Source organism: Apostichopus japonicus, chromosome 10 (genome assembly GCF_037975245.1).
Source record: "Apostichopus japonicus isolate 1M-3 chromosome 10, ASM3797524v1, whole genome shotgun sequence".
Taxonomy (NCBI): domain Eukaryota; kingdom Metazoa; phylum Echinodermata; class Holothuroidea; order Aspidochirotida; family Stichopodidae; genus Apostichopus; species Apostichopus japonicus.
In genome coordinates this window covers 1,228,812-1,289,759 of record NC_092570.1, presented here as the reverse complement: position 1 = coordinate 1,289,759, position 60,948 = coordinate 1,228,812, and the positions used below count along the sequence as shown (strand labels likewise).

At 37.0% G+C, this 60,948-nt stretch overlaps 3 protein-coding genes across 10 annotated transcripts in view; 2 read left to right on the top strand and 1 right to left on the bottom strand.

The window, feature by feature from the left end:
• Window positions 1-336: 336 nt before the first annotated feature.
• LOC139974829 (run domain Beclin-1-interacting and cysteine-rich domain-containing protein-like) lies at window positions 337-31,076 on the top strand. 5 transcript variants are annotated; one of them, XM_071982283.1, is made up of 19 exons: window positions 337-955; window positions 1,558-1,714; window positions 4,971-5,175; window positions 8,272-8,378; window positions 9,806-10,838; window positions 11,236-11,345; window positions 11,897-12,095; window positions 14,503-14,574; window positions 17,210-17,323; window positions 18,680-18,876; window positions 21,942-22,022; window positions 24,440-24,513; window positions 25,070-25,134; window positions 25,473-25,711; window positions 25,903-25,964; window positions 26,438-26,594; window positions 26,824-26,917; window positions 27,250-27,325; window positions 27,616-31,076. In XM_071982283.1, the coding sequence occupies exons 1-19, from the start codon at window positions 930-932 to the stop codon at window positions 27,701-27,703; spliced, it is 3,156 nt and encodes a 1,051-aa protein (XP_071838384.1). In that variant the 5' UTR covers window positions 337-929; the 3' UTR covers window positions 27,704-31,076. The 5 variants fall into 5 exon arrangements, with proteins under 5 accessions (XP_071838384.1, XP_071838385.1, XP_071838387.1 ...); XM_071982284.1 differs by lacking the exon at window positions 14,503-14,574; XM_071982286.1 differs by lacking the exon at window positions 17,210-17,323.
• Window positions 31,077-31,992: 916 nt separating this feature from the next.
• LOC139974830 (cyclic AMP receptor-like protein A) lies at window positions 31,993-50,943 on the bottom strand. Of its 2 annotated transcripts, XM_071982290.1 has the most exons (11): window positions 50,350-50,943; window positions 48,783-48,835; window positions 48,393-48,504; window positions 48,076-48,136; window positions 47,318-47,405; window positions 46,398-46,487; window positions 44,842-44,880; window positions 43,828-44,037; window positions 43,173-43,323; window positions 41,392-41,586; window positions 36,231-36,365 (listed from the first exon to the last, which is right to left on the bottom strand). In XM_071982290.1, exons 1-10 carry the CDS (start codon window positions 50,404-50,406, stop codon window positions 41,455-41,457), a joined length of 993 nt encoding a protein of 330 aa, XP_071838391.1. In that variant the 5' UTR covers window positions 50,407-50,943; the 3' UTR covers window positions 36,231-36,365; window positions 41,392-41,454. The 2 variants fall into 2 exon arrangements, with proteins under 2 accessions (XP_071838390.1, XP_071838391.1); XM_071982289.1 differs by lacking the exon at window positions 41,392-41,586 and having other exon boundaries at window positions 31,993-36,365.
• A 2,194-nt stretch (window positions 50,944-53,137) lies between these two features.
• Window positions 53,138-60,948, top strand: part of LOC139974825 (serine/threonine-protein kinase 25-like) — a 37,492-nt gene continuing 29,681 nt past the window's right edge. Inside the window, exons 1-2 of one of the 3 annotated variants that reach the window (XM_071982275.1) lie at window positions 53,138-53,492; window positions 55,553-55,751. In XM_071982275.1, the coding sequence (XP_071838376.1) occupies window positions 55,644-55,751 (108 nt within the window). In that variant the 5' untranslated portion in view covers window positions 53,138-53,492; window positions 55,553-55,643. Of the gene's footprint in view, window positions 53,493-53,593; window positions 53,734-53,791; window positions 53,814-55,552; window positions 55,752-60,948 lie in introns of those variants that run through there. The other 2 variants (XM_071982276.1, XM_071982277.1) reach the window with 2 other exon arrangements.

Sequence of the window (60,948 nt, the reverse complement as noted above, 5' to 3'; positions counted from 1 at the left end):
CTATATCGAAATTCGGACTTCTCCATCACTTCCAAAGCGCCCGAATCGACCGCTCGCCATTTCTCTATTTCTATGCTCCTTCACCTTGACTATACACGCTTGAAGCACTGATCTGTACAGATCAGTGGCTTGAAGTCGGGCTGGAAGTCGCCATTCTTCTCGTATACGTTTTGCACTTTGTTTACATCTATGGGCGCAGACATCTTGATTTGGGGTGCTTGGCAGCGATTGGCTGCAACCCCAAACCTTCTTTAAGATCTATTTTGATTGGTGCTAACATACTGTGACACCGTCACCCTCGTCACGTGAAACTGAAACGTAAACATAGCTGTTAGGTTCAAAGGTTATCCGGCTTCACAGCAAAACAAGTGGGACGACACCTGAATCATCAGAAATATTTCTTCGTTGATTAATCACTTCTACTTTGCAATGATGGTAGTCTGGAGGGTAGGAAAATTGGGTAGAAGTACATAATTACATGAAATGGGGATCAATTGTTTGTCTCAGATTTACATGCAATGTGATTTATAGCAAAACATGATTTGGTGAAACGCTTCGGCATTTATTCAGTCGTTATCCTAACGTGTAAACGCGTAACGTAAACATACAGGACGTGAAGGCCTACGTTGTAATAGTCCAAGTTCCAGCCCAACGCGGCGTATGACACAATTGTTTAGAGTTCTCGATCGAACTATACAACTCAAGCTGAGACCGAAAACGTAATATAAGAAACGAAGGGCTTTTCCAATAGATACTTGGACTTGAAAATCTACTCAATTCCATGATTTAGCTATTTTAGGTTAACAAGTAACAGCATTATTATTTGTGTGAATAAAACTGAATACTATATACCCAGTTGATGCTGCCCATGCAATACTAAGTTGTACTTGTAACTACTGGAAAGAGATGTTATCTGTGACTTTTCAAGTATGATATCAGCAGAAGATAAAAGAAGGCAAGTTAATTAAAGAATACCTACAATGGAGTTGTAAAACCTAATCTTTACATAATATTAAGTAATCAGCAATTTGATTTTAACATTATATTAGCACTTACAAACAGTGACTTTGCAACTGAAGTTGATAACCATCAAAACCATTAATTTGTGTCTACTTGAAGTCCAAATTAAGGTTCACCCAGTGAAAAGGTTAAAGAGGGTGCCATAGTTTGATCAATAGATCTAGGCCTATCTACTTTTAGAAAAACATGGAAGGTTTGGTAAAATTGTCAGAGATTGGTAACCAAAGTCAAAGTACAAATTAAATCCAAATTGGTGAATACTTTCTATCAGTATCACATTTATTTGTATAGATATAACCGCTATCTTTAAAAATGATAGATTTAGTAAATATTGTAGACCAACCATAACTCATTGCTAGTCATTGCTAACAAACTGTTATGTACTTGTGTGTAATTTAGTAAATTTTTAAATGGCTGGTTAACATGCTTAGTAATATTATTTCCCCCAGTTCATTGATAATTAGTGTACACCAATGTAAGAAGGCAATAAATTCACTTACATACTTAATTTAAAGGTTGTTCATTCTTTGTCCACAGCCATAGTGAAGAATGCAAGACACTTCTCGGGGATCTGAAGAGTATTGTAGAAAGCCTATTGGTGGTCAACACAACAAGTGTCTGGTCAACTGTGGGAGGACTTTCAAGATTGGTCAAGCAGCTAGACAAGATCTTATCACATGGTCTTAAGGAAGAGGTAAGTTATTAGTTCGGCAACAACAGTAAATGGCTAGTTCTCATAGGTAGTTCAATAATCACTCCTATGGTAGGGTGCGTTGGTATACATCCATATACCAGGTATAACAGGTATTTCATTCATACACATACCGACGGTATTGAAATCTGTCAACAACAAATATATATAATGAAAATACCAGGTATATCCGAAACAAACCTTGAATACTCAGTAAAAATAATACCTGATAAAATACCTAGATAATACATGTGAACTCGAGAAATATTCACTGCTACTGTTAATCCTGTATAAATTACCACTCCCGTAGTCCCCAACCGTAAACATTCTTGCTGCACGATCATAGCCCTTGAATCTGTTGCTTGTCCTTTACCAGATAAAAGGTCAACGAAAGGACACACTGGTATACATTTTACTTGCATTTTCACCTTAAAAACTGGTTTAAGCCTATTCAGCCAATCACAAGCATGGATGGGTTACATTAACTCGATAATTCGGAACAGTCTACTTACGGATGGGGGGAGGGGGTAGCACAGAATACAGTACAGCACCTGTTGGAGGTTTTGACACACATGCTTTGGTACAGAAGGAAAAGGGATTGGATGGTATGTGTGTGTACATTAATAACAATACATACATGTATGCATTTTTGTCTAGCATGGAATCTGCAGTTTCTGTTAGCAATGCAATCCGGTCTAACTAAGAGAAGCTCGCTCTGGTAAAACGTGCTTGAAGCAGGTCTATAAAGACACATGAGTAAAATACATACATTTTTGCATGCCGACCTTTCTTTACCTACTGTCAGAGAGATTGGCAAAGTTATATCAAAGTTTTAAAACAATCCATATTAAACTATAATTGATGGAATAACCTGGTCTCTTTCTCACTACTTTCACAGAGCTACAGTATTGTGGTTCTGAGATGTTACTCGCTTTACATTTGAGCATACCATTTCAAAGAAAGAAATCCGCCCAAAGTTCTCTTTTACAGACCGCTACTTGCCAAATTATTTAAGTCATTCCCCAGTCACATTGTATAATAATACCTACACTTTGCTACGGCTAATTGCGTTTAAACTTCAGCATAGTTCTGCCATACTCACAAGTACAGTTTCTCGCCCAATGGTTCTCACAAGTTCCTTTTCACGCACGTAGTTTGTCGCATGCTCTAACAAGTTATTTTGGGAAGAAACCGATTCTGCGCAATACGTATATATAATATTCCCATACCGATTATATGCTACTGTACTGTTTGTGGTTGGACTGGGCCTCGTAGTGGAATGTACTGAACTGTACTTTCGCATTTAAATGAATGACATGTAAACAACACTGATTTTTCGTACTTTATTTACTTTTTAACCAAATCTTTTAATAAGTTGCTGCAAAAGAAAAAACAGAGATGAGAAAGTCGTCATAAAACTGCAAATACATTTGTGGGCTAGGCTAGTGTCCATAAGGTTCATGCTAGTGTTTGATAGCTACTTAGTTAGCTATTTAGTGGACCACAATGAGAAGCATACAAGCAGTACAACAAGGTTTCTCCTGGTACCAGTTGGTCTCAACAAAATTTCCTGAGCATAATACTTTATCATGCCCTATCGAATCCTTGCTACCAAGCATTAGAGTAACCTCTTCTGGATTTACAAGTGAAAGTGGGCTGCTTCATCGTATACCTGTACAGAATTTAAAGCAGCATTTTGAGTTGAATTTTCAGTTAAAGGTTTTGACAATGTTTAAACCTAAATCTCATATCAGTACAGGGTGATGACTTTAACTAACCAGCCAAGTGTCATTTAAGAAAGTAATGTCAAAGATTGAAGTTCATTAACTTACTCTATAAACAAGTTTACTAACCTTAATTTGGTTGAAAAATCTAAGCCATTACCTTGTCCTTAGTGTGATCAATTGTAAACTTATTTTGAGTAATACTTGTCCGGTTTAGCTAAAAGTGCGACCAAACTCAGAGATCTGCCTTCAATAACTCATTTCACCATCTTTAATTACTGTAGGCACCACATTTGTTGACACTATCTTTTGAATAAGGGAATTTCATAGATAATCATCATTATACTTGCAACATACTGCATATGACATAAGTGAAACTAGTAACTTTAATGTGATTTCCTGTTCTAACTCAGTGTGTATCTTTCCTTTTTGCTTGTTTACATACTGCTGGTGTAATGGGTAGCATATACTGTATTTAACTATTAGACATTTTGGTTTCTCATTGTAAGGAAGTCTCTTTTTATCATTTTAACACATGTTCAAACACATGTTCAAACACATGTTCAGCTACTGTACTCACTACATCCTACTGGGAAATGAGTGAATTTAAAAAAAACCATCAATCTGATCTAGATTTATAACAAAATTAAAAACTAAAGGGAAAGATACTTGATATCACTGTGAATATCGAAAAAAGTAAGATTGCAATATATTGAATACCAATCAAGAACAAAAACAAAAGGAATTATTTTATTATACTGAGTAGGCCTACATGAGACATCAGTTTTATTGCTAAACATGACACAAGTTAGCAGATGTATGTAGTGAAGACTTTTTTTGGGGGGGGGGAGATAAAGCACACACCTCACTGAAACCCTTCCACCTATCCTACTTTACTATCTGGTAACATTTTAGTACTGTGCCCCAATATCGCACCTGAGACTCTGCCTACTGAATCCTCCTCCCTCATTTAACATTCAAGGAGTGACGGTCCACACCGTTTGATTCGCTTCAGATGCAGTGTACGAATTCCAAATTGTAATCCATGTGTTCATGCAGTTGTGTGTCACTGCCCTCTCTAAGACTGTCTCCACATGTGGTTACCATTCTTACACTACCCCCTCACTTTCAATTTTTTCTTTCTTCTGAATCTAACATTCAGTAAGTGTCATGGTTTCGTAGTAATAAATATTAGTAATATATAAACTGCCTTATCCTGTGGTTTATGACTAAGGACCAAACTTACAGGACTCATCAATCGTGACAAATGTCGAAGATTAAAAGAACGGAAATTATGAACTTTCAAGCTGCTTTCATTTTATGGTTAAAAATGTTCACACATGACAGTGAAATTATTTTCACTTTAAAAGCTTTCACATCAGTCATACAGTGATACAGTTGCCATGTTTAAAGCCATAGCAAAACAGTTCTACATCTTTACAAGCTGTGCAAGCTTTTAATATGCTGTACATTTTTGTGTCACAATGCTGTTGTTATTTACCAACCTTGTTTCTGTTTTAATTATTCGCCTGTAGGGAGGTGACTATTGGCCCTTTATTCTGAATTTGAGACAGCTCCAACCAACACTCGCACCAGCGGTGGAGAAAGTCAACAGGCAGTCCGAAAGTCAAGGGACTAGACAGGGTCACTTTTGGCTCCAGTCTAGCTTGGAACAACTGACCGTGTCAGGCCAGTTACAGATTCTTTTAGCCAGTGGACGTATGCAACAGTACTATCTCGGTAAGCTACTAATAAGCAAAACAACAAAATGAAACAAGACAAAACATCAACAAAGAATAACATGAAGTAATGTAGAGAAAGCTAAGCTAAAAGATACACATAAGCTAGTCTATACACGCAATTGAAACTTGAGTTTATTTTATGTATTTTTGATATGTTATATTTTATGTTATAGAGTCACATGTAAATAACATATATCAGTGTATCTCCAGGGTCCCCATAGTATGGAAGCTAAGTATAAGCATTTGGGTGCCCTTGGAATTTTAAATATCTCTTAATTTACAGAGGAACATAATATTTATGGTTACTTTGAAGAATACTAACGACATGAAAATTAATGATGCATTGAGACAACTGTATATTGGCAGTGACCCCTTGCAGTCCAGTACCTATCAACGGAGTTGGCATGTACTGTATTCATATACAGTACCTGTTTGGACGCTGCCTCCACAGGTGCCGATGTATGGCCGTTTGTGGTGTGCACACCCCCCCCCCCCTCACCTTTTTCAACCTCACTCACAAATTCAAAAGCAGATATTATCATGATAAGCTTGCATATTGTCTACATATGGCTCAGACTCAGGGGGGGGGGGGCAGAGGAGAGACATTAATGTTGTTGAATGTTGATCAAGGAACCTGAAAAAGCCATAAAATTGTTCTACTGTAGGCTATTCAGAGTCGTATTAGTAAAATACATTTTCAGGCTCTGTAGTATAGGCTGGTATGTACAGTATACTGTACAGAATCTATGTCCATGAGTGCATGGTGCTGATCTATACCTAATAATCTGGCTCAGCAGATTACAGTACTTATTCTCTATGTCAAATTCATCTGTACACTTTGTGCTAACTACATCCAGATTTGTGTCTAGATATATAACAAAGGGCAGAATTTTTTATTTGAGATGAGGTAGAGAATGTTGACTTTGTTACTGCAAAAGACTTTTATGACCTTTTTCCAATAACTGTTCTAGTTTTTAACTATTTTGATCTTCTCTTGGTGTAATAAATGTCAACAGTCTAGTATATATAACTCCAAAGGTTAGTATGCATATAAACAGTGAACGGGCTATATTACAGTAAGTGTCTTTTTGTAGTGAGGAGAGCAAGTACTATATTAGCTCAGAGAGTGCACAAGAAAATAAATAAGACATCACTTACACGATATATTTATATTAGGTGTAAGCTCTCTACAAACTATAAACAAATAAATTCTATGATACCGGCACTGTGGCCGATTAAATAAAGGTGGGGGCATTTGAAGCAATGAGGCTTAGCGTGTTTGATACCGGGCCGGGTCATAGTCATAGTCATCCAAGAGCAATCTACAGCTTTCCCATCAGAAATGACCTTCTAAATTGAAAGATTCCAAATCTCAGTTAAATTGTTGAAATGGAAGCCACCCGATGTGTAAGTTGTAGTATATCCCTGTTTATCTCTTGAGGAAATTCCATACCTTAAAGGAGCTTTTTGAGCCACTATTTTTAAATTGATTGTAAGATCCTTTGTTATGTTTGCTAATTAACTATTAAAGGTGTTTTAGCTATGTACTGTACAGAGTGTTTTACACAGAGAACATTTTTTGACAATTCTACAAGATAAAAAGTCCACATATTTGGTGGGTAGCATTGGCATAGGAGGCCGGGGCACGGGGAGGGCTGCAGCCCCTCCAAGAAGATATTCTGTGAAAATTCGGGCAATATGCTTGCTATCGTTTTGGGCACTGCAATCAAAAACATAACCTGCGATTATCTTGTTTGATGAGGGTCAGTAGTTGCGTAAAAAAATCAGCCTCAGGTAATAAACGTTCTAAGCTTGCTCAACTAATCTGACATCGATGTTGTGTAGTAAATTGACACAGTTCGCAGTACATGCTTTCCTTCTCTGTCCAAGACGATGTTATGATATGTATGACTGTTGACGAATTCGAATTTCAAAGGTGAGGGGGGGTCTCACCAGTATGCCCTTACATATTGGTTTTCAGCCAAATCGTTACAACCCCCTCCCCCCCCTCTCCAAATCAAATTGGGCTCCTAGGCCAATGGTGGGTGGCAAACTAACTCAGCAGAATGCAGTAAAAGTCAAATAGTAATCAGTAGCTTGTAAACATGTTTCCTTCAAAAAGAGACTGTTTCAGTGCAAAACAATGTGTTAATGTTTGTTGTGAATTGTAACATACATTGTGGTCCATGTATACTTCCCTGTGACATTAATTTATGAAAGTAACAATACTTGAATGTATTCATTATATGCCTGAAGCACAAATAGTAACTCTATCTTAGTTTCTAGAGTGTGTGACAATGCAAATAAAATTGCATTATCACCAACAACATGAAAGGCATTGCAATAAATAAGGCAAGAGACACTTACTGTATTGGTATACTTTCATGTGTTGTTGTATTTTGTATGTTTGTTCTTTTTGTTGTTTATTCTGTAGAGTGCATGACAACCATAATTATGTATTGTCAGTGCATGGAAGAGATTCCAGACACTATTGCTATAATAAGGCAAGGAGCAGTCATGTATTGATATGCTTTACTTTAATACAGGTGTTGTTGTATCGTGTATGTTTGTTCTTTTTTGTTGTTTTTTGTTCTGTAGAGTGCATGACAACCATAATTATGTATTGTCAGTGCATGGAAGAGATTCCAGACACTATTGCTATAATAAGGCAAGGAGCAGTCATGTATTGATATGCTTTACTTTAATACAGGTGTTGTTGTATCGTGTATGTTTGTTCTTTTTTGTTGTTTTTTGTTCTGTAGAGTGCATGACAACCATAATTATGTATTGTCAGTGCATGGAAGAGATTCCAGACACTACTGCTATAATAAGGCAAGGAGCAGCCATGTATTGATATGCTTTACTTTAATACAGGTGTTGTTGTATTTTGTACTTTGTATGCTTGTTCTCATTGTTGTTGTTTGTTCTGTAGTGTGCGAGACAAACCATAATTATGTGTTATCATTGCATGGAAGAGATGCCATGAACTACTGCCATACTAAGGCAATGAGTAGTTATATATTAATATGTTGTCATTCCATTTCCCTTTATGTAGACTGTATTAATTAATGTCTTGTTATTTCATTTGTTACAGATTATGCCCTTGTCTGCCAGCCAGCCTTTACCCAAGCCCTCTTGACCTGTTTGAGAGCCATTGAACATAATGACTCTTGCCTCTTAGCCGAGTTGGACTACAGCTTGGTGAGTTTAAAGTTTATGAAGTTAATTAAAATCCATTGTACATAAAAAAAAAACATATTCATAAGTAGGATTGTAAAGCGCTATCAATTATCAGTTAAGTCGTTAGGAAGTGAAACAAATCTTTTGTTGATAAATCACTCTCTATTATAGCAGTCTAGAGTACCTGCCTAATGCATGACAAACAGGAAACTGAACACAAAGTATTGAATGACAGACATGCTTGTATCATCGTTATGCCTGCATGCAAAACCACCAGCCAGTGTTGGCAAAGTTACTTACATCTGCAACCATCAATGGATAACAGTCAGTAAACTGTCATTGCACAGTTAAACTAAACGTTCTGTTTTACAAGTGATGTAAACAGATGTTTTCTAGAATCTGTTCAAAATCGTCTGACTTTGGTGATTTATTTGAAATATCGGAAAATGGCATCAAATTATCGTGGAACGTGGCTGATTGTTTATGTGGATTTGAATTTTATTCTGAGGAAATAAAGTGCTGGAATTTCTGAGCTTCTTTTTTCTTGTTTTTGTGACTGAAATATCTCAACGATGGACCATAAATCAATAGTCATGTATCTTTCGTGGTATTTCCAGTCAAATTGGTAAGCATTTTTGTAGATTAATTTCCAGGTTCGGCTCTAACGATTACCCTGCTAAGATGGGAATGTCAGGCCGACTAACTATTACATTTTGCCAACACAAGCCTTTTGCAGTAGATAAGCATTTACAGTTTTTTGGTCTCTCATCGGTAATGTTGGGGTTGGTTTATGGCAATCGTTTCTCAAGGAAAGGTTTAAAGGACTTCGTTGGTTTCAGTTGTTGAGGTCTTTTTTCTATGTAATTGTGTTGAAAAACTGAATGCATTGTACACTTACAATACTGTCTCGATGAGGAAATGGTTGCTATTGGTCAACGTGAGGAAATTCATTGGTTCAAAGGTTTGAGAACCATGAAATGTCCATGCATGTAATTGAGATGTCCACATTATTTTGACCTCACAAGCTATTCCTGTTGTTAGATTAAAGGGGAAAACAAGTTATACTAAATCGCCCTGGAACGAGGCTATAAGCAACCACATATGCATTAGGGAGAAGCAGGATGGCTTGTAACTTATACTTAACATTGGATGGCTTATAAATTACACTTAACATGGAATGGCTTATAAATTACACTTAACATGGGATGGCTTGTAAATTACACTTTACATGGGATGGCTCGTAACTTACACTAAACATGGGATGGCCCGTAACTTACACTTTACATGGGTTGGCTTATAAATTACCCTTTACATGGGATGGCTTGTAACTTACACTTAACATTGAATGGCTTGTAACTTACACTTAACATTGAATGGCTATAGAATTTGCAGGTGAGTTAATATCAAAATGACGGAATGTATTCAAGTGAATACATTTTTCAATCTAGTTTCAGATGCAAAGGTCAATCACCCGTCAAGAGCCGTCTTTTCCACCGAGATCAGCCTTCAATCCTTTCAGCTACCAAGGCTCCAATGAGTTAGGATCTCGGTTGTACCCACCAATCTTTATTGAGCCTTGTAAGCAGGATGTAACTGTGTCATTAAGCCCAGAGCATGCCCTAGGAAGTATACCACCTAACCACAGGAGGAGCGCTAAAGATAACTTGGAATCTGTTCTGGACGTGAAAGAGAGAAGAGGAAGTATAGATAAAATCGCTCAGACTGAAGATAAGGACCCTCTCATGAATATTCATTGTACAGATTTGACAAGAGAGTCCAATCCTTCCTCAGGTGACGTCAACGGGAACGAGCCATCCGAAAATGGCGTGATTAAGAGGAAGAATAACAAGATGCAAGTCCCTCTGAGCCGGTTAAGCTCTGAGGAGGAGTTTGTGCCCTCTAAAAGAGTACGAGAGAGTCACCAGGGTCGGAGTGCCCGTAGTCACCGAAATCTGCGGGTAGAAGAAGACGCCATCATGGAAGACAATAGCAATGTTCGGGTCACAGAGAATGAGATGCCATGGGAGGCAACGAGGGGTGCAGAGGTAGTGCGAGAAGATCCGACCAAAAACGAAAACTCATATGAAGTCAGGCGCAAGGGGCCGGTCCGCAGGTATCATTCACATGCCGGCAGAGCTTCGAAGGGCGCGGAAGCCTCTGTGCGCCCCGACACGGATTACCACGTCAGTTTATTTTCACCGGAGGGGAAAGACAATTGGGAGAGATCTATAAAGAAGCACGACCAGTTTGGATCGGTGAAATCGAGGAGCCGTCTGAGAAAACTGAGTACCGACGCCAGCATGTCTCAACATGAGAAACTATTGAGGAGGAGAAACGCCCATAAACGGTGGCACTCGGAGCATCTAACCCAAAAAGAGGCGAGAAGGATAATGGAGGAGGAGGCTAAAGCGAGTAATGATGATAGTGATGGAGGTGAATACTCTTCTTCTCTCCCGGACCATGAGAGGCAGTGGTATCACGGTAAGAGACATATAAAAAAGTTAATTTTCTTTTGTTGCAACATCCTTGTTTTTGTATGATCTCAAAATGTTCATGATCTATGCGTGCATGTGCAAAGTTATATATAACAGGCATTTGTGAGAATTATCAGTAGTCTTATCCATTCTCTGAGTCAGAGACCACTAGCTTAGATGGGAGTGATAAGTTAAATGAGGAATGAAATGCTTTGAGGAAAGCGCTTGAGGAAATGAGGAATGAGGGTAAGGGCTTTGAAACGCTCTATTAAGCGCTATATAAATATAATTTATCATTATTATTATTAATGAAATTTTTCTACTCATGAATGATATGCATATTATTTCTTTATGTTTTGAGGCTCTGTTGCTAACTATTCTATGTTTTATGTTTCTTTCATCAGGGATCCAGTCACCAATGGTGGATGGATATTTCCCCCAGCCATCAGAGGGTGAATCGTTAATGAGTTTTCTATCATCACAAGATTTTGCTACCTGCCCAGAACTAGACAGGGTAAAGTCTCCATAAATTTGTTTTATAACTTACAGACATAAAAATATTTCCCTTGTTATATATGGAAACATGGAAGAGTATTTATTAAAATGTGGTTTGTTTTTTTTTCAACTTCAGTTCATTCATGTTCATTGTATCATTATATCATGAGAATCTGTCATAGCTAATAGTGGAATTTGTCCATAAACACAAATTTTTCTCTTGTGTCAGCAGATGAAATAGGGGGGGGGGGAGTCAATCGAATTGCTGGAGTTCTTTCTAGATCTAGTTCTTTTGTAAAGTTTCTAAATTTTGAATATATTATTGAATTTGAAGGTGAGAGGAATTAGCCATGTTTAATACAGCAATTGTGTTTCAGTGCACTTCACAGAAGGTGTTAGTAATATGCAGCACAGATTGCTATGGGATCCTAAAGTACTTTACCTGTAGCTATTTAGTATGTTGAACTCTACAGTTCATTTCCTCCTTGCAGAAGTAACATTTGTGTGAGGGTTGTGTTTGTTTTGTTTTTTACGTACTACCATAATTTTGCTCTTTGGTATTGCTTCTAGGAGAATGCTCATTTCTGTATCTCGGAGGCCATTATATCAGCGGTTGAACAGATTAAATGTAAACAGATGAAGCAGCGTTGTGACAGCGAATCAGATGCATCGGACGAGGAGATACAAGAGCTGAAACAGAGGATCAGAATTAGAAGAAAGGAGAGAAGAAGAGACAGGATGCTGCTGGAAGAAGAGGGACTGCAACAAGGTAAGGAGAGGGGGATGACCTGGGGTGTATGAGGGACTGAAACAAGGTAAGAAGAGGGGATGACCAGGGGTGTATGAGGGACTGCAACAAGGTAAGGAGAGGGGGATGACCAGGGGTGTATGAGGGACTGCAACAAGGTAAGGAGAGGGGGAGGACCAGGGGTGTATGAGGGGTGTATGAGGGACTGCAACAAGGTAAGCAGAGGGGGATAACCTGGGATGAATGAGGGACTGCAACAAGGTAAGGAGAGGGGGTTGACCAGGGGTGTATGAGGGGTGTATGAGGGACTGCAACAAGGTAAGCAGACGGGGATAACCTGGGATGAATGAGGGACTGCAACAAGGTAAGGAGAGGGGGTGACCAGGGGTGTATGAGGGACTGCAACAAGGTAGGAGAGGGGCATGACCAGGGGTGTATGAGGGACTGCAACAAGGTGAGGAGAGGGGGATGACCAGGGGTGTATGAGGAACTGCAACAAGGTAAGCAGAGGGGTTCACTTGGGGTGTATGAGGAACTGCAACAAGGTATTAGGAGATGGGCATGACCTGGGGTGTATGAGGGACTGCAACAAGGTAACGAGAGGGGGATGACCAGGGGTGTATGAGAAACTGCAAAATAAGCTGCAGGATAAGAGGAGGTGAGTTGATATCAGATATAAGGGAACTCACTTAAACTAGTGCTTAGAGTGCTTATCCAATCAGAGCTATAAATATAATAGATTCCATTATTACAAAGAAGAGAGCGTGGCTCATCTGAGTCTAACATGTGCAGATTAAATACAGAGTTAGTTCCTCTTTGTGGTGCTTCTGCTTGCTATGTGTTCCATGCTTGTGTGCTAGAGGTGATGCATTTGTGCAGCTTTGGATTATGATTCTCTTCATCTGTCTAAAAAAGCAGTAGATGTATATATATGTATATATATATATGTATGTATATGTACATATGTATATATATATATATGTATATCTACCTACCACCTCTGACCCTTCAAATGGACTGGTTATATATACATATAAGACATGCAAAAGATAAAAGATTATGGAGATTCAAATTATTATCTCTAATTGTTCTAAAACCTTTGATCTTCAAACTGGTGTAGGACTAACAATAATATAACAAGTTATAGAGATTAAACTTACTATCCTCACACTTTCTTAAAAATTGGTTAAAAACCAAACACATTTATTTGGGTTTTTTTCTGCAACCTGTGCATGAAGACTGTTTTCTTTCTATGACGTTGGCATGTTTGATGTTATTGGTAGAACTGGCATCCATTGTTTCATCTGTCTCAGCTGTTGTGTTCTGTTTTATACCAGTGCTTAAAATATCTTATGGCTAAAAACACTGTACAGAGGTATGGGATCAGCCAATAAATATTTACTGTTAATAAGCAGTAATATGAGCCGCATGTTATGAACCAAAATCATGCCATTCTTTGACTGATGAATGTAGACCGACTTATGATGTGTTTCTTATTTTGTTCAAATGTCCCCGGCCAGAGTCTTTATCTTCTGGCAAATGGCAAAATCCACTGACCAGTATTTAGCTCAATGTTTTAGGCCCTGAAGTTTTATAATGTATCAGGCAATGACAGAGGAGTCCCAAAACTTGGTTTATCTTTCAAATTATAACCCAATCATTCTTTCCATGAGGGTGATAGTATTCTTTAAAACAAATGTACACAAGAGTGCACGAAAACAAAACTGAAATTACCAGTGAGACAAACATGAAACAGGCCATTACCTTCGTTCTCTCGAAAAATGGACTAAGATCCGCCCATACTTTCATGGAATTAGTAAAAATAATATGAGAGTTATTTGTATTCTCAAATATACGAAACCCTGGATATGAAGGTACTCAAATACATCCAGTGAACAATAAGGTACTCATCTGGAAATGTCCTCTTTCTACTATTCCTACCCCCCCCCCCCACACTTACAGAAGTATGTTATTCACTTTGTAATTCATAAAGACAAAAGTCCTTTTCATTGACCTAAACAGGCTATTCGGCTCTTCTTTTGGATTCTGTTTGGATTTATGTTTTTAAAACTAGGTGTGTCAGTCAAAAGTAACAGACCCATGACAGTTGTGAAGGATAATATCATCTTCTTCCACAGTCATTGTAATTGATGACTCGTTTATTTGATGTTCATCTCTCTAGAAATGGTCTCAACATGAAGCCTTCCCCCTCCCCCCACATGAGTGGATCGGTCGATGCAAGCAAGCAATGAGAAATAATTTATATTTTGTGTCAAGCGTAAAGTTTTTTTTTTCTTCCTTGCCTCTCTTAAAGTCCAGCATGATCGACCATTGTTATTGCATCACATTTTATGTTCATTGTTTGCATGTTCAAGTGAATTGTACTTTTTTTTCTTTCTTTTTTTCAATGTTACCCTCGTTCTTTTAGTGTCAAGTCCTGACTCATTGTCTGCCGAATTGATGGACATTTTACAGCTCTCCTCGTCTGAATCAGATTCGGGTAACCCTCACATTATTGTTCGCGTTTATTCTTTCATTATTTAACTCTTTCAATTTTTGTTGTTGTTTGTTTACCAAGTGCATGCTCTTTTGCACAGCTTTCATCCGTTCTTTAGTGTTTATGTAAACCGTTACTACATGTCCTCTCATAATTTGGTATACATAATACATATCAATATTCATTAGTCGCTAACATTTGTAGTTTCACAGAAGTATGGCCGGTAGTGGTTAGTTATGCAAGATGTGGTATTGTATCTTACATGGCATTGTTTTTAAATTAGTTATATAGCCAAGAGAATTGTTTTTATTTTATTTTTTCCATTTCATTTCTTTCACTAATACCATTTTGATCATACATATGAAAAATCTTACCCAATAATAATATTACAAATAATGGTTATTTGTTTTGTTTTAGTTTGGTCATGGGTCCACTCCAAGAATGGCAGTTTGAGAGCTCTTGTAAACCCGCAAAGTCTTAATCTTGAACTTTTCAGGTGGTGGCAAAACATTGAAATAGCTACGAATGTTTCTACATAAGTAGTACCATCCCGGTGCTTCATTATGAAGAAAATAATCATTCATGGTTCGGTCTTAATTTATGATGTTACCTGGCAACCAAAAACACATAAATAAAATCAGCTGCGTCAGCATTTTGTTTCCTCGACTAAATAATGAAGTATGGCTGAGCTGTTGTAAAATCAGTTTTGTTTACATGTCATATCGATAATTAGAAATTGTAACATATACACAGTTAACAGCAATGTAAACATACCCCTCCCCCAAGAAACAAAATAAAACCATACTATTGATAAGGATATAAGCAATCTAAACTAAACATAAGTTTATTCATATTCGGACCTTGTCAGATAAACATATCCTCTAAAGGTTTAGTACCTATAATGAGTACAAATTGAAACATATACGCAGTTAACAGCAACGTAAACATGTCCCCCCCCCCCAAAAAAAATATATATATATATATACTATACTATTGAAAAGGATATAAGCAATCTAAACTAGACATAGGTTTATTCAAATTCTGATCATGTCAGATAAACAAGCCCTCTAAAGGTTTAGTACCTATAATGAGTACAAATTGAAACATATTCACAGTTAACAGCAACGTAAACATAACCCCTCCCTCCCCCAAGAAACAAAATAAAACCATACTATTGATAAGGATATAAGCAATGTAAACTCGACATATGTTTATTTATATTCTGTCCATGTCAGATAATGAGTACAAATGACCGACATGAGTACATGCAGCGAGACAGGAGACAAAAAGAGCGGATATTTCTTAGTTTTATTGCTACGACATAATTCTCTCTAAGTTTGTTTCTTCCAACTATGAAAATATGGGGAAATTTTCCTTCTGTTTTTGATTATGGCATGTAGCTATACATTACAAACTTTAACGAAAAGAAAGTACTTAATATAATTAGAAAAAGAGTTTTTCATGGAAACAGAAACTCCATTATTATGATCAACTGTGTTAGTGATATAATTTAACCATCAAGCTATTAAGTGATTTCAAGTGATTTTTAAGTTACATATATATAAGAAAAGAAAGCGAAATTCATAATATAAATTGTTTGAGTAAGAGGGGAAAACTTGTTGTTTATTAAAATCATGTTTTCATAAAAGTATTAAAGACATTGATTTGCTATTCAACATTTAATTCCCATATTTCAATGAATTTTCATAAAAATGCTTCCATATTTATTTTGCCCTTTTTTTTGTTTTTTCATGGTAAGTATCATAATAAAACATCAATGTCATACTTTCATCTAGATGTCAATTCACAGCTTCAATCTTTAGTTCCATTGTCATCACTCACTGTTCTTGAATTAAAAAAAATTGAATTTGACAGAGAATAATCCTTCACTGTGTGGTATGTCGTCTAAAATGAATAAACACCATGGACAGTCCAATTCATCAGAGTAGTTGCGTCTGCTCTAGCAGGAACCAATCAGATGTGTCGGTACATTGCCATCGTAGGAAGAAATATTTATAAAATTGACATTAGTTTTTGTCTTTCGATCAGATGCGCCGTATGCAAGTAGTTTTAAAACAGGCTTTACAACTCTACAGCAAAGTATACTTAAACCGATTGGCTTATTTACTTTTTAAGGTGGATGCTGTAAAATCGATCTTATTTTTAGCTGCTGAAGGAGGAATATATAAGGGATATACCAATGGCTGCAGTTGACTGTTGCTGCAGTTGACATTAGTTTACAAAGGGATATTGCAGTGGCTGAAAGTTGAATGTACCACTAGTTTACAAAGGGATATTCCAGTGGCTGAAGTTGAATGTACCACTAGTTTACAAAGGGATATTCCAGTGGCTGAAGTTGAATGTACCACTAGTTTACAAAGGGATATTCCAGTGGCTGAAGTTGAATGAAGCACTAGTTTACAAAGGGATATTTCAGTGGCTGAAGTTGAATGTAGCACTAGTTTTCAAAGGGATATTCTAGTGGCTGAATTTGAATGTAGCACTAGTTTACAAAGGGATATTCCAGTAGCTGAAGTTGAATACCTCTATAAAATACCGATAACCAACTTCCATCTCGTCAAACAATCGGCGATTTCTTTTCTTACTTGATGTTTCATTCATCGCTCTTCCTTGACAGATTATTCAGACAACGATGGTCTGGAGGATTTAGAATTAACAGACAGAGTGGGCACAAACTTAACTAGTATGCAAGATGGGGGTCTTTCTGCATCAATGGCTTCACTTTATTCTGGTATAACTTTTGGTATTTATTCCCTCCCTTTACTCCTCCCCACCCCCACCGCCTCCCAACCTGACTTGACCTCTTATATATTTAACTAGCTTGCAAGATGGGGGTATTTTTCTGCCTCAATGGCTTCACTTTATTCTAGAATACCGTTGGTATTTGCAAGAATGATAAATCTTTTGTCCTCATTGCTTCAAGAAGCAGTTTCATGATTATTGAAGGTTAGAATTGTCTACATGATGGATAATTATGATATAACACTTATTATTTTACCTGCACAAGAAACCATGCACTAACACGAACACAATTTAGACATCGGTTTATTTGTTCACCATCCTCTTTTCTTTTCTTTTGTTCATATATTAAACTCTATTTCCTTTAACGACCATCTTTAGTAGTAAACCCCAAAAGTGTTGTCTTTGACATCACTTGACGGCGCATAATTATTCCACCTCTTGATTCATACTAACAAACGATAAATCATTTGATCAGTTATTTTGCTAATAGCTATTAAAAACATGACCACCACTTTATCTTGCACAAGTGAGAAATCCCTTTTTAGTAGTTTACCTCAAGACTTAACACAGCACTGACACCATACTTACATCAAGACTGAATTAAGTTCACTTACACATTTCAATAACATCAATATTTTATGTTTATCACTTTGAAGATTATGTTTATTACTTAACTATCCTATAACTTTTCAATAAGAGAGGAAACAATTGTTTAGTGTGGAAGCAATGATCTTCAGCTTGTCTTGCTTAATTGCTACCAACTTACCAATTACCAGTCAGAGAGATCTTTGTAAGGCAAACTTTTGGGTTAGTTTATCTTAGTTTTAAAAAGGATCAGGAGGGACACTCAAGACCCCATCAAGGACCCTATAGGAGAGAAAAAAAACTGAAGACACAAACACTCAGACCAGATTACAATGCTTAAAGTGCTTGTCCAAAGCACTCTTAAACCCATTCTTAAACCTGTTGCTTTTTTTTATCATTTTTTATTCTGTTCTAAAGTTCCAAAACACTGAAGATTTAGCCAGTTTAGTCAGGTATAATATATTGCAATAAAGTTTCCAATTTGCTTATAAATGTACGTAATACTACTATATGAAAAGTGTCCAGACCACAAAATCTTCGAACAAATTCATTAATTCCCTTGTTACGTTTAATATTTGAGGGAATTCTTGAACATCATCTTCGTGAAATCAAACGCAATATGTGAGAAATACCTGTTTATTTATCATCTATCAGACCAAGCTATAGCTATGAAACAAGATCATTTTATACCAGAGACCAATTATATTAGGGGTTTGATATCTGAACGGTTTCATCATTTTTTCCCTCCTCCATTACCTAGATGCTGATTTACAGCGAGGTTTATCCAGCAAAGGCCTCATTTATAGCGATAACACCAACCAAATTCACTCGGAAACCAACAGTCATCTTTCAGCGGAGTCTATCGCCCTCTCCCTTCTAAAGAAGTTCTCGCTGAAGCACCTCCCGAGGGCCTCTGAGCTGGAATGGATGGTGTCAGAGAAGGATGCTCCCCAAGCTGTAAGTAACGCGGGAAATTTTCGGATGAATCATTGGAATTTGTTTTTATTAGGAGAGTGTTGTAGTATTTGGATTCTTAATAATGTAGTTAAACTTGAAATCAGACTACTTGCTAATCAATCAGATTTAAATTGGAATATAACACTTGCAACACTTATTCATTGATCAAAATACAGAATTTGTAACCCGGAAATATTGAAATGTCCGTAAATGAGGTGTGAAAATGTACTAGACTCAATTGAAGGGATGGCTTGCCCATTTTCAAGTTGATAAGGTAAAAATGAAAATATGAGATGTCACCGTGACAACCTAAGTACTTAGTTCTTCACACATGCTGCACTGTTGAATGGTCACACACCAATTCTTCCAATCTAGAAACAATGTCTAAAGGTAACTTTCATTTTCTGTTCGTTGAATTGTTGACATAATACTCGTTATGACCCAATTTAAATTGATATGTAATGTCACCGATATGCAGCTATTCCCTCATGAACAAACCTACAGTACATATGTGAGAGTCGTACTGTATTTACACATGAATATTATCCCTGTTTGATCCTAATTGCACATATACCTCAGTTTGAAAACTCCAGCCCAATGAGATCTAATCATTACCACTTGTCTTTAGCAGTATTATAATGTTAACAGAGTTATGTAATCACCACAGTGAGTCTTAACAATGTTTACAGAGTTATGTAATCACCACAGCTAGTTTTAACAATGGTTAGAGAGTTATGTAATCACCACAGCTACTCTTAACAATGTTTACAGAGTTGTGTAATTACTATAACTAGTCTTAACAAAGTTTACCCAGTTATGTAATCACTATAGCTAGTTTTTACACTGTTTACAGAGTTATGTAATCACCACATCTACTCTTAACAATGTTTACAGAGTTATGTAATCACTACAGCTAGTCTTAACAATGTTTACCCAGTTATGTAATCACCACAGCTAGTCTTAACAATGTTTACAGAGTTACGTAATCACCACAGCTAGTCTTAACAATGTTTACCCAGTTATGTAATCACCACAGCTAGTCTGAAGTAATATTCAAGTGTTAAAATGAGTTATGATGAATGATGTCATCTGGGCAATTGAGTTGAAAATGTCTTTCTTCTTCTCTTCAATATTTCAATCATTTATTATCCACAGAGCAAAATAATATTTCTAAGAAAGAGGTGCATTTAGATAAAGTTATAAATACATTGAAATTTGATAGCGAAGCAAACACTTCAAATGTATCATGTCCCGAAACTAAAACTAATCAAAAACTAATCAAATTACAAATAGCCTAAATTAAGATGTTGAAGAATATCTACCCAGAATAAACACACAGATGGCCTACCATGGTTCACTTCTTGGATTAAGGGAAGGTTTATACCTGTCAAATTAGGTTCCAGTTGAATCGACCTCGATCAATCAATCTCGAGTTAGGGACAGTATATATATGTTCAGATGGAGTTATTAACTGACAGTGTGGAGTATTCTTTACTTCGATATAAGTGTCTCATTTTCTGTCACTAGACTGTCATTTTAGATCGTACTTGCATGCTGGAATATATATGATAATAATGCTTTTCTTTTTCAGATTTTTTAAAATTTACTTTCCTCTGCTGCTAGTAGAAAGATAGAATCGCACAGCTTAGGAATAAATAACCCATTTGTGTGGAATTGGTGGACAATTCCAAAGAAGCATTGCAAAACGGGCGGGAAGCTAACTCTCTATAGCGTAACTGCTGTGCTCAAGAAATCATAATATTATTTGGCTGGAATTTTAAGATGCAATCTTTCTTGATTTTAAATGCACAGGTAGATGGAATAAGGAGTTTGACTTTACACAAGTACTTGCTTTTTAAAAATCTTGTTCATGGGATAAATGAAACTTTTGGAAATATTTTGATACATGTAAATACATACTGTGTGTGGGCAGTACAGACTAATGTATGGTTTGTGAATACATAATATGTGTGGGCAGTGCATCCTAATGTACAGTATGTAAATGTGTGGGCAGTACAGCCTATACCGTCAACAATTAAGTCTTGAAGTTTGTTTAGAAGTTGTAAAATATTGCAACATTTTGCATCTAATCACCCTCCATTTTACCAAACTTTTCAAAAGGTCACCCTTCTCGTAGACCCCTCCCCGGATGACATAATATCTTGGTACACCCTTTCCTCCCCCCCTCCCTCAGTACAAACATGGTGGTTGCCTACCTGGTAAAACCAAGCACTTTCACTATGATATATTTGGTTTCATTTCTTTGTTTTGAGAAAAAGTTTTTGTTATGTTGGCTGTAGGTTCGGGGCAAGTTCAACATTTAGTCTGCACTTCCTGTGTTGTGTAAACATATCTCTTATAGACAAGGCTACAATTTGTTATCTTAAACTGGTATTAATTAGTCATTTACTGAAGATAATAACATGAAACACAGCTATTCTGATAGTAGCATAAAACAATGCTATTTTTTAGCACAGCTATTTTTCATACTCATTTGTCATATTCTTTGCTGTGCTAACAATATCATGACACTGCACTAGATTTCCCTAGCAGGCAACAAAGTTTAAAGCTCACAACAAAACAAAATGCAAACAGGCCAACAAGAAAACAAAAAAATCCATCAGAAAATGAAAGCTACAAGAAAAAGCTTTAATTAACAGAATTGTTTCTGAAATTGAAAAGCCGTGACAAAGTTTATATAAAAGCAAACTGTCATGTTAGAAACGTCCCTTGCATAGAACTGTAGCTAGTCAGAAAATCAGAAAATCAAAATGCATCAGAAAATCAAAGCTATAAGAATAAGCTTTAAAAGAATTGCTTCTGAACTTGAAAAGCTGTGACAAAGTTTATATAAAAGCAAGCTGTCATGTTAGAAACCTCCCTCAGATAAAACCGTAGTTAGTTTTGACTTTATCTTTCTTTTCAATTCTTTTTTGCAAGGATTTCATTTGAGAAATATTATTAGTCTTCTCAGTTCTTTCTTTTGTTTTTTGTTGTGGTTTTTTTTTTGGCCCTTTTAAAGTGCTTTCTTATTACCACAATTCACGCACCTCTTTCTATTTCAGCTTCTACCATTACCCCAATCCGTGCCCATCTCACCAGATGACGGAGAGAATTCTGATCTGCTTAGTCTTTCAAATAAAAGTGTAGGTTTTATTTTATCATCATCCCTGTTTGTGATGCCGCAAGTTGTTGTTGTTGTTGTTTTTGTTTATTCTTCATGCTGGGAAAGTGTCCATTAGCTATAGGTTGCATCAAAACACCCGCCGTTTGTACTGAACGGCAGGTTTTTTTTCCAGTCGGTTAGCTGAGTGATCAGTTCCATCTTTTCGCACTATAGTTGAGCTGCCTATTCATCTATTATGCTTGCAACTCATCACACAGCTAGAAGCCAAATCACTATCAGATCACGGCAGTCATGGCAAGGTGTGAACAAATCAACTCTCCCAACTTCACCAATCCCAGTCTGTTTGTAGGAGAGATAAAGTTTCAGTAACTTGAGGTCAAGAGAGCTGAAAAATGCAACCTATGGTCAATGGACTAATTCTCGTCATGTTGGTAGTGGTGTTGTTGTTGGTGTTGTTGGTGTTAGCAATTAACTGCATAACTCATCTTTAGCTTTGCATGTTTCGGTATCCAAAGCACTTTGTCACTTAGTAAAGGCATTCTTTACAACCTACCTTCCTCTCCTTTGTTATAAGTTTTTTTCCTAAAGCTCACCTACAAGTAATCATTTTGTAATAAGACCAAATACTAGGTTGGGAACATGAAGATTTAATAAAATGGCACATTTTATTCATCCCTCTCTTTACCCCTTACATCTCTCCCCTTCTTTCTCTGCCCATTTTTCTTCTCCCCTTTCTTCCCCCTACCTCTCCCCTTTTTCCCCTACCTCTCCCCTTTCTCCAGACAAATGGAATGAGAAACAGAGATGTTTTTTCATCATTGGGCCATACTTAAAAATAGAATGACTGATCATCATTTAGTACAACCACCCTTCCCTTCACCTATCCAATGCCTTCTCTGTGCTGAGATAAATTATCAATCTCATGATAATACAATGTTTTATACCTGATATTCTACCGTAGATGATGTCTAGAATTCAACATTCTTCCATACAAACTTTATGTGTAAAGTTGTCAATGCATGTAGTGTAGTGGATGAGGTTAATACCTAGTGTTCCTGGATATTATCCAAAACAATAATATTATGTCTCCATATTGCTGTTCTCTCTCCACCTCTCTCTCTCTCTATGTCTGTGTTCCTCTTATACTTTCCAATCTCCGTATTTTAGCACACAATGATAACGCAGATCCATCCTGGTGTATTCTTTAATACAGTGGGTTGTGTCGTTCCATCACTCGATAACATCATTGGCACCATCATATTTCACTTCCGGCGTCCGTAAATGTTTTTTGACAAATTGCAATGCAAATGTAAAGATGTTCGTTGACAGTTACCTTATTATTTTACAAGAATTCTAACCACCTGCAAAACTGCTAGACCAAAATTAGAAAGCTCAATTATTTCCTGTTAATGTCAAGAACGATTTCGTTCCCAGTGATTATAAAATAAAGTAAGATTGATGAAGGGTCAGCATGTGTGCAATGAAATTGATTGGAGTTTATTCTATATGGAAATGTGTTTTCTCTCTCTCTATCCCTTTTTTCTTCTTCGTTTTTTAAATTAAAGGATGATTTTAGGGAGAAAATGATTTTTGGTTAGTTACGGACTGGTGACAAATCTGTTCTCATTCTATGTTGTCGCTCTCTACTACTTTTTACTTTTTGAGACATGATCCTTTAAACCATCTGAGGCTTGTCAATTAAAACGGCTGAAGTACTTAGTCTACTCACACCGTGACTTTATCAAAGATTAAAATTCTGATCAAAGTAATCCAATACATTATTTCCTGATTTATCAATGTTTTTAAATTTTGAATTTGATATTAAACTCAAAAATTCTTTTTGGATGTTCACAGTAACATTGGCACAGCGAGAGATGTTACATTGTTAAAACAAACTGCTGCTTTTATGTTAAAGTCTTCATCATTTGTGCTCAAGTTTTCTCTAACGTTTTCTTTGCTGTTGATAAGATTTTTTAAAACCAGCTTGTTCACCAGATGGAAGAAGCTGCTTTAATTGCAGAGTGCCTGATACCGTCCAAATAAGATCATATTGTGACATATTTTGTCGAAAATTACGTTGGATAGCTAGCAGACTGTTGTTAATAAACGGATATTGTTAATACATTTCTAGGGTGACTGTTGTACCTATGATGAGCTCTTATTCTGTGACTTTCATTTTACAATTACATTCTATGACAAGCATTTTACACTCCACCATGTCCTGTTCACATGATGGGGTGTAATTGTGCAGTTTTTCAAAAGCTTGTCGCAGTATGGTTCAATGGAATGCTGCCACATATCGAAAGTAATTGCTAATGTGTTGCATAAGTTTCATTGGTTGCCGTTAAGGACTGTTATTGATTAACACTCTCAATCATTTTTTTCATTTTTATTTTCATTTCTATTCCCCCACCCCCTCTCCCTCCCCACCCATAGATGCGACTCAGAGGTAACATGGAATGGGCTCCACCGAGAGCACAATTGATATTTAACATTCATCCAATTCCAAAGTAAGTAACAATCTGACCTTGACTTGATTCATTTGCAGTTACAAACAATGGAAACAAAATGGTTTCTATTAGTTTTAATACGAAATTGTGAGTTGACAACTTCAGTTGTCGCATATTACAGTTGAATATATTTGTATTATTATTTCTCAATGGGAACAACCCGTGAAGGGGGGGGGGGGCTGGCTTAGGACCTGCTTAATGTAGCAAAGCTGACAAATTCGTCAACATGATTTCATGGCAGTACAATGTAAGGTTCCAGATACACATTATTACCCTTGGACCCACAGAAAGCCTGCCAGAGATCATGGGAAGTTGCCAATCTCATAAGTCATAATTCCCCCAATTTGAAATCTTATTTTATCGTAATTTTTTGTTGAAAATTGTCTGAACTAAAAAATCAGTTTTTAATCGTACTCTGACAACTTTATCATTGTATAAACTTTTGCCACATTAAAGTGGTAGTTCTATCTCTTCCTCTTTGTTACATTGGAAGTGAAATTGTCCACTCTGTTTCTTCAGAGAAATCGTTATCGGTTTTCCATTTTTACTTTTGCAGGAGAAAACTTATCATTGCCAAGCAAAATTATAGGTGTGCTGGGTGTGGAATGAAAATAGAAAGAGGTGAGTCTAAAAAAAAACATGACCTAAAGTCATTCCTTTCCATGTGTTTTTGACCCCCAACAGACATCCTACTAAAGTTACAGTATACACATCACCAAAAAGATCTCCCGATAATGTATATTTATGACAAGATTTTTATAGCCTGTTTGGGAACCTCTGTGGTGCTACATGGTGGAAAGGAAGTGTCTACATTTTGTTCTTTGATTGCTTTGACATACAAAAGCAAACCATCTCCATCAATGAATGCTATTTGCAGTCGTAACATTTTGACCAGACCGATAATACCTATTTTACGAAATATGAAATGCAATATTTTCCATATTTTCATCTCACGACAGGGTTTCTGAAAAGACTTAGGTATTGCCATTATTTAGGTAAATTTTTCTGCCAGTGTTGCCACACGACCAACACAACCATCATCCCATCGAGGATTCTTAGGAAGTGGGATTTCACCAAGATGGCAGTCTCGAACTTTTCACTGGAATTCTTGAGAAAGATCCACAGCGACCCTCTGTTTAATATAGGAGACATCAACCCACACCTATATAGGAAGGTCAAGACCTTACAGAACTGCCAGGTAAACTCATCATCCTTCTATACTCCTCTTTAGGCCCACCTCCCACCTCCCCCACTCACCACCATCTCTCTCTTATCACCTCGTCTTCTCTTCTATACCACTTCCTCAATTCACCCCTGCCCTATGCTCCTGATTCTTTTCAAAAGCAAACCGTAACCATGGTGTTTCTCATCTTTTATCACTCTCTTCAGGAGCTTAGGTCTCAACTATTCTCATTGAAAGATTTTATACGGACCTGTAGGCTAAGCGATCGGTAAGTTGCCTGTTTGTTCATTTTGCCGGGGTTTTTTTCCTTCAGCTTCTATATAAGGAAAGAACCTTTAAGATTTACTGATGTAAGACGTTTGATTATAGCATCAGCGGGAACTTTTTTGTTTTTAATGTATTTGTAGAAACAGCATTCATTTTTGTTTCATAAATGTTTCTACAGGGTGTTTCTCTGTTTTTGTTAATTTCCCGACTTGAGAGTTTGAGTTGTATCGAACCAGAATCTTTGACACCTGAGATAACGAGCGAGTGAAACATCGTAAATCTTCGTCCCAGCAGACTTTGTGGTAAACGAGTTGGTTAACAGAAAATGTTTGTACGGAAAAGGCTACCGCAGGCAGGAAAAGCTCCTCAGAAATGGCGAGAATCCTCAGAAATGGCAAGAATTGTAGTAAAACAATCAACATTCTGTTATTTTTCTGTATTTTAAACATTTGCACTTGATTTCCAATCCTACAGTTCCCTTTTTTCACTGTTCGACCAAGAACCTCCACACCTTCTCTCCGAGACGGATACTTACTCCATAGAAGACTTGATGCGGGTCAGAAGCGGGGAACTGGAGAAGACCCTGAATAAACTACTGCAGCTCGGGGTACAACATGTGACTCAGTGTGAGGTAGAGTCATCAAATCATATTACAGACACTTATGATTTTTGTATGGACAGATTGATGTTTAAATTTGCCCAGAATGATGCAAATTTAACAAAAATGAAAAAAAAATTTGCGATGCTATTTACGATAAAAGGTCCCTCGATTCTCCGCTACCATCGGAATTTAGTTGTGTTCTACAGTGCCTACAATTGTTAATGTATGTCAAACGCTATATTTGTTTATATCTTTACAGCTTTGTCAAGCCAAAGGTTTCATCTGTGAGATGTGCAGGAATGAATGTGATGTCATATTTCCATTTGAGCTACAGAAAGCTATTCAGTGTCCAGGTAAAGACATAAAGTTGTGATTAAAAGTTTTCTGTATCTTGTGTTGAGTGCTGAATTTTAACATATGTTAACAAGTCATTCCTATGAAAGTGCCATTCAAACATATTTATGAAGTCCATAGAACAGATTAATAAGTAAATATATAATAAGTGAAGGAGTTATTAACTCTTTATTTTGTGGCATGGAATTAATCATTTGCAGCAATTAATCATTTGCAGCAATGAATTATTTTATCATATTTATTTTATCATATATATTTATCATATTTATTTTATCATATTTATTGATAAGTATAAATCTTTCAGTTTTGAGATTTTCTTCCTAATGCACAGAATGTGGTTCTTGTTATCATCGGGCCTGTTTTGACTTTACGACAGATTGTCCAAAATGTATCAGGATCAAAAGGAGGTGAGTCATATATTCCTTTAGAAAGTATAATTATCTAGAGATCAAAGCCCATGTAGATAGTTTTAACCAGTAGTAAGAAGAACATAGTTAATATTGCTATCTATGAACGCCTGATTTCACCTACATTTCATATAGGGTGTGATGATGTTTGATTGTGCCTATAGGGTGTGTGTGTGATGATGCCTATGTATGGTGAATCAAAATGACGTGGTTGTATCATTACTAATGTATGAGATGTCATTGTGCTATCCTTTTCAAGTTTCAACTGTTTATTTTTAAACAAACTCTAGGAAAATACTTCTGGCACAAATTTCTGAGAGTGAAGATAGCAGTCAGTCTACCTCCAGACCAGGAACACCTGAAGATGGTGCCAGCTGACAGGAGTAGGGAGGGAACCTTCTAAAGTATTACATCACAGGATACAGTATGGTGTACCACTGTGTACAGAGAATCAGCTGCCACGACCAGGTATACCAGGCAGCATCCAGACCAGGAACACCTGAAGATGGAGCCAGCTGACAGGAGTAGGGAGGGAACCTCCTAAAGTACTACCTGACAGGATAGAGTATGGTGTACCACTGTGTACAGAGAATCAGCTTACATAACCAGGTATACCAGGCAGCATCCAGACCAGGAACACCCGAAGATGGTGCCAGCTGACAGGAGTAGGGAGGGAACCTCCTAAAGTAATACGTCACAGGATACAGTATGGTGTACCACTGTGTACAGAGGATCAGCTTACATAACCAGGTATACCAGGCACCATCGCAGATGACAAGGCACACTTAGAAGTCAGAACTAGTGTGATGTAGGACTGTACAGTGCCAGTCTGTACAACCAGGTGTACCAGGCAGCATCCAGACCAGGAACACCCGCAGATGATGCCAGCTGACAGGAGTAGGGAGGGAACTTGCCTAAAGTAATTGGTCATGAATCTCAGCAGAGACTATCTGCTCCTGGAGCAGGTATGCAGATGACAAGGCACACTTAGAACTAGTGTGATGTAGGACTTTACACTGCCCTGGGTTTGACACCAGAAGAGAGAGGGCACATTATGGTGTACCACTGTGTACAGCCAGTTTCCTTCCATACCAGTTATACCTGACAACAACACCAGATGATAGAGCACATCTAGAACTAGTCTAGTGTTTGACTGCCCAGCAAGTCTGCACCAATACCAGATTTAACTGCGTATGACACCAGAAGAGAGAGGGCAGAGTATGGTATACCATTATGTAAAGCCAGGGTGCTTCTGTACCAGTTGAATGTGCACCTGGACTACATGAGCATGACACCAGATGACAGGGTACAGTACGTTACACCGTTGGTGTATATCCAGTCTGTTTCCATACCAGGTTTACTGAAGATCACACCAGAAGGTGGTACATCTGGACACTAGTTTGATGGTACACTGCTGCTGTTTTTGGCCAGTCTATCAGCAGCTTTGGTACATACAGCTGATACAAGGTGGTACCTGAGGAGGAGTCTTGTATACCTGTCACAGTATTAAACATTCTTATAAAGTACCTTACATTAGGTGGTGATTATCCAAATTAAACTTTAAACATAATCTTAGCCATTTTGCTTTCACTTATTCTGTTTCCGTATAGTCATAATTTACAAGACTGAGATGAGAACTCTTCTATGACAGAAATTTAAGCAGCTAATGCATGAAAGATCTTTGTGATGAAAAAGCCTTTCCCTCTACAGAAATGGAATTCCACTACGTGTGTCTTTAGCCTATGTTCTTTTCTGTGTTTTATAGTCAACACTAAATTATGCCAACCTATAATGACATATGGCAAGAGAACATGTTATTCACCCAGCAAAGGCTATCATCATTTGTAATCCTAACCATGCTTCTTTTTCTACTTAAAACTGATGTGATTTAACTTTTTTTTTTTTTTCCACGATCGAAAAAGTGTTTTTCCTTTTTTCCATAAAAAATGAAATTCAGTCATTTCAGTGGGATTGGTAACTTTTCACTTGATGCGATGTAAGGCAGTCTTAAACTTGTGATCAAAGCACTGAAATAAACTTGACTAAAAGATTGTAAAAAAATTTCCCCACTTGGTCCTTGCGAAGAGCCCGAATAAATCTGAAGAATTATTTCTCATTTGGCTCTCTGGTTCATTTTAAAGTTAGTCTTCTGTAATGTATGAGACGTACTCTTAATATCAGTTCGAGGGAAACTTATTAATCGTCATGGAAAATTGGCATTAAAATGTTCTACAAAAAGTTTCCAAATGTTATGTTGATTATTTTCAAATAAAAAACTGCTTTTGTCATTGTATCGTTGCTTTAACAGATTTTGCATAGGAAGATTCCTTACCAGATTTGAACATTAATTTTTTAAGTACAGCCTTTCATTAAAGGCAAAGGTGTCTTTCTTTTGGGTGCATTTTACCGCACCCGCAAATGATACTGCTTGTGATATGTTGACTTTCTGTTGATTACAGCACCGAGGTTTGTAAGTGTGTATTCTGTACTACTTGTTTAGATACAGAACTAGAATTGAGTTATCATGTCTTTCTTATGCCATTATATGCACAGTAGTACATCAGGACAAAACATTTCAACTGGCAAGTCATGGTGGTACTTCCAGAAGATGAAAAAACTTATTAAGAACATGTTAAAGACAGTTTGATGTATTAGAAGGAGGAGGAGGATGAGAAAGAAAAATAATTCAGGAACTGAAATTTATAAAATTCTTCAAGGAATAATATGTAAAGATTAAAAAGCACATTCCTTTATTTTTTTGATCCATGTACAGATATTTCATATTTTCATTCATTATATAAAACTATGTATACGTGCAATACACACAGGTGTTGGGATAATGTACTGAATATTTTGGTTGTTGTGGAGACTAAATGTAGAGAAGGGTATACATTTCTTTGATTCCATTCCTAGAGACCCTGTGATACCTACAGGCCTATACTTAACACTGAAGGGTGGGCTGAGCTACCTATCAGACCATTTTAAGTTTATATAGCAGGGCAATTTTTGAGGATGCTTTATAGTTGCCCCTCGGACAACTAGGCCTTTCTTTTTTTGCTTTTTTCGAAACAGTTAAAATTTGGTTGTTCCAACAAGTGCGGCAAAATAACAAATGACAACAAATATGTACACTCAAGGAAAGATGTGTAGGTTTGGTGAGTAGAACACCAGATTTGGGCTAGTAAAACTCCCCCACCTGGGTGTACCACTATTTTTGTAGTATGTCAGTACCTTCTAAGTTATGGACGGTGATACCATTATATCATTTTTTTTCTATTTGGGGGTGTTTAGTTACAAAGCAACCTGAATTTGATGTAAACAACTAGTCATCCACCCGATGACCTGCAAAACTGATAATGGTCATCTTGGACAATGGATGACCATTACAAATTTATTCTGCATAGTATACATAGCTGCAATGATAAACATGGTAGATGCATTATTTGAAAGTCGAATTGTAAACACTGTGTCAAATGCTATTTCCGTCTACACTGCATCAACGAAGACGCACTATAATTGATACAGTGTAAGAGGGAACAATCATTTGAGTAATTTGAGGCATTTTCATGAATCATTTTCAAATAGGAGGAAAAGACAAAACCCAGGCAACATAACAGAGATTGTTGTAGAATAACATTTCTGTTGGTATAATTATGTCAAAATTGATCTGTGTTGGAACAAAGGATTATGTTTATTGCTGAGAGTCCAAATACACATGAATTTATACCAATAAAAATGAAAAGCATATTTATTTTCCTATGTCTTTTTTTCTTCTGTTTTATTTTTGGCCTCCTGCATATTCAGCTGGTAATGAATGTGGACTGCTGATCATGTCAGAAACCAAATCAGAATCCATCTGTACAGCTTTTCCTGTCGTCAGAATCAGGTTTAGAGAAAGGGGGAGAGGTTGGGGTAATCGCAAAATGAAATAGCCCAGTTGCGGAGTGTCCATACAGTCAGGGGGGGTGGATGCCCCCCCCTGACGGACTCAAATGGACTGCTGGCGCCCTTTTCAGCTTTTTACCACTTTTTACTTATTCGCGATTATTGACTTTTTTATTGCGCTCTCATCAACCTATTGACATTTGTCACATTTTGTTGGTGTAATTTTCTGACAAAATGCTCTAACGTACGGCGGTCTTAATTTATCAGCACTTAATTCCGTTGTACGAAACTATTTCCAAGAATTGTACAGGGTTTTCGATCTATTTTTTCGAAAACATGAGCACTCACAAAGATACCACGCTTAGATAGTGTTGAAAGCGCCCCTACAGGCCATTCTCGCCCCTGACCAATACCCCTAGCTCTGCCACTGCAATAGCCTAGACCTACATAACCTCTACCAAATGAGAACAGCTGAGCCTGTACTTTGAATTGTAGCACCTCACATTTGAATATCCTGGATAAAGTGCAATATGTATTTTTTGTCCTGTAATCAGTAAGACGGGATGGGGCAGTGTGTGGTGATAGGCTTTGAATAATTTCAATATGGAATAGACCTTGCTTCAACCAAAACTTCCAAAGGAACAATGAAATTGCTTTATGTGAACCCAGTAGGAGTAACCCAGTAAAAGAATAATGGCAATTGTATATATGTGTGGACAAGGGAAATCTTCAGTATTTACACTCCAAAAGAACAAATTTACCAAAAAAATAAATGAAATATAAAAGTTTTGTACAGATTTAATATATTTGCTCAGTCAACTTGATAAAATATTGAGTATGTTTTGTTAGCAAGCATTGTCAAGTATCTGTAACTGATTAATCCTCACACAGATTAATTTTAATATTTAGCTTATGATTGCTTTTCTACCCATACACATACACATCAAACACTTGCATAACTAGAGCATGGATGGATAGTAGGTGTGCATGCAGATAATATTAAATGTTTTTCTCTCTTAAATTCACTCTCATAATTCTGGTTTAGCTAGGAGACCAGACGTGGCCCATCTCCAGGGACCATCCCTGGATTTCTTGTGCCCTTCCCCAACTAAAAGTGTCCCAGATTAAATGAACATCTGTCCTGTGAAAATCCCAGAATCAGTTGTAATAGCCTGAATAATTTCATTCTTTACAAATTTTACCAAAAGGGGATGTGAAGTTAATAAAACACCTATGACTGTATTGTGCAAATATATCGAGATACAGCCCAACACTGTAGCCGATAACTGGATGAAAATTTTTTAAAGGAAAAATAAACAAATTGTGCTTCTATGATATCACACCCATTTGCTTCCAATCAACACTTGGTATATAAGCAACACTTGGTACATAACCAAGTGCCACTTGGCATTTTATTATCTTAGGATGGGCATGAAATTATTTGTGCAGACCAGGGTTTTGTACCTTTTCATATCATGTAATACCATACTTTCTTAATAATGAATTGCTTCTTATTTTTCAATTATTATGATTACATCTCTTCCATTTACACAGCCCAAAATAATTCCACACTAATCTGAAAGACAACTACCAGTCATATTTGTGCTACAGTATTCTGAGTCAATCAAAACCATCACCTTATAAAAAAAAATATAGAAAATAATGCTAAGTCATCATTTTATGTTGAGTACTCAAAAGCAGCTGTTTCAGCTGTTTAAGTTTCAGGATTACAAATATCACATTATCCTATCTCACACTATAAGCCACATTCATTCCTTATAGTAGTATCAGCTTTATAAAAACTGCTGTAATAACTGTTAAATAGTTTAAAATGGTTAATATATTTAAAAAAAGTAGTTTCTGCTTAGTAACAACATATATCCATCTGTACTCACATTGGTCATGTGACATTCAGCTTCTTCCCTATTGGTTCACAGAATATGACACATATTTGCTTGCCATGAATTGATAAACTATCTGATTAAATAACGCCCGAATACCATATTGTCAGAGATTTTACAAAATTACAAAATTGTGAACGTAGGAAGATATCTGTAAATTATCAAAAAGAGGATGGAATATTTTAATTACCTAGCCTGGTGTTGAACTGAGGAAGTTAACATATGAAAGACTTCAACCAAAGAGTTATAATGACAATAGAGCAGGAAGATGGATAACATATATAGGCCTACTCAATGTGGATAATATAAACAATATATATTATATATAATATATATATATATATATTCTCACTGCTCATTTTATTGCTATGCTAGTTCATAGACTCAGGTAATGAGTAAATAATAATATGACAAAGTTCAATCTTAAAAGAAAACATATACACCTCTCGAACTAGTATGCTCCATTTGTTCCAGTGATCTGTATATTAAGTTTGTACATTTCTCTATTGTAAGTGTTACAGCATACCACATATATTGATGCAACATTCTACTCAGTGATTCATCTTTTTATATTGGTATATTTGTTCAAGCAATATATCTATATGACATAGACTAATGATGATGGTTACATTTGTGTCTCCTTTATTACTTCCTCAATGAGCTAAAACAAAGTCCAATGGACTAGATATAAATGTGGAAAATTATGAGAAATATTTAACCAGATTGTTAATATGAATTTATCATAAAACTTATAACCCATCCAAAAATAGTTCTTTTACTTTCATCAAGAACAAAAGGAATCTGAACTTATTTCAACAACTAAACACTTGTCTTATATAAATTTGTAACATATTGCACAACCAGGTTTTTTTTTGTAAAATTTCTTTTTTATGAAACTATAGTTATTGGTTTGATGTATGGAAAATATGTGGATCCCTATGTTAAAGTTTCATGTATTCATGGTATGTTAAACATTTAGCAAACAATAACATGAGGGATTCAAATTGGTACTGTGAGCACATGAACATTTTTGCTTTTATCAAAATAAAATGGTTCACCAAATTATGAAAATACTCATACTATGTATCCCTGTTGTGACAGCACACATTTATGTTACCAAAGTATAACTACCTACAAAATGGACATTATTTCCATCAGCATGGATATACATAGTTTAGAATATAATCAATTTTTTGGGCTAGCTTTATGTCATAACATAATAACACAAGGACCCTTGAGAAGTGGATCCATCTTGATCAAATCTATCGCATACAGTTTGGCCAAGTCCCCTGACAGTATAACACACACTGTAGTGTTTGTACCTGTTCCCTTCCACTGCACCTCCCCGCTACCCCTCTACCCACCCTTCCATGTCCTCACCCTTCCCTTTCCTCTCTCAAGAAATGAAATCATATTAAAATTATTCACATCTTGAATAACAGTTTTTGAGGATTGTGCAATTTGGTTGAATATCAGTTACTGAAGATCCATGTTGTTTACAAGTCATTAGTCATTAAAAAATTAAATTATTAATTATAGCTGTCTAAAAACTACCTATAAATCATTCCCTGTATATGGTGAATTTGAAGATAATGTCTTTCTTTAATAAATCTTTTTTTTATACGTTAATCTGATCTGCCATCGGTCAAAAATAAATAATTGAATGTTTCTGTTGTGAACGTCTATTGGTAATCGCACAAAGCAATGTAAGTAAACATTATGATGAAAAAATAATGTGTTTTTGTATAAACTGAAATCATGCTACAAATATCTGTGCTAATGTGTGCTTTCTTATATACATTTCAATCCTGTGCACATTGCAATGTAAAATATCCTGTGGAATCCTGAATACATCCAACTATTTAAATAAGCTAAGTATGATTCATTTTCTGTATATATACACCATCAGAAAGTGGGAAAATTTGATTTGCCTTCAAACTAATAAAGTTGTACGTTTTACCACCTTTATTTTTGGTGTGAAATCGATACATTCAAGCAATGCTTTTTTGATCACTCACAAACATTTCAATATGAAAAAAAATAATCTTAGACCATGTTTATAGTCACCATCTGTGGTCTCAACTATTAATTTTTATTCTGTGTTAGAATGACATACCCACACCTACACTGGAGTCCTTATTTCTCCTCTGGTCCCTCCATAAAGATTTAGTTCCTACCTATATCAGTTGGGAAATTTAGAATTCCCCCTCCCTCCCCCCCTACACCACCCCCACCTTTGAAATACTGTGCACGAAAATGACGAGAAAAAAGCTGTGGACAGTATGTTAGTATGATCATAGTCTTGATGTGCTTGGTATGGTTGTTAACATTTCCTGTTAATTCTGCACCAGCAACAGCAAAATGCTATTTTTGTACCTTTGCCTCTTTGCCTTACTACACTGACTGCACTTATTAACAATTCACATCATAAACACTCACATTAATTCATAATAGGTGAACATTTTTGAACAACATTTAGTCTTAAATTTTTTTACAAAAACCTTTACAATTTTTACCATTGATAACAACATCACCTTTTAATCCTGTCCATTTATATATGTTTACATATATTTTTTTTTATATATTTATATATATATCCAAATGATTTTGGGTTGGTTAGCATCATGTTTGATCTCTAGAGTAAAGTAAAATATGTCACCAAAAACAGAACTAGTATCGTTGGATACAGGTGACAAATGCCTACAGTTGAATTACAACCTTCCTTACCGGTTTCGAACCTCTGGACATACAATCAGCGTCCATAGCGTAGTGGTTAGGTTGTCCGCATATAGGCTGGTGGAGGCTGGAAGCTTTTTCACTGTTCTTGGTTTTCCAACTCATTGCGAATTCAGTTAAAGATATATATATATACATATATATATATATGTATATATATTAACCTTTCCTAAACATCCAGGTGAATTAAACATCACTGACATATCAATTTGGAGTTTTTTTACCTTCCAGTGTTGACCAGTTATCTATTTTTGGGGTACAAATATAAACAATACTTCATAATTCTTTGGACACACTGTCCATGGCCTGATCATCGACTTACAACTTCTTTGCACTCAGCACGTTACTGCGTCACCTGATATATTGTTCTCCTCGGAAAAGGCCACGTCGGGATTTTCTTGAAAGTTTTCATCTATCGAAGGAGAAGGAGAGCCGTCTTCTTTCTCTGCAGGCTGCTTGTTACTCTCAACTTTGTATTCGTTAATGACAGTTTCACTGGTTTTCTTCATCAAAGCAACCTAATTGGTAACAAACAAAGCAGATCGATATTAAGAACGGCAAACTAGACTTTTGCGGAAAAAAGGAAAAACAAGGGTGTATGGGAACCTTTTAAGTGCCGAAAAATAAATGAAAACTTCTCTAAGTATAAAGTATACTTATACTGATCAATCAATGTATACATTGCTGGTTGTATCATTTATCACATAGATTCAGACCACTCGTTTATTTTCTCCTGGTCATCTTGACATAAACTATCAACACATGAACAGTTTAACAGCTTTAGTAATTTGACACTAATCAGGGAAAGTTAGGGTTACCATCTTTTTGTAGTTATAAAGTGGGACACCATATACTTAGGGATTAAGGTCCCCCCCCCTCCTCTCACTCCCCTCTCCTTTGAAGAATATTTTGGATTTTAAGTAAGCAAATCATAACATATTAACAGTTTTGTACACAAGTTTAATGCAGAGTAAAATTTTCATTTTTACCAGACTTTTGGTGGTTAATTAGGCCTAGTATGGTCTAACTATTAAATTGATCTACCTAGACCACATTTCACAGCTTTTCCCACAAAGTTTGTGGGGCTATGAGCCGCCATCAAGAAACATTACGTAGTGCTTCCCAAAGGGTTGAATAAAGTGATTCGCTGTACTAAATGTGTATTGCGTATCGTCAAACTGAACATTTTTAATATTACTAAGACCTTACGAAAAATGTGCAAATTTGGTTTTCCTGCAGGGACACAGGACATTGGTACATATGGTAATATTAGTAATAGTGGTCAACGGCCATATTTCTACATTTATTTTCTAAACGATTGATGGTTCTTAAACGCATCCATAATAGCAACATAGACTGACAATTTTCATTTCGTTTGATGTTTACACAAAAATAAACATGTTTGAACATCTTTTTCAAACATACCTCTATTCCCATGCAGTATACACATAGATATAGATATATATGCTGATGCAAAATTGGATGGAAAGTTTGAATTGATTTCATGATAGAAGCTGAACCAGGGGCGTATCCAGGGGGGGCGCAACAGGCGCGCGCCCCCCCCTATTGGCCGTCACCAAAAAAAAAAAAGTTTAGCAAAAAAAAAAAAAAAAAATTGATGACGACCTTTATGTGAGATGTCGGTGATCGCTCAACCCCCCCCCCCCCCCTCCCGTATGCTTTATTTTTTGTTTGCCAAAAAAAGGTTCTGGCGAAGTTCGGCGGCATAATAGTTTTAGAAACATAGATGGTAATTGTGTTTGTATTATCACTATAAACACTAAATGACATGCCAGCCATACTAAATTGTGCATTTTGTGTCCATATTTACTGGAAATGTTGCTTATTATTAAGGTCGAAAAATGGATCACATATGGCCATGGGCGGCGATCCTGGGTGGAGGGGGGATATATCCCCCCATGAAAATGGGTGGAGGGGATGTAATGCACCATACCCCCCCCACCAAATGCCAGGGATAAGAATATTTTCATGCCTACATTTATGCATCTTCGTTTATGTACGGCTCTTTTTTAGCTTCATTTCTCGCCTACCATAAACGCAGTGCGATCTTTTCAAATAAAGCGTCTTTATAAAGCAAATATTGTTGACTGTAGGCTTCATTGGCCCTATAACAACAAAATGTATTATTGCGCCCACGGTATTGATATAGTACATATATGCACCCTCATAGTATTCATATAGGCCCTATAGTAGGCCTACACACGTACATGTTCCCTCGAACAGCTGAGAATCTCATGTAACCAGGGTAATGCTTAATACACGTTTCACCTGGATGCCCTAGCAATCGGTACCTAGGAATGTAACTGTAATTGTGTATTGCATGTGTATAGGCCTATAATAGCCTGCATGAGGCCATTTTCTTCATCGAATAATATAACAGAGCTCTCGAACATTCTAACGTTGCGCCTGAAACAAGATTGACAGGGGCAATTTTCCCAAAATAACACCCGAAATTAAAAAAAAAAGTATTTTGGATCCTGATTATGAGATATTTCGGACATGACATCCCTATTTTAAAGTTGGGTATATGCCGCTTGGAAACCTCGGGAAGTGCCGTTTCCGGCCATCTAGAGGGTTTGTTAATCCCAAAATTTTCGTGTACGCTTCGCGCCAACCCATGGTGGCGCTACGCTTAGATAGTCAACAAGGTCATATCCCCCCCCCCCACTCGGAAGTACGGATTGCCGCCCATGCATATAACACCATTTTGCATTTCAGCTCTTCTTTGAAAGCAAAAATTGTACACCCCCTCCCCTTAGACCCATCCCCCAGGACGGCGATCATTCATGCCTGGCGCCCCCCCTATTGGAAAATCCTGGATACGCCCCTGGCTGAATGGTTTTTGCAAATTATTAGCTATTTGCACTCAATAAAAGCAGCACTTTGTAACAGTGAACACTGCAGTATAGGTATAGGTCGCTTAAAAGACATTGATAAAGTATGGTAGGTTTACTAAAAGAAAACAATACAATGTTAAGCTACTGAGAAACTGACATAACAGGAAGCATTTCACACAGCTCTTTGATAGCAATTATTCAAAAGATTTGTCCTGCAAATATGTGAAGTGTAATTCTCAAAATACTTTGAGAACGACTAAAATAACTTTGTTGCTGTAAAAAATAAAAATAAAATTGTAAATGGAAGAAAGATGAGACTTGACTTAGAACTGAGGCCCTTTGAATCCATCTGTAGCAACAGTAAAGCTTTTTCACTAAAGTATACTTAACTGGTCAACTATGCTCAACCTGAAATAGGAAGAAACTTTATAGAATTTCATTTTAAAGAAAAGAGCATGGGGTGCACATTGCCATTAGTGATTGGTGTGTAGCTGGTTCACTCCTGTTATTGGAACCAGTCTGTCTTTGTTTACATTGTGCAAATTAAAGTTGGCTCAGAAACGCAAAAAATATCCAAAATGAGATCCTCAAGTGATACCCAACCTTCTTTTCATCCTGTGGCATAGCCAGAGGGGGGCCAGGGGGGCAATGCCCCCCCAAATTTGCTTTGTGCTACAGTCTTGCCCCCCCCCAAATAAAATCCAGTGATGTATTCAAAATACTTCTTTTTTACATTTTTTCGAGTTCTAATCACAACTTTTCATACCTCAGGGCTCATGTTCATACTTCATATAAGGTCAGAACTTGGTAATCAGAGATATTACACATATTGGGCCTTCATCATACCCACATACGGAGACTGTTGATCAATATCGTCCTACAGAACAAGCGCCAATAATTTGGCTGGTTGTATAACCATTACAAACTAGCGCTAGCAACCCATGTGCAGTTTCAGGGACCAATGATGCCACTCATATATTTCTTGGTAATTCCTACCATCAACCATCACGGGGTTGCCCCCCTTAAGAAAAATCTTGCCCCCCTAAAAATAGAATGCTGGCTACGCCACTGTTTTCATCTGACCCCTTATATAGAACAAGTTACCGACCTGTTCACAAATGAATGTGCCACCGTTTCTAATAACACAGATCAAGCTGGCATATTACCTTGCAAATGTAGCAAATAACATTTGGCTACTTGAAAAAGACACTGTAGAAAATGCAATCATGTAACATCAACAAATATATATAATGCTGGGAAGCTTTTGAATGAAAATATGAATGTAATGAACATGATGTATCGGTAGCCTAATGAATTGAATCTAGAGATGAACGCATGCAGTCTACATTTACTACTGTGCTCCCTTAAACATCATGGTAAACAGCTATGTGAGTTGCCAAAAGCAGACATTCCTTTGATATGCAAATGTCAAAAAAGTTTAAAGCGAAAGGTTCAGCAACTGGAAAACCTGGGAAATTGTCACAAATTGATTGATTTTTTGTGATTACTTAAATGTAAATGGGATTTGCTGCCCGTTTCACCAACATAGAAACCATGATCACTAATATTACGGTGGAAAATGTCAATAACATTGTATGAATCATAATTAAGACTGGGAGGCATGATAGGAAATTTAAGTTTAGGAATGGTAATTCTTTCCCCAACAGTATTATGTTTACAGATTTGGCAACAGGCCTTCTGACAACCGACATTACCCTTTGTGTTTTCATAGTGTCAATTGGAATATTATATAAATATATATATATATATGATTAGTAAGTTTGGATTCTGATTGCTAATGGGCAATACGAAGAGAAGAAAGGAAATGTAATACCGCCCTCAATTTCTCCACCCTAAATACCTCTTCTGCCATATTAAGCTTAGTGGCATCTTCTATCAGTTGCTCTACACTCAACCTACCTACCACCCTCACCTCCCCCCATCCCTCAACCCCCCCCCTTCATCCCCCATCCCATGAGGAACCCCACTCTCACTCAATATGATATATCACACACTTTTTTGTTAAAGTATAAACATTTCCAGCAATCAAACATCCTATACACACACACACATACTCATACAACAAATCTTCAGTCAAACAAACCAGACTTTCAAACAACTTTAAAACATACCTAGGGTAAACTCTCAACCTTTGTCAACTATCCACTATGAACTATGTCGGAATGATATCACACACCAAGGAACGTCACTCAACGAAAGAGAAAATGTAAAACCACAAATAAAATGAACACCAACTGAAATAGAATGGAGTAGTACATGATAAAATATAACTACTCCTGGGTAACTTCCCAAACCAGTAATACAAGATGGCTTCCAACTACAAGGCCTTCCAACATTCTCTCCAATTCTCTGCTTCCTCCAGATTCTCTGTACTCCTTTTAACCTATAGATGCATTTCATTAAAGCTTCATATTTTTTTCTCATACCTCAGACGACAACATGGAACCTTTTCGTTTGTCGTGAGGGCATTTAGCAATTCTATTCTTTGCATGTTGTGGAATGGGGAAAACACTGATCATTTGCAAAGTTCAAATACAAACAATATATTAGGCTTGTGTGAGCGAGAGCAGAGAGGTGAGAGAGGCAACAAGCTAGACAAGAAGCAAAAACAAAAAAAACACAGTGAGACTAGAAATGATTCAAGTTTTAAGGAAAAAAAACTCACAAAATGACAAGCAGCAGCTATAAGGGACACTTTAAGCATTAACAACTTAAGGTGTGAGACCGTTTAGATGGATTTTGTAGAAGAATACGGTTTCATTGTGAACATTCCCACATCTTCCAAATCTGGAGTCTCGGGAGCCGGAACCAGAGGGTACTCCCGTATGGGCTGGTGGGCTGACCTCTTGTTCAACAATGCCTGGATATTTTTAAGAGAGAGGAGGGTGCCAGGTTAATAGAAAAGGTTGTAGAGAATCCAAACAAGGTCAATGCACAAGACAGATCTGACAGATTACCATAGCAACCAACCTTACCATAGCAACCAACCCGAAACGTGACCGAGTGAGTAAACCAACACAGCAGAACAGAAAAAGAAATTGCAAGTATTCACTGGATTACTGTAGACAGAATATCGGTGTTAATATTTTAATTGTCTGGTAATACAGTTCTCTTACAATGTTGTCATGTTCACTTAGCCTTACAACACACCACACTGATTAATTCTCCCAATGAGACTCCTTACCCAGTATTAACACAATTCTCTTCAAGTGGTATGGTGTCATTATTCATTTAACATACACACACACACACACATCACAATGAACAATTCTCCCAATGAAATAAAAAAAACATTTATATTCAAATTCAAGAAGGTATCTTGCAACAGCTGTATGAGCAACATCATTAACAACTGAACCAGTAAGCTACAGAATGCTTCTCCGATAGCATTTTCATGAAACCTGGACATTATATGGTTCTAGATTATTAAAAGCTGAAATAGTGAAGTTGTTTTGACAAGCTTATGGTACTGTTTTGTGATCGCAGTACAAAGCAATGTTGACTTTCAGAATGGATTTTTATATTTAATGTCAATATATGAATGTAGCTGGCAACCGAATCGTGTAAAAACATATGATATCACCACAAATATGTGAGCTGCACAGCCTGGTCTGTTCTTCTTTATCATATGCTAGAGATTCAGTAAAACTGGTTTTTAGCTTGAAGCCATCAGGCTAAGGAAATATGGTGTACAGCTTCAACCTTTTTTTGCTAAAATATCCAAGTTTTTCCAAATGGTTTTTGCATATTGTAATGATGAAGATCATGGCATGAGAAGATTCCTGCTTTCACAAAGGGAGTCAGGAGGTATCTGTTGTTGACACTATGACAACATAAATTAGGACATTTTAAAAGCATGATTCAAACCAGACTTTCTTAAGCTTTTGAGAAGAGAGATATTATTCAGTTATTCAGATGATAGTTGTATATAAGTCTCCTCTAAGATTATGTATTGAACAGCTTCTAAGTTAAGATGAATTCACTGTTGAAAAATGAATTGCAAGTAAAGTACGAGGTGGAGGAGGGGTTAAGGGGAGGAGGAGGGGAGGAGAGGAAGAGGAGGGGAGGAGAAGAGGAGGGAGAGGGGAGGATGGGTGAGGGGAGGATGGGTGAGGATTGGGGGTAGGAGGTGGAGGAGGGGTGAGGGGAGGGGGGAAGGGGGAAGGGGAGGGGAGGGGAGGAGAGGAGAGGGAGAGGAGGGATGGAGGAGGGTTGAACGGGAAAAGTAAGAGATGTACAAAAAGATGATTGAAGGCATGAATGAACCAGCTACTTTTGTTTAGTCCAGGTGCCTTCATGAAATCCACAGACGTGAGGTTTTTGGATGTTTCTGCAAGTAAGAAGGAACTTTTTATTCCTGAAATTAATTATTAGAGGAACCATGTCACAATTATACCAGGAGGTTGAATTGTTTCATACTTCCTTTGAAATCAGTAAATTTTTTACCTTGATCTGTAACCATGTGAGCCTACTTCTCGTCTCTGGGTCCATCCCATAGACTACAGCGTTAACGAACCCTTGAAGAGGCGATGAAGCGGCATGAAGCAAGCTGAGTGCAAAGACAGGGTCCCCAGATTTACTGAAAGCATTCTGCATCCTGCATAACAAATAGATAAACATTATTCTCACACAAGCATTATCGTAAAATCTGTTCAGAATTAACAGTTTCTTTTAACATCAGGTTGGGCTATCACCTAACCTGTGACGTAGCTAGGCCGATGTGGTCACTGGGGCCTGGTGACAAAACCCGAAAGAATTACCTCCTATAAGCTGAAGTTGGCCTCTATCGGCTGAAGTAGGCCGGCGAAGCAGCTAATATTGATACTAAACATGCAGTCACTAAACCAAATGAGGCCCATGAATCATTTTGAACGCCCATTGTTTCATGGAACTATATATCCAGATAGGCCCCTCCTTAATCTGGCATTTAGAGAACAAAAATATCATTAATTTGAGTATTGACAAATAATACAAGACTTAAATTATTTTCTTCCTTATTTGCCCATGCAGAAAGTGTGTTGAACAAAGTCTCTGGGGCAATTTTTACTCTCTCGTGGCTTGCGGCATTTTACTTTCCTTGTTCATCTCAAAATATCTTTACCTGTTTATCAACGGGAAAATGGACAAGAGCAGAAAGATGAGAGGATAGGCCTTCAACGGTCTGATATATTCCTTTAGGATCTGTCTCTGCCTCTCATTATCCGGGTTGTACGAGCCGACCCATCTGCCATCTTGGCGGTTCACTTTGTAGATGATCATTAGGTACAGCACGAAAAGAACTCCGATAGTTATGAATAATGGAATGTACCAGCTGCACGAATGAATGAACAAAATAGAAACATTCAATCAATGTAACACCTATCATAGATAAATGAACAAAAAAGTTACATTTTAAAACATTCACTCACATGAGTTGTACGATGATCCATACCACTACCGAGTATCTCTCGTTGTACGGGATGTTGCAGTTTCTTACAGAGTAGTCTAAAAACAAGCAACCGGGCCAATCAGAAGTTTGGTTTAAGAAGAAGAATCTTAGCTGTTGCACGTCATAGAAGCTTTGAAATGCAAAGCAACTTTCTACAGCTTACGCAGTAATTATGCAGTTATTTAGACATTCCCAAATAAAACATGTCAAACGTTTGTTGAGTACTAAAGTATGTACTTATACTCACTTTGTACTCATTTTCTGGAATTTGTACTCATACTCAGGGGTTTGTACTCATACTCAGGGGTTTGTACTCATACCCAGGAGTTTGTACTCATACTCAGGAGCTTGTACTCATACCCAGGGGTTTGTACTCATACTCAGTGGTTTGTACTCAGGGTTTATGCTAAACTACACAGTCCAGTAAATTTTCTGACGGAGAGCCTCAGATGTTGGAAGTGTTATTTTCTTAAAAATCAACAAGGTGAAGTTCACCGAAGCATGTTGGAAGCCGTGTCCATAATGGTCGATATTAAACCAAACAATTTGTTTTAAATTGAGCATCATCGTTATGCAGGTACATTCACAATGTCAAAAAAACAAAACAAGAAAAACTTTAAGATGACATTACTAATTTAAAAAACAGAAATATTAACGAATCCACTGCAGACCAAGCATTAGACTTACATTACAAATCTCCAAACATCACTGCCTTCCTGGATCCAGCTGAAAATTAAACACAAAATGAGAAACGAACATTAAGTCCAAATTTTGAAAATACCAACAATATGTCACACTCGATTTATCAGTTCCGTCTTAAACTTATTTTGACATGAAGAACTGGTAAAGAGAAATATCCTACTTCCTTTGGTAATACACAAAACCAATGTTATGAAACTTTTATCTTCAGATAAACATCAAAATGATCATAAAAAATTCTCCTTACCATTAAAGATATGAAAGTGATTTGGCGATTTAAATCTCCTAGTTCCATTTTGAAGTGGTTCAAAGAATTTAATATCTAAGTTTTAAGTCCCCTATCAAGTATACATTTGTAAAAACTAATTATAAAAATATATTAAATGATCACAAGATATTACTCAAGCATTCCCTGAAAGTTGAAGAACTAGCATAGTGGCTAATTTTTGGTTTTTTCTTTTGCTCACTTTGACATAGACAAGAAGTTGTTCTCCTACGAGATTCACATCTGTTCCTTTGTGCCGTCCCAACCTTCCCCTTCTTTATTTCTTTTAACCTTCTTTCTAATTTCCTACTCTGTCTGCCTGTTTCACATCTGCTTAATAAGATGAATATTTGTCAGACTATGCAACCTCTTTAAATGTTAAGAGACTGTGTAGCCTGCAGGTAAGAGGATGTTAGACATGTATGTCTCCAAGCCTGTGGTCTGATCACACAAAACCACGACAGTGCAGTCGTTGACAACGACAACAGGGTAATTACAGACTGTCTAAGTAGGTCAATAAATACAGAGAGTCACTAGATCTGAAAGGACATTGCCAGAAACCGACAGAAATTGTAGCCGTTCAACTAGAATCTGCATTTATTGTTCCAAAGAGACTAACAGCATCGTTACTGCCGAGGGGGTATCCAATTACAACACCAGAGCTCTTGATGACATATTACATTGTTTTAAACAGTCAAACTGTTCTGATGTGAAGTAATTTATCATGGTGAGTATTCCAAGCCTTAATATGGCATTCCAGCTTTTGAAGTCTTAAACACTAAAATGAGGCATAGCAATTCAAGACGAACATTTATTTCATACAGTATTAATTTTGATGATAATGATTACCATTACTATCGTCACCATAACCACCATCATCATCACCTTCACCACCACCATCATCACAACCACCACCACCATCATCATCACCAGCATCATCATAGCCATCTTCATCACCACCATTACTGGCACCACTCACTACCACCACTACCACCACCACCACCATCATCATCATCATCATCATCATCATCATCATCATCATCATCATCATCATCATCATCATCATCATCATCATCATCATCATCATCATCATCATCATCATCATCATCATCATCATCATCATCATCATCATCATCATCATCATCATCATCATCATCATCATCATCATCATCATCATCACCATCACTTAAGGGAAAGTCCCCAATTGTTTTCACTCAAAAATCTACACTTCTCTTCAAGCTATGATTACACTTCAAATTTTGAAATTAGATCTACTCACCACCACGCTCCAGCAGGGCCGTAATTATCACCAATAAATGGAAGACAAGCCATAAAGAGAGAGAAACCCCAGGCGATGACGCTGTAAATCCTGCAAAACAGACAAATATTGTCCAAATTCTGAAATACTTAAATTGCCTATGCTCTTAATTACCTACGATCCAAACTCCATATGTACTTAACTGAATCTATACTTAAGACTGACCAGAACCTCCACTTGGATAGTAAGAACCATGGAAGCGCTTATTAGAATAAACTTCACTGAAACATTTTTCATATGTAATGTTATAATCCCTACAGTAAGGAAAATTGTGACTCCATTAAAAGCTATTTGCACAAAATAACAGACAACTCTTACAAATAAGTAGTAACCACATACAAGCCCATATGAATGATCATTTCACAGACAAAATTTTTTTTTTGATGATTTCAAACAAATACTTATAATAAATATGCACAAGAGAAAGCTCTACACACCAGCTTCTATCGTATCAATGAATGTATGCAAACTTCCTTTTTAATGGAAGTTCCTTTATTTTTTTAATTTTTATTATTATTGTCATCTTTAATGAGGATAGTCCTGCTCAGTGCAGAAGCACTGCTTTCCAGAGGAGCCCTCTGCACTTTAAACTTCATTTAAAGTGCCAGGCAATTTTTGCCAAGTAGAGTACGAATCCCATGGGACAGGCATTATGGAAACATGACCCTACTAAACATAATAGATCGTATCCATTCCACCTGACGTCATCACAATACAGCCACAGTTTCCCTTTACGTCACAAACATCAGCTCACCTGTGCAAGGGCGGTTTCAAAAGAACCAAACAACAATAAGGAACTGTCATATTGAGGAACTGAATATGAAAATTGTTGAATCATCTTGCATGGTTAGCTAACTGTGAACAACAGCTACAGTACTTACACTTCATACTTCTCTGTCTCCTTCATATAGACTGCATTCATGAATAGATTTATTGTGATAATTAAAACCCAGAGAAGAACGGCCCAATCTGCAAAACAGAAAAACAGATCGATGAAAGACAATGTTATGAAACAGAAAGACTATTTGATGAGGAATATATTGAGTAAATATAGTTACTCTTATTTCCTTCACCAGACATTATTTTAACAAGACTCTCAAATCCACAACCTTTGTGTCTTGCAGACTTTCAACAAGCGGTTCGTTCCTATCATTTAATGCTTACTTACAGAGCAACGTTGTTTTACAATAAAAGTCAAGATATCACAATACTGAAGAAAGATGGGGATGAAAAAAAGATTAAGAACATTTTAACAAATTAACAACTGAAAATATTCTTCCAAGGGATGGTAACAGGAGAGATTGAGCCCAAGTGTCCTATAAACTTCCAATAGGGTTACCGTCACTCATCGCAACAAAAATATATTGTTCCCCGGGTAAACAACGTTGTCCTGTCTTTTTGTCTTTCTGTAATTCCAAAATATGAGGGTTTTTTAAGGGGGGGTGGGCGAGGGGGGTGGCGGTATACTCATCCTCATAAAAATTACACTACACATAATAAAATGTGACTGTTCAAAAGCAAGACATAACTGTTTTTCAACACAAATATGATTGATGGCCGCATTTTGGCCTCACAAAGTTGGTAGGAAAAGCTATGTGGAAAGTGTTACAAGCTGTACGAGATGAAAAAATATAATTACCACTGAAAGTAAGCCAAAATGCTTCAAAGGAGCAAACAGGGCTTTCTGGTTTAACAGCAGCCTGTTGATAAAACAAAGATATTTGCTTTGAACAAAATGAAGGCAGAGAGTGGTCCATTGTTGAGAATAACAAGAATTATGAAAACCATAATAATGAATTGCAGAATTTAGTACTAAAACCATTCCATGGCCTTTAGACTTGATCAAGCATAGGAGTCCAATTACATAGCCTATTTTTCTTTTAAATAGTGTGAATCAAGTATTTCTCCTTTCAGTTCTTGTTTTATTTTTTGCATCGACTCAGGGATCCTTCTTACCATGAGATGTCCTATGCTACTGAAGAAGGCTGCAATAGTCAAGTAAAGAATCAGTCTCTGGACAAAGACTTTATATTTAGCAAAGATCCAGATGATCAGCATCATAAATACACTGTAGAAGAAGAAGACAAAAACATGAAAACAAAAAAACTTATTTCAGTTCACCTGTAATTGATAAAAAGTTGAAACTTTTAAAATAAACATTTTAAGAAATAAGGTAAGGCTTTCTAGAGTGAGATTTTGAACCATGTATTGAGTGACCTCAGTACAACTGGTGAAATCACATACGCAATCATTTGTATTCCGCAGTTTAGACAAATTTGTAACAAGCAAAAAAAATAGTAACATGTTGATTTTTAAATCATCGTAGTTAGATCCTAAAATACTTACCAGCCAACTAAGGAGAAAGATGCCATGCTCTTCTTCACAGCTACCACTGCAGTCTATAAAGGGGCAAAAATAAAAACAAAACAAGTTTAAAACTGTATGCTAACTATGCAATGCACACCTCTCAAACTGTAGATGTTGGGAGGAGAAAATAGGCACCAAGTCGGATGTGGGTAAGAGAGGGCGCAGTATTATAATGTTACCGATTTTATGATCAAGTATATTGGACAGTGCATGAGTAGTGAGCATACTGCTGACAGCACAGGAAATAGATATTTTTCATCAATATTTTGGGACAAGTCTGCGTAAAAGTTATCTGCAATGCTTCCTTAATCTGTTTCCTCGATATGGGTGACCTTTCTATTCCCTCAATCAGTCTGAAATGTTGATTCGTTCAAGACGCAGTTTAATTAGTGCGACCATAAAAAAAAAGCGACCCCCTTTGCGTATACTGCTTCAGCTTAACTACTTGATGCCTGTAGTATTACAAATTTCAAAAGAAGTGCTTTTGTTTAATGACACAGTTAAATGTGCTGCTCACAGAGGGCTAATTACAGGCCTAGCTATTCTTGAAATTGTATTCTGAAGCAGTCAGCAAAATTGACTAGTGTACAGTCAGTTTCAAGTGTTAACTTAACAATAAGTTTATTGGCACTCAGCCTATCATATGGCTATGAGTAAATCATAGTAACTAGTCACTTTGTCACATATATACATTAAGTAATGTTTATTGTTATTGACAGGATGAAATAGACAACTGGATGAGCTCATCCCAGTAAACTGTATCAGTTTAGAGCTTCAGTAAGTTCTGTTCTGATTTTCAGGAACAAAATAACCAAAGTTAGTCCTTGTTTGATCTTTTTAATTCTCCATTTTACATGCCGTTGCCCTAGTTTCCTTCAGGGTATATGTGGAATCTGAACTCCGGCTGCAAGTTATTGATTTATTAGACAATTTTCAACTCATTCTTAGAGTGTAATTTTAGATATTATGTACTCATCTTGTTTGCCTCAAAGCTCTAAATTAATGAAAGCACTCGAACTTGCATTGCAAAATAAAGGATACATAAGGAAAGAGATTTTGAGCAGATGTAATCCTTCAGTATAGGGAGGGGCATTGCACACATAGGGGTGATTGTCAGATGATGATGGTGACCCAGGAGGACAAAAAAACATTTGAACTTTCATTGCTTGGGTGGGAGAAAACAACTACAATCAAGATATTCACATATTTTTAGGCACATAAACACCTTTTGGACACGTTTTCAAAAAATATGCAAACTCTTTGCATCTCCTTACAGATATTGACCAAAGTTTGTTTATAAATATTTTTGAGGGTCATTTCAGATGTACACATATGTAGGACATCAAATATATGTTTAAATATACAGAAAATGCTCCTTTCACAGGAATGAATGTATCTGTGCCAAATTTCCAACTTCACTGAAAAATAGATAATTGATTCAAAGGAAAGAAGCCAAGAATTATTACAAAATATACAGGGCAAGTCACATAGTAAATGATCAAAGTACTTAAGTATAAGGTTACTAATATAGTGAAGGATATCTTACACATTTTCCTTGTTCTTCAAATAAGGTACACTGCATGGTGTTGTTCTCATCTTCCATATTCACAAGGAGTATTCCAATCCTTAAAAGATTTGATCAGGACTAACCTAACTCAGGCCTGAAGAAAACCTCAGTCTGCCTACTAGTTGATTTAAGACCGTCCTGTCTACCAAACTTCGCGGCGATTTCCTGCAATTAGGCTGAATGAAACTCAGACACACTGCTAGGCTATATACTATTACAGTACTAACTACAAATTATGTTAGGAATGTTGTGTCTGAGTTAGGCCTATGGTAGGCTGTTGTTCAGTTAGTCGTTAGTCCCAAGGATACACTGTTTACAGTCGACTTGTGTGCGATTCCAAAGCTGATAACTTGCTGATAGTAGTAGTCACCACTTTAATTCAATTAATTTTCGTAGTTATTATTATCTTTCTCTCCCGAATTCTTCGGAACACCGAATGAGACGTTAGGCAAAGCGATTAAGTCAACCGCCTAAATTACTACTACCTGTACTTCTAGTACTAGCCTTCTAGATAAACGTGTTTGATGTGTTGAACTGCAAAAAAAGACTGTTACACCGACAAACAAACTGTTATACTCGACAGCCAAACAATACGCGACACTTCCGCTTTCTATTTTTAGAAATGAAATCACCATATCATACCCGAAACAGGGAAGAAGCCAGTTTTCCCCACTGTTTTAGAAATGATCACAGAATGAGAACACAGGTCACTTTTTTATCAGTAATACAATAATTACTACTTCCGTTCAGTCCTTGCCTTTTTCTTTCCATATTTTTCCATCAGCGTCTATGGAAAATGCGACAATTCCACTGCAAGTCTTCAATGAACTGTTTACATAAGCAGAATAAAATGTGACTCTTTGCGACTGGTTAAGGATTTAGGGACAATAAAATAAGATTTGTATTTAATTTTGTCACTAATCATAGAACAGTGAGAATAATTTGTTTCTAATTTGATCGAAAGACTTGTTTGTGCGAAGAAGTTCTCGATCAACATATGTATTTGAAAGGTTAGCCCCCCCCCCCCCCCCACTTTGACGAGTGAAAGATATCTGATTGATTATAAGATCAACTTCATAATGTCAAGGTCCCACGCGAAAATGTGGAGGCAAACGTCCCATTTCTGAGCGAACACATTCAAATTTTGACACAAAATGACTCAATTTCGTAATAAAACGTGAACATTTCGCAATGAAAATGTCAAAATTTGTAAGTAGATCCGTCAAAGATTCGAGATGAGTTGTCAAAACGGTTTTAGATCAAAATGTCCGAAATTTTAAGTTAAAACGTATAAACACTGTGATAAACGATTTATTTTCTACTTAGCATCACAATCAACTTTGCAATTGATGACAATTGCAGGCTGTACTAGACAGCAAGCTTTGACCGACAACAGTCGATACAGCCTGAAGAAACAGAGAGGCCCCAAAACCAACGACCCATTCTACTTTGGTATTGCAATGTGGCCAGCTAATTAACGCTAATCACCACTGCTTTCAAAATTCATGGTTAATGGTAGCTGCAAGTTTTGACGAAACTGTGTCCCTAGGGACTCATATGCACTGTAAATTATTAACAAACATTTAGAATGGTTATATTGGACATTGTCTCAGGTATAGGTGGCCGTAAAATGCTTTGGAATTTGAACATGGGACGTGACCATAATTTTGACATTCTAGTAGGCCTATATATTGGGATCATACCTACCATGCAACAAATGAGCTTCAGTGGGATTTGTTTTCAACCTAGAAATAAAACCCGTTCTGTCCCCTCCCAACCACTCGAACGATCCCCTCCACCACCAACCCGGCCTTCCCACGCACTCATATATACACAGAACAATCATCCATTATGTCTTTTTAGTTTAGCGACCTCTATTTTACTACTTTGCGTAAGAGCCATTGTATATGGCTCTGCTTTGAGTGAATGGCAGCAATTTCCTCATGCTGTTTTATAGTTCCTTTTTATTGCTCTTATTATACATGTCATACATATGATGCTTGCTCGATTGCATTATGTGGGGACAGTAATTAGTGCGTGTTCCAATTACTACCGGTAAACGTCAGTGCAAAGATGATGTCACTCCCCCCCCCCTCCTCAAACAAAAAGGAGACGAAAAATGCTAAATAGCTGTTGTACCTTCCAACAAGTTGCTGTGATTAGAACTGTGATGTAACCAAAGAACTAATAAGGGCCATATCTATGGATGTAACATATTCCGCATTACGAGAGAGGCAAACACAGCATCATAGTGGTTCTAAATCACATATCCAATAAACGTAGGCCTACTACGTCCTCCACACCGCACCCACCCTTTATTCATCGATAGAAACTTCTGTTTGGCATAATGTGATGAATGCAGAGAAATTCAGATGCAACTCATTTTAATTTGGGCTTAATATTTTTGCAATATCATTATGCTCTATCTTATTAGGTGTACAAATCTACAGCCTTCTTCAGGTATCTACATATGGTCAAGAAGAACACTTGTAGTCGTTCTGTGCAGAGAAAAGATTTTTATAAATAAAATTAAAACGCTCATGATCAACGAGCAAACAAATAAAGAAGTTCTTGGTAATTGAACTATGGAGAGATTTGCAGTTATTACTGTAATAAAAACCAAACTTTAGTTCCTTTAATTAGTAGTTCAAAGTGCAACGTGAGTCACAAACTATTCGTTATCCAATTTGTGTTTACGCCACACCCTCTGAATGACAACATTTGTATTGGAACATATCGAATATTTGTGTCACACTCTACAAACATTTTGTATATTATGCAAGTTTTAAGAAGAAGATATGCATTTGTGAAGAATAGTTAGTGGTTAGTAAGTGTTACGCTGTACAGAACGATAAGTTTAGATCCTTTTTGAATCATTATTAGTGGAATCAAATTCGTTCTCAACGCAGACAAATATCCTAACCTATCGATATCCTACTGGTATCCGCAATATGTCAATCATCCGCTTGCCATGACAATAATAAGTATGGCGGAAAGGACCTACTGAAAATATATAACGTCTCTTGCTTTTTGAAGCTGTTCGTAAAATGCACTGAAGGATCGCAAGGATTTATTTTGGAGATATTAGTCCTTCAGGTTCCTTTCCTGTTTCCATCACAGGGGTATGGTATATACTTTCTGATTACGTAAAAGAGGAAATGAACAACCCAGGTCGTAACTCCTCTTCTGCCCGCGTATACCATTGTGCAGTAAGCGTTGTAAGAATAATTAATGTGTACGACGCGTACATGAGGAACACAACGTACCCACAATTATTACAACTAAGTTAGCCTAGTCGGTGCAGACTGCACTATACCATAGTAATTCTTATACCTAGGCTACCCTGGTTCACTTTGTAAGTCGGTAAGCAGCAGTGAAATACTCATCTTAAAGCAAGAATACGCATTAATCGTTAGGCCTAAATTGAACCTGTGTTTCGAGAAGTAAGTTTGTAATAATCCTTCCATAGGCTAAGTTTTGGTGTTCAGTAACAATACCAGGCCTAGCCTAGGCCTAAGTAACAGTTGAGTTAGGCTAATCACAATCAGTTCCCTTTTGGCTGACACTGGTTACTGTAGGCTACTTTGATAAGGCCTATGCTATTTTAATCAAGTTATTTAGTATCCCCATTGGTAAATTAGCTTAAATAATCAATCAGGTCTTATAACGTAGAATGTAACAATGCTGGGGCCGAGTGAATAAAGGCAGGGTGTCATTTGAAGCAATGAGGCTTAGCAATCGGGAGGTTCCAGGTAGGATACCCGGCCGGGTGACAGGAAGGTGGGTTTTTCATCCAAAAGCATCCTATCTGATATGACTTTCTAAATGGAAAAGATTCCAAATTTGAGGTTGAATTTGAGGTTGAATTGGAAGCCACCTGACGTGTAAGTTGTAAACCATAAGCCCTTGTTGGCTTCTCCCACAATTGTGGTTGCTTTAGCATCGTAAAAATAACTCCTGATTATTATTATTATTAGTATTATGAAAAATGTAATTGCATTTCATACTTAGGTAGGCCTTATACTGTAAATGAGTGTAACTTAGACTAGCCTAGGCGTAACGTAAGTTAGGATGGTAGGCTTCAGTAGTGATATGGGCATAGCCTTGTAAAACAATGGAGCCTAACAAGTTAGACATAGCCAAGTCAATGTCAGTACACAATGCCAGTCAGAATGATCTGGATCATTTCCCACTTGTCGACGATTTAAACAGTTGTTGTAAAATTATTTTGAGAACGACAATTGACATCCTTATCCTACAGTATTATAATTTAGTGAATTAATATAATTTATATTATATTAATCACTTAACTATGCCAACCTTCTACCAAACTGTTAAACTCGACGCCAACCTACTATCGTTATTAATAGGCAATAGGAATCTACACGATGGTGATGGAGTGTGTGTGTATGTATGTGACACTTGCTTGTAAACATGGTAACTCAAAAAGTGAAGTTGAATGGTCATTTGAGGTCAATAGAGGTCAAAGTCTGAAAACTTTGTGAACATGATAACTCAAAAAGCATATCTTTGTTGAACTTCATACATGGTATGTAGATGAGATTGAGCTTGTTGAGTACAACAAGAACCCTATTGAATTTGTAGTTGACATGAGGTCAACAGGCATCAAAGTCTGAAAACCATTTTAACATGATAACTCCAAACTTAGAGCTTCAGAGGTCATGCTCTTGCTTTAAATGTGCACTTAAGCCACCTATCACCCCCCCCCTCTGAGCCTCAAGGGGTCAACAGGTCTGAAATGGGCCAAACCGTTTGAAGGGGTCAAATTGTTATCTCAAATGGTGGGAAATTGGCCAATTTCTCAAAAAAATTTCACTGTGTATAAACAATGTCTACATTTTACATAGGAATACTGTTCTTTCTTGATATTTAAACATTTTTGGTTTAAAATTTTGACATGGTTGATGCCCACAAGGGATTGTCACAAATCTCTTCTGGTTCTCACTTAATTCTTTCACAAATTTAACTCACTTGCTCTACATTAGTGAGATAGTTATTTTGAATTTTGAGTAAAACATATGGCAAGGAATCACAAAGCTAACTGGATTTCTAGTTCATGAGTCATTGTATGAAATGTTAACCACCTGCAGTAGGAAGCAACTAGTAATGACTTTTCCTCTCACATACCATTTTTTTTTTGTTCTTCTCTCACCTTAACTAGGATTGAAGCTATGTGAGATCAGCAAGCTATATGGTTTGGTGGGACTCAATGAATTTGAACAATTATTGGTTGAAATGAAGGAGAATTCTTCATGAGGTTAAAGAAGCTGGTAGAGAATTCCCGAATGTCAGTACAACGAGCACAGAAGCCCAGCCATACTGCAGCTGGAAATGGTGCATTTGGTTCGCATTTGCCAAGGGTAAGTACCACGAATACCAAAAATTATCAGAATTATTGAGCAGGAAATGACTGATCTTCAGAATAGTGGTTTGAAATGTGAATCATAAATTGTTTTCCGATGACAGTGCAGTCTGTATTGAAAAAATGCCCTATAAGGCTAGCTAATGAGAAGTGAATACCTGAATTGATTGAAGTTTAACTGTACATCAAATGTATTGACCTGATCACTGCTTATACCTATATAGTAGGTAGTACAGTATACATATGTAAGGAATGTTAACTAGAGCCTTTTGAAATTTGCCGAGGCTAAGATTTCTGGGATACCAAAGAGGAGTAAGAGAACGGCATGAACAGCCGAAGACAAGCTTTCTATTCTGAATTCAAACAGTGTGAACCATTGGAGAGGAAGTGGGGTCATGACCTACATGGAAAGGTACATTAAAGTGCAGGCCTGCAAGTTACCAAGTATAACAGGAGGTAAAAAGGCAAGTGTGCACAGTTTTTGAGAGGAAGATGTAAGCCTATGGATGTGTGTGTATGATGGAAACAATATTATACACATAGTACATACCCATTTGCACACAGGCTGGACATCCTGTGTGTCGTGCTACATCTTTACATTCAAGATAGTGTGTAATTATTTGCCGTCCTTGGAATTGCTTCGGAGCAGTGCTCACAATTTAAGTAACGTTCTTGTTTTGAAACTAGACTAGTTCAATGGGAAAAACAATTTGTATAAATTTCATCACATAAGTTTTTGTCATAATGCCTGATCCCCATCTGCCGAGGTGTCCACTACTACGGTAAAGCAGACCTGAACAAACTAGTGCATGATATTTCAGTGCAATGAAGTGTGAATTTCAACACCCTCGTTAAATTGTACCCTCTGAAGGTAAACTTCACCTGAGCATGCCAATGGACCTGGTAAAAAGGGACTTCTGTGCCAAGGGGAGAAATCTTGCTGTACTGTTTACAGTGAACCCTGCAGTGCCACATAATATAACACATCTCAGGGTAGAAGAAAACACTATGTGTCACTTTCAAGATTTTGTTCAGTGATCATTAAAGTAACTGTTCAGTGCAAAACTTATAATAGGAAGAGTAAATTGCTTCAAAAATAGTGTCGCGTGGTGGACGCTAAACTTAGTACACTTACAAGTAGTAAAATTAGGCTTCCAATATTTGTATATCACAGATCACAATGATGCCATTTTGCATTGTAGAGGAAATCTGTGAAAGTCTAGTAAAAACAACTGCAATCAAACAAAAAGTAAGGCTTGGTAATACGGATAAATCCAAGATAGTCAATTGTTGACTTTATGTACATCGGATGGTATTGAGTTAGTGTGTGTATAATACACATGTACATACGTACCTACCTGCCTACCTACCTACTTACCTAGCTACCTATCTACATACATACATACATACATACATTACATACATGTATACATACATACATACATACACCCATACACCCAAACATACACGCGCATATGTGAGATCTTCATTAATTTGAAATTGCTGAGGTTCCCTGTACTTGGTTGTACATGATAGACCTTTAATTTTTGCAACTTAAGATATTGTTGGATTCATCATTATCTAATCTAATCTTGTACAAACTTTGAAGTGTATTTACAAAAGTGGAAAAGGTTAACATCATATTGTTTGAGTTGTATTCAAGTTAGCTATAACTCCTCAATCTCTCATTGAACTTTGTTCTTTGCCAGACATTCTTGAGATGTTAGAACAACCATTGCTGTAGCATAAGCATCTGATCTGCATTCAGTGTACAGTCACAGCATGACATTTAAATTCAGTCTCGGACTGAGCTCAGAGGTCAATATCAGTGATTTCCTCGGACTGCATTCAAAGATTATATACTTGACAATATTGATGGACTATGTTTGATTGCAATGAGAGGTTAAGACATTTTCGTCTGTGGTTAACATAAAACTGCATTGATAATTTCTTCATCTGTTCCCTAAGTTACTTCTGATCCTGTGTATCTCATTCTACATTAGAGTAATAGACCCTGATTCAGGTTTCCTCTCCATTGTTACATGCTAAGTTGACAAACAGGCTACATAGCTAGCAGCTGCCTTAAACTTTCACTGTCAATGTTGGTGATGTTGTGGGTATCTAGATGTGTGTGTGTATGTGACATGTACGCAGTAAGTAGTAAGTACAGTAGTCTATACTGTATGTTTGTGTGAAGACTAGAGCTAGTAATTGTATGAAAACAGGACACTGCGGATGCAGAGAGGTTCATTTATGATTTTTTATTTCAAAAAGCAAAACAGAAAGTCTGATACAAAGAGGTCTTTTCATAAGAAGTTGCTTTTTTCTAGGATTGGGATTCTCCATTTGATTAAAATAGCCTCATTTAACTGCTTTTCTAGATGTCAAATTGTGAATGACAACCATTCGTCAATACATCTAGTAACGATGATGATATAAATACCTTGCCAATTGATTGCTGATTTCTGTGTTTCTTTTGTGTTAACCTTATCTTGTTATTACTGTAGTACTAACTGTAACTATATAGTTAACTTTGTAATGGTGGTCATCATCATGGCGGTGTTCACTGTACTATGCTTACCAGTTAGCACAGACAGTGAAGGGTGTGGTTGACCATAGACATAAAGATGTCATTCATACTTTTGTATCCTCTGCCTCTTAAAATTGCCCAAGCATGCTATTTTAAGCTTTCCCTATTGAACCCAGGCAATTAGTATCCTTCTGTTGGGAAACGGAACAATTGGTTTATTCCGAATGGTCGAGATTTCTCTCACAAAGTCGGTCACTGGTAATGCAAAAGTCCTGTCCGATCACTTCACTGATGATGCAAAACGTCTGTGAATGTTTAGAGGCACCAGCTCAACACTATATGTGTACAAGTGTACTTTACATACACAGGTTGTAAGGATTAGGCAGTTCAGGATTGATTTGTTTTCAGTTCTCTTGTCTTGCGTAAAGGGGATTGGTGCAGTGGGGCAGTGGAGTAACCAGACTTTTTCATCTGGGGGAAAAGAATTTGTGTGTCTGGGAGGAGGGGGGTACAAGTTTGTGCACGACCAGTTAAGTCATTTTAGATACTTTTGCAATATGCCCCATTTCCAAACACTTGAAACCATGGTAACGGTACTGTTATGACTGTTTCTTTACCTCAAATTGAACAGTTTATTCCTGCGTTCCATACATGTGCTGAATTGTTGAAGGGATCGTCCGACTAAAAATATGAATTTGATATTGTGGAGAACGAGAAAGTCAAGGGTGTGGCCAATATTTCATCTTGGGGGGGGGGTTGGGACGTATTCAATTTAGTGACCTGTAATGAGAATGCTTTGCGCTATCTGGGTGGGGTCCAGGGGCCTGTCATAGGCTATACGATATGGTGGACTTCAGAGCTTTCAAATTTGCCGAGATTTGAGCCATTTAACATTATATTAAAATTTTCAAAATACTGGATATGATTAGCCTAATATTGATTGGTTGGGTAGAAATTACTCAAGCATGTGATAACTCAGTCAAAATAGAAGCTAATTCTAGGGTAGCCTAGTCAAAGCCTTGCACTGTGGCATTAGCCAGTAATACAAACAAACAGAACGATGGTGTCAAGGTGTGCTACCAGTCTGAAGTCTACAGTCTACACTCTACAGCAGGGTTGCCATTTTTTCTGTAACACAACAACCAGTCATATTTAGAGAATTTACCCACCAAATCGAGTGAACAAAGGCCAAAACCATTTTTGTTTGCTTTCTGCCTGTGTACAGTATATACAGTATATATGTACATAGCTTACAATTTGGTAGTTTTTTTGGCAGTTTTTTTGGTTTTTTTTCAGGTCAGTTTTAAGCTTAACCACCTGTTTGGTCAGAGGTATAGATCTGATACATTCCTTCAAACTCCCTTTCTCTTTCTCAAAAAAAAAAAACCCATAAAGGATAATATTATTTTACAAGGTTGAAATTTCAAATATGTTACAATTGTTTATGAAATCTGCATTCCACAAAGACATTACAAATTGTTTATGAAATTCTGCATTCCAATAATTTTTTCTTTGATGTATATATATACTCTAAACAAACTTACCCTGTGTGCATTCTCATCTGACTGGGCCATAAGGATGACCAGTAGCTGGGAGGAGGGTAAGAATATTTACAAGTTGATAAAGTCCTAAGAAATATGGACAAGTCACTCACCTGATGTGATATGAATAATATGCATGGTCATGTACAGTATGTCTCTTTGCCCAGTGTAGTTGCACTCTATCCATCTTCTCATCAGGAGAAAGGGGGAGGAGTTGTTAGAACTCTCTTTACCCTTGTGACTCCTCCAGAGGTCTCCGACAAACTACTCTGCAAGTTGTCATGATCAGTGTGAGGAAGTTTCCTCATCCTATTGTTTTAGGAGATAAATCTTGACAAGTAGTCTATCTATCATAGATCTGATACCAGGCGGCATTGTGTTTGAGAAATGACCGCAACAGTCCACTAATTGTGAGTGTGACTCTGTCATTGTTACTGTACCTACCTCCTATTGTTGAATGTAGTATAGGGAAATTGACTGTAGCTAAATTGGAGAGAAGGTGGGTCCGCTCACAGGATGCATTAATTTCTGAGGGACTGGGATGACGCATGGAGTTGTGGCGAATAACGCCTGCATGAGCATGGATCTCTAATTGGCGATAACCTTTATTCGTCGTTGCTCTCAGAGTTTCCAGGATGTAGCTCATAGTCCCCATAGAGATGTCACCAAAATTTCAAGACTTCTTTTAGTCGCAGCTTCTGGTGGTGGGAGTTGTCATCCAATTTTTTGCAGTGATATTAGGGACCATAAAAAACAATAGCTCGTTCTGTGACATTTTGTCGAAAATTGACAGGGATCAGTACGGAATTCATCTCAGTTCTATCGAAATCGTTGTGACTCAATTGTACCGCGATCTGAAATAACTTGAAAAGAGGAATCTTCTTGTGAGGAAATGATATTTTTGCAAAGGATTGAATTGCTGTTCTCTGCAGTTTTGTGTTACCATTATACTACGTATATGTGATACTGTACATCTCATTAGTTGGATTGCAGTATGATTTATAGTTAACAGCAAGCATCCTAATAACAGGTCCACAGTGAGCTTTTCCCAACTTTATATTGTTGTTGTTTACTTGGGAACATTGCCATGGTATATAAGTATTGTCAATAAAAAGGGCTTGTCT

What these genes read in the sequence shown, in the direction of transcription:
- LOC139974829 (XM_071982283.1), top strand. Translation starts at nt 930, where the DNA reads ATGATATCAGCAGAAGATAAAAGAAG. An exon ending in CACATGGTCTTAAGGAAGAG is followed by an intron (nt 1,715 to 4,970) that starts GTAAGTTATTAG and finishes ATTCGCCTGTAG; the next exon opens with GGAGGTGACTATTGGCCCTT. An exon ending in TTAGTCTTTCAAATAAAAGT is followed by an intron (nt 22,023 to 24,439) that starts GTAGGTTTTATT and finishes CCCCACCCATAG; the next exon opens with ATGCGACTCAGAGGTAACAT.
- LOC139974830 (XM_071982289.1), bottom strand. Translation starts at nt 50,406, where the DNA reads ATGGAAGATGAGAACAACACCATGCAGTGTACCTTATTTGAAGAACAA. An exon ending in TTGAAGAACAAGGAAAATGT is followed by an intron (nt 48,836 to 50,349) that starts GTAAGATATCCT and finishes GCCCCTTTATAG; the next exon opens with ACTGCAGTGGTAGCTGTGAA. An exon ending in GGCCCTGCTGGAGCGTGGTG is followed by an intron (nt 44,881 to 46,397) that starts GTGAGTAGATCT and finishes TTTAATTTTCAG; the next exon opens with CTGGATCCAGGAAGGCAGTG.